This window comes from Lipotes vexillifer, unplaced genomic scaffold (assembly GCF_000442215.2).
Source record: "Lipotes vexillifer unplaced genomic scaffold, Lipotes_vexillifer_v1.1 scaffold530, whole genome shotgun sequence".
Classification (NCBI taxonomy): Eukaryota; Metazoa; Chordata; class Mammalia; order Artiodactyla; family Lipotidae; genus Lipotes; species Lipotes vexillifer.
The window spans coordinates 537,522-609,610 of record NW_006783620.1 but is presented as its reverse complement, the minus strand read 5'-3'; positions in this window follow the sequence as shown (position 1 = coordinate 609,610).

Below are 72,089 nucleotides of genomic sequence, written 5' to 3'. Positions count from 1 at the left end.
TTGAATACTATGCCTGGCTGTTTAAAATAGACCAAAAAAAGTAATGCTAAAACCAGATTTTAGGGAAATCTACTTAATCCATGAGGATTGACCAAAAATTTTCTTTTCATATCAGTTTTCTACTATTGTAGAAGACCATGTATGGGTATTGATCTACATCAAGTTTATAAGAGTTCTACTCAGTTAAGGAATTCAGTTAGGAATTCAGTTAGGTAGGACATAAAAATATTCAATACATTTAGAGAAGATATGCTGAAAGTGATTATAACAGTGGTTTCAGATTTATAAATCTATCTGTGATACTTTAAAGTGATAAATTCATATTTTTGTACATTGAGGAAGAATTCTATGTCCTCACAACATCATTTCTTGGTCTTATCCTTGATCTCTAAATATGTAAAGTAAAATTCTTTTCTTACATCTTAAGCTCCAACAAACAGATTTAAAAAATAAAAGTGATGACTTTCATTGATTTGGGAAGAAACAGAAACTGCACATGCAGGTTTTATTTTAAAATGAGGTCAACGTTTCAGAGAGATGAAAAGCAACATTTCATTATTATTATCCTGCTGGATAGTAAATATGCTTGCTTTGGTTTTCGATATAGTTAACATCTTTCTGTTATATACAAAAGTTATAGAATATTCATATTATAAACTTACTTAGGCTCCTAAAGAGTTTTCTATAATCAATTATATAACATAGAGGTTAGTGTTCAATTTTGCAGTCAGAAACATTGGCAGACTCTGACTTTTAATACTGGGCAGGTTGAGAAAGACCTCTCATGCTATATTTCCTTTTCGGTGAAATAAAAATGTTTTTAGAACCTCTCTCAAATATGACTGTTAAATGAAATACTGTATGCAAGAGCACTGAAGTACAAAACAACTTCCCTTTAGTCCTTTTTCCATCAAAACAGATTTTGAATAAATGCCTTAATTCAAGTCAAAACTAACTTACTGAAAAATTGTCATTTTCAAAATTCAATTTATGCCCACTCACCTTATTATTTATTGTTTGTTTATTGTTTATCTTAAAACAAAAAGTGAAAGAGAATCTGTAATAAAAAACAAAAAGCAAAAAAACTCATGCAAATTCTAGGACCAGATGGCTTCACTGGGATGTTCTACCAAACATAAAAAGAAGAACTGATACCAATTCTTCTCAAAGAGTTCCAAGAGACTGAAGAGGTAGGAATACTCCCACAGTCATTCTATAAAGCCATTCTATCATCACCCTGATACGAAAATCAGACAAAGACACTACCAAAAAAGAAAATTACAGGCCAATATCTTTGATGAATATAGATATAAAAATTCTCAACACAACATTAGCAAATTGAATCCAACAGCACATAAAAAGAATCATACAATATGATCAAATTAGATTCATCCCAAGGTCACAAGCATGGTTTAACATATGCAAATCAATCAATGTGATACACCACATCAACAAAAGAAAACACAAAACCACATGATCATCTAATAGGTGCAGAAAAAGCATTGGTAAGATTCAACATCCATTCATGATAAAAATTCTCACCAAAATGGATACAGAGGGAATATAGCTCAACATAATAAAAGCTATTTATGACAAACTACAGACAACATAACACTCAACGGTGAAAAGCTGGAAGCCTTCCCGCTAAAACCTGGAACAAGCCAAGGATGCCCACTCTCACCATCTCTATTAAACATAAGATTGGAAGTCCCAGCCACAACAATCAGACAAGAAAAAGAAAAGGTATCCAAACTGGAAGAGAAAAAATTGTCATTATATACAGATGTCATGATACTATATATAGAAAACCCTAAAGACTCCACACAAAAACTACTAGAGCTGAAAAATGAATTCAGCTAGGTAGCCAGATATAAGGCTAACATACAGAAATCTGATGCATTTCTTTACACTAACAATGAAACATCAGAAAGAGAAGGGAAAAAAAAAAAAAGTCCTTTTAATATTGCATCAGAAAACAAACAAACAAAAAACTTAGGAATAAACATTACCAATGAGGTGAAAGACTTAAACACTGAAAACTATGTAACACTGATAAAAGAAAACTGAAAATGGTTCAAAGAAATGGAAAGACATCCCACACTCTTGGACTGGAAGAATTAATACTGTTAAAATGGCCATACTACCCAAAACAATCTACAGATTTAATGGGATCTCTATCAAGTTACCCATGACATTTTTCACAGAACTAGAACAAGTAATCTTAAAATTTATATGGAACCACTAATGATATAGCATAGCCAAAGCAATCCTGAGGGAAAAGAACAAAGCTGGAGGCATAATTCTCCCAGACTTCAGTCAATGCTACAAAGCTACACTAATCAAAACAGCATGGTATTGGCACAAAACCAGACATAGGGATCAATGGAACAGAATAGATAGCTCAGAAATAAACCCACACACCTATGGTCAATTAATCTTTGAAAAAGGAGGCAAGAACATACAATGGAGAAAAGACAGTGTCTTCAATAAGTGATGCCTGGAAAACTAGATAGCTACATATAAAAGAATGAAATTAGAACATTCTCTAACACCATATACAAAAATAAGCTCAAAATGGATTACAGACCTAAATGTAAGACTGGATACTGTAAAACTCCTAGAGGAAAACAGGCAGAATGCTCTTTGACATAAATCACAGCAATACTTTTTTGGATTCATCTCCTAGAGTGATGGAAATAAAAACAAAAATAAACAAATGTCACCTAGTTAAACTTAAAATCTTTGCACTGCAAAGGAAACCACAAAGAAAATGAAAAGACAACCTATGGACTGGGAGAAAATATTTGCAAACAATGCAACGGACAAGGGCTTAATTTCCAAACTATACAAACAGCTCATACAACTCAATATCAAAAAAAAAAAAAAAATCCAAAAATGGGCAGAAGACCTAAATAGACATTTCTCCAAAGAAGACATACAGATGGCTAACAAGCACATGAAAAGATGCTCAACATCACTAATTATTAGAGAAATACAAATAAAAACTACAAAGAAGTATCACCTCATACTGGTCAGAATGGCCATAATCAAAAAGCCTACAAATAATAATTGCTGGAGAGAGCAATTATTATTTGCTCCTACACTGTTGGTGGGAATGTAAATTGGTACAGCCACTATGGAGAACAGTATGGAGGTTCTTTAAAAAACTAAAGATAGAATTACTATATAATCCAGAAATTCCACTCCTGGGCATTTATCCAGAAAAGACAAAAACTCTAATTTGAAAAGATACATGCACCCCAATGTTCACAGCAGCACTATTTACAATAGGCAAGACATGGAAGCAACTTAAGTGACCACTAACAGATAAATGGATAAAGAAGATGCGATACATACACACACACACACACACACACACACAAATGGAATATTAGCCATAAAAAAGAATGAAATAATGTCATCTGCAGCAAAATGGATGTAAGTCAGAAAGAGGAAGACAAATATATGATGTCACTTATATGTGGAATATTAAAAAATGATACAAATGAACTTATGTACAACACATAGACAGACTCATAGACATAGAGGGGGTAGGGATAAATTAGGAGCTTGGGATTAAGAGATACACACTACGTTATATAAAATAGATAAACGACAAGGTCCTACTGTTTGGCACAGGGAACTATATTCAATATCTTATAATAACCAATAATGGAAAAGTATCTAAAAAAGAATATATATATATATATGTGTGTGTATATATATATATATGCATATATAACTGAATCACTTTGTTGTACACCAAAAACACATTGTAAATTAACTATACTTCAATTAAAAATAAGAGTATTATTAAACTCTCAGAAATAGTAAGTTGGTTTTATAGACAGTAATATACGTAGAACTTAAGAAACACAGTTTTGAGTGTAATAACATTAAATAGAATTATATCTATTGAATAATAATATTTTTGTAAATTAAAAATCATCTGCATAAAACATTTTATAATTTGAAATATAACATGTCGAATGACATACTTAATATATATAGCTCTTAAAATAACATATAAAGAACTGCACTTTTAGTTATAGACATTAATTTTTATAGAAATAAATTGTACTTTCTGAAAAATGTCAGGTGCCAAAGGGAAACATCATATCTTTTAGTTATAAACCCTCGCTTTTTGGTGCATTTAATATTTATATACATCTTCTTATACTATCTATATGTGTAACTTTATAGTTCCTTGAACAACATTTCATTTATACTTTAACATTCTGAGTTGGATTTGTGTTGCCCTATTCTTGGTAACACACATTTAAATCAGTTTGTAAATGTTGGGATTCTTGCCAATGTGGAGAACAATTAGGTTACTTAAACTAAGTGGTAATTTTCTAATTAATTCAATTAAATACTATTTAAGTGTATTTGTCTTGGGAGAGGATAATGTTAAAAACTATAGCTGGACTTGTAATCTGGCTGTGTGCCTAGAAACAGTGAACTGTGATATTAAGCAGTGACATAAGTAACTGGGAGCAAATGATAAGAAAAATTAAGCCATTGTGTCTAAGAGCAAAAAGCTACACATGGAGGAGGAGATTTATAAATTTGTCTTTAACTCACAGTCATTTAAAAGTGTAACTGATCTGTGAATACTAAGACACAGGAATTGAGATTTGAAGTTTTTCTTGCAGGATAGAATTTGTTGTATATCAGGTTCAGTTGAAATTGCACATAGAGGGCTTACTGGGGCAAGTCGTTGGGGTTGATACCAAGAGGGAGTAAGGCAGCCCAAGGAGCTCTGGAGCTGGCAGGACACTACAGAATTGCCCTGCACTGTGGTGAGGCTAGACGTTTATATCCCCACACCAGTCAATGACTGGTGCAGATTATTTAGCCCAGGGCATTTCTCGGCGAGGGACTCATTTGGGTGCTGGCAGCAGCCAACATTTCCAGGAGCTGTGGGAATGAATATAAGTTTTTAAAAGCCTATAGGAGTATTTTTAAAACACAAGTTTTAAAAGCCTATTTGAACATAGTGATAACTATTAACAATTACTTGTGTTTTCAATCAAAAACTGCTTTTTAAAATTTTTAAATTTAAAACTTAGTTTATCTCAAGCCAAAAATTTTAGCTTTTTTTTTTTACTTTTTATAACCCTAGTAAAATAAAAATAATCATATTCAAATTTTTATTCATAAAGCATTATACTTTGACACCTTTGTGGAAAATAAATTGGCCATCTAAGAGTAAGTCTATTTCTGAATTCTCTAATCTGTTCATTTGATCTGTAAATCTATCCTCTCACCAATACCATAGTGACTTGATTAATGTAGTCTTGCTCTGAGTGTCAAAAATAGGTGTATAATCCCTTCAAATGTCTTATTTTTTTCATATTGTTTTGGCTATTCTAGATACTTTGTATTTACATACACATTTTAAAATCAGCTTCTCATCTTTAAAAAAGCCTACTAGCATTTTGACTGGGATTACCTTTAACACCTTGATTAATTTTGGGAGAATTGCCATCTTAACAATATTGAGTCTTCAATAATGAACATCTTTTATCTCCCCATTTAATGTGGTATTCTGTAATTTACCTTGATGATATTTTGTAGCTTTTAGTTTGTATGAGCAATACTTAAAAATATATACAACTTTACATATGTAAGTAGTCAAATCTATCAATATAGAATATTGGCACAAAAAGTAGATAAATTCATTGATTTTAATATGTGTTTCTATCTTGAGCTCTAAAGCTCAGTTATTTTTTTCATTCTCTATTGCATTAAAATTACATGATGTAAATGGCCTCATTCACATGCCTAGTTTCTCAGCTCAGACATCTAGAATGGACGAAGTAGCTGATTTCTCCCCCCAGGTGTTCTCTTTCCACATGGGACCACATCCTTACGGAAGACAGACCAGGTTTGTTAAAAAGATGGCAGTGTTCCAAGAGTTAAAGCCTTATCAAGCCTCATACTTGTTGATTTCCCATTGGTCAAAGTAGGTCACATAGCCATGCCCTGAGTAATCTGGAAGGGAACTACACGAGGGCATAAACACCAGAAGGCATGATTCATTGACAGCCATTGATCTAACAAACTTATACAAAAAATAACAGATGATGCCCAAATCTCAGCAACTTAGAACTTTCACATTACATTTCTACTATGGTATGGCTGTGGCTATATTCCATGACAACATCACTCTGGAAATCTAGTGCACAGAGTATCCCCAATCTCAAATTACACTCATATTTCAGAGGCCAAAACAAGTTGTTTCACCATACCTATTTTAACAGGAAAGAGATGCTTTATTCTACCTTGCAGAGGGATACTTCACACCAAATATGTGTGTATGTACAGTTGAACACTGTATAACACAGTTCAATTCTCACTAACATTTGATAAGGTCCAATTTATTAATGTTTAGCTATCTAGATGCAATAAAATGGTTTCACATTATGGTAATACTTTGCATTTACCGGGTAACTGACAAGTATATTAGCTGTTAGATATTATGTTACAACTATTAGTAGTTCTAATAGATTGATTTGCCCTTTAAGTTTTCTTTGCTGTTAAATGCTGATGTATGTATTTTGCCTATTTTTATTAGGTTTTGTGTCTTTTGCTTATAGATTCTTTTCTTTGTTATTTTTCAATGATATAATTTTGATATTAATTCTTTTTCAGATATATGGGGTTTACACATTATTTTTTTAAGGCAGATGAAGCTCTAAATATTACTTTTATTATTGATAATAGTCAATCAGAGAAAAGATCTTCAGATTGGCAGCCTTGCTAATATTTTGTCCCAGAGGACAATTTGCCCTCCCACTTATGGACATCAGTGGACAACTGCAGGTGTCCTCAGGAAAAGCAAGCAGGCTATTAGCTGCAGAGAAAAGAAGAGACCAGAAGTCTTCATCTCAATGGGAAGTCAGAACTGAATAAAGGGAAGGAAAGACTGAACTGAGCATGCCTAGTTCCTTCTCTCAACTCCTGTATCAGGTAATCCCTTCTCTTCTCAAGAGGAATAAATAAGAGATGGGGAGAGAATCCAGGTGTTAGGTTAATTAAAATCCCACAATATAAAAAAATGAAGCCAAGGTCTAACAGGTTCTTCAAATATCATCACCACCCAGCATTATCATATTTATTGATTCAATTTCTTAAATAGATATTGGAATTTTTAGATATTTAAAAGTTCTATGTTTAACATTTTTATAGTGTTTTTCTAAGAATTTGTCTATTTCATAAAAATTTTCCTTTGCATAAAGATGTTTATATATTCTCTTATCTTTTTAATGTCTGTAAGATCTGTAGCAAAGCTCCCTTATCCACTCACTAAGAATAATTAATGTCCTCTCTTAATTCTTCTTGATCAGTCTTGCTAGAGACTTTTACATTTTCATAGTCTTCCCCCAACCCCAGTTCTACTGAGAAAGAATTGACATACATCACTGTATAAGTTTAAGGAGTATAGTATTATGGTTTGATTTACATATATTGTGAAATAATTGCCATAGTAAGTACAGCTACCATCCACCTTCTCATACAGATTTGAAGGGAAAAAAAAAAAAAAACAAAGGAAAAAATAAAGGAAACAAACTTTCTCCTTGTGATGTGAACTCAGGATTTACTCTCTTAACAACTTTACCTCATATTATACAGCTATAGGCATCATGTTGTACATTACATACCTAGTGCTTACTTATGACTGGAAGTTTATGCCTTTTGACCACCTTCTTTCAAAAATTTGTATTTTTTACAAATTGAAGATTTGTGGCAACCCTGCATTGAGCAACTCTGTTGGTGCCATTTTTCCAAAATAATTACTTTTTGGTTAAGGTATATACATTGCTTTTTAAGACATATGGTATTGCGCAATTAATAGACTACAGTATAGTGTAAACATAAATTTTACACGAACTAGGAAAATAAATTTTTATGACTCGCTTTATTGTGATATTCACTTTATTGCAGTCAATATCTCTGAAGTATGACTGTAAATTTATTTCCTAAGTGCACAAAGAAATATAATTAATTTTAATTTATTTTTACCTAACAAAGCTGCAAATACATCTTGTTAATTCCAAGAATTCATTTGTGTATTATTTTGAATTTCCTATGTATATAATCAGATCATTTGAAACTGAGTTTTTTGTTTGAACTATTATAATGCGTATAATTTATAAAATAATCTTGTCTTTCTGAACTGATACTGACTGTTCATGTGATAGTAGTAATAATCACTTTACTTACAATGTAAAGGAAAGGTTTTCAATGTTCACTGTTAAATATGATACTTGCTTTAATTATTTATATATTCATTTGCCACTTGAAGCAGTTTCCTTCCATTCCTAGTTGTAAGAGTTATTTTTTATTATAAATGGATATTTATTTTAAAATATTTTATGCCCTTATTAAAATGATCATATACATTTACTCATTTATCTATTAATGCGTAACTTACATTGAATTTTTTAAGTAATAACCTAGTTTAACATAATCTGGAATAATTTGAACTGGGTCATTAAGTAATGTATTTTTCATAGAATAGAAGCTTCATTGTAGATTTTATTTAGAATTAAAATTTATATTATGAATGAAATTAGCCTGCAATTTCATTTTTCATTATTTCTTTTAATTTTTTTAGTATGAAATTTACCTGGAATAATTTAAAATGTAAGTCACAAAGAAAAGAGAAGTCTTTTAAAATTGGAAACAAATAAAACAAATCAACTTAACTATATATTAAATTAATGGGACAGCTATACATATACACAAAGTACTTTCTAAAACATATTTAATTTCTTGATCTTTTCATTGAAAAGCCTAGAAAAATTTATTCTTAAATAGTGGATTGAATTTCTAGATCTTTGACTACAACCTCTAAACATCATTTCCAAGTGAAAATAATGAGGGATCTTTTAAGAAATGTTTTAATTCAGATCTGGAAAGAAATGTTCCAGATAGGCATTTTCTTGAACTAGAAAGCAAGAAAACTATCAAATTTTAAAAGCACCTTGTCCAAAGAACACAAGAGGCCACTCAAAGGTTCTGCCCCTGGCCCAAGATGAGACAATCTGAGAATCAGAAAGATAATAATTTATATTTAAGAAATTCATGAATTCATAATAATTCAATATTAAGGTTGTTAGGACAGCAATGTGTTAATCTGAAAATGGACAATTTAAGAATAAAATCAAGCATTATCTCATCTACCCTTACTGATTTTATTTCAGCAAAACCAGTTGTTTAAAATTTTTTTCACAAACAAATTTATCTAATAAATTCAGAAGTAAAAATGGAATTAAAACATTACCATTTTGCAATTTATAATGGGACAATGAATCTAAATAATAATCAATATGATATTAAATGATTACATGAAAATTTAGTGAGGAAACTTTATAGTGGAGTGATCAGGCTGAAGCATTTTATCCACTAATCAATGTTTACATTAATAAACATGGAACAACCGACATTTTATGCTTCATAATTTAACACAATAGGAAGTACAAAAAATCATGATTATTCTTATCCCCCAAAGTTGATAATAACTCTAATCAAACCTCTAGTTATATTTGCCATTTTATAGGAAACACGATGAATAGAGAAACTAAGTAAATGATACCACAAAAATGCAATTTGCCAGACCAGATTTGAGTTAGCCTATAAGACAGATAACATGGTATTTCTAAGAAGTTAATGCTCTTTTAAAAAAAAAGACATCTCTAAAAGAGTTTTTGTGCAACTTTTTGTGATATGTATAAAGTATACATGGAAGTCTTCACTGATTAAACCACCTTATCTAATAAATTCATGCATTATCAAAACGATCTGATGTGTTCATTTTAAAACCAGATGTGTTTTCAACAACCACAGTCATGAATAAAAAGGTAATTGGGAAAGTCACTTACTCTAAAATTAGAAAAAAATAAAATCACATAGCTTATTTTACTGATGCAATTTTTAAACTCCTGTAAAATACTCTTGTTATGGATCAAATAATACAGAGTTATAAAATATGAGTGTTCTAAGTCTTAAGACAGTGTTGGTATATAATGTATTGAATGGCAGAGCTTAAAATCATCATAAATATAAGTTTCTATCCCTATTTTCCTGCAGATTCTATCCATTTGGTAACTAATGTTTGACATATCATAGATTCAAAAATTGAAATCATAATGGGACAAATTATTAGAACTGATAAAATATTTTGTTTGCATACTCAGAAACATACAGTAAGTACAGTGTTTCCTTATGACAACTGCTATAAAATTACAAACGATGATATCTCTTCTTTTACAAGTCATAAAATCCAGTTCTACTCTTGTAACATCAATGACAATAGCACGGCAGAAGTAAAGGCACTGTTTACTGAGACGAGACAGAGCAAAACAGAAGTTGCTCTTTCTCTATTTGCTAACCAGTCTTAAAATTGATATTCGTTGGTAAAAGTCAAATTCTGCTTTTTACACTAACTTTAGGATATGCAGATATGTAACATTTTCTAAAAGAAAGTTTTTCTAAAACATCTATCGTCTAATCAATATGTATGTATAGTGTGTAGTATGTATAGTTTTATACATAAATAAAATGAGTCAAAGGATATTGTGATCTGGCCAAGATCACAATTATATTACTATATTTAAGTATATTTATGATGTGAAATGTGTTTAAAATGTTAAAATGTTTTTTAACATTTTAACAGTTAAAATTAAACATTAAACAGTTAAAACAGTTAAAACATTTAACAGTTAAAATGTTTCAGGAACTATTCTATGTTGATTCGTGGGAAGAATGATCTTTTCAGGCAATCATCTATGGTCGAAGGAGAATAAATGTTGACCTCTCTGAATTGTGCTGCAAATGTATGAATAATACTGAACCACAGAAACTGAACTTATGTAATGGCAATGCTGAGCCACAGCGAAAAAGTGATATATGAAACTATTAATGGCCCTCAGCAAGACTATCTCTTTTTCCTTGTGCCAATAACCCAGAAGATGAAATGTAACTCACTGTGAAGGACAAAAAGAAATGTGTCAGATATGATATGTTAGTCTTAAAAATGAGGAAAAAGCACACTTTTTTGAATATCATATTAATAAAATTGATTAATTCCTCTCAACCCTTCCTCACCATATCTAGAACAGTAATTTCAATGCATACAAATTCAAAGGTTTTGGATCACATCAGTCATTTTTCTTCACATAAGGAAATCATTTTAGCTGAGTTGTTCAGTTTTGGAGGCACTAATGATTTACTGAATTGTATTTTTTAATAAAATGGTATTTTTCATCACTGAAAGGAATGGTGACAACCTAAATTCTTGCTCACCACAGGTAATACACACAACAAAATGACAAAGAAATATCAAGTCATGTGTGACCTTGGATAAACATATTCCTTTTATAAAACAGACCTAATTTTCCTAGTTTCCAAATTTAAGGAAAATTTGTAATTTATATAAAATTGATTAGAAGACTTAGGCAGTGTTTCATAAATGTACTTCTGTCAGATATTAATAGCAGTGGAATACCTGACTCGAACTATTTCATGAGAATGTTAATTAACCATAATCAATCCCATGGCATTTTTTCCCCTTAGCAACAACAACAAAATAGCTTTAAACACAGAGACACGGACTAAAGAAGGGATTCTGTGAAGACTATGATGAGAAATTGTCTCCTTTCCTTTACGCTAAAAACATAATAAAATCTTCCTCTGCTGAGTCAAATGATAATTTGAGCTTACATGCAAATAAAGTCTTGAGTTCTAGGGAAGAAAGAGCTGGTATTTTACTTTCTCCCTCAGTATTTTTGGCAGGTGCCTGGAAAATAGATTAAAGAGCTTTCTTTGCCTCTTGTGTATCCTCAATTGAAATTTGAACAATATTTAACAATAATATCAAGTAATTTCACTAACCCACAAAAATGAACTGAGTAGGTTAGCTGAATCCTCTTCCTCTGTGTAATTCTTGGGGAATACCCAGAAAAGAGAGAGGTGGGAATGTTCCTTTATGTAATTTGCAGGGGAATGCAGTCTCCCTTCTTCTGATGGTTCACATGGGGAGGGCTTGGATTTCCACCACTGTAATATCATCACAACCTTAACTAAAATTAAACTACAGTAAATAGGCAAAGAACAATAACAACTGAAAAAGAGACCATCAGATAAAATGAATGATAGTAGTACTAGCCTACTAGATATTAATAACAAATAAATGACAATGGAAAACGTATTTGTAATACAGATAATAAGCAAAGTGTCCTTACATGTTGAAAAGAAAAAGATGAAACATTAACAAAAAATAATGGTCATGTGTTATGAAGAGTAAATTCACCAAAAAAATAAATACAAATCAGGAAACACACAAATATTCAGAAAAATGCAAATAAAACAAATGTTGACTCATTACTGTCCTTTTTTATGTTTTACATGTTTCAAACTGTTAAAAAATTTAAAAGACATAAAGGTGTTATTGCTTTTGGAGATTACTAGAAAATGACACTCATCTACTGCTTGTAAAAATGTCAGTTATTTTTAAGACAAGCAATTGAACAGCACAAAATAAAATTTATTAAAATAAATTTTCCTTTTAAACGCAATATCCTGTACCAGGATATCTACTCCATAGAAATAAAACACATTACATAGCAATATAGGTATCAAAAATTTAATTGCAAGCATTGTTTTTAGTGGAAGAAAAAAGCAGAAATAAAGTAGATGACTATTATTTGAAGGATAACTATATAAATTGTGGTATACCTCCACTATGAAGTATTATTCAGTCATTAAAAATAATGAATTACACATAGACCAGTAGACATGGAAGAATTTCCATAAAATATTGTTCACAGAGAATAGCAGAAAAGACTGTGAAAAAGTTTCAACTTGAAAAACATAAGATGACTAAAAAACCCTATGTACTGTCTAGATAGTTAAAATAGTTAAATTTATAGCACTTCATACTAGATTCTTTATATGAGTTATTTGGTGGAACACTGGTTGGATGAATGGATAGGAGTTAGCAAAGTCAAAAGAAAAAAAAGACTATACCAAAAATTAGCAAGTTTGGTATTTTCATTTATGTTAAAGGTATTGTAAAAAATAATTTGTATAGTAGATGGCCTTAAATTAAGTCATTTAAAAATATTTGCTGATACTTAAATAGGCAAGGGTGGAGCTTTGGCCTGGTAAAAGTCCCAGTACACTTGAAGAATAAACAAAAAAATTGTTTGTGATAACCAGAGAGGCAGTAAAGGTAAAAGGTGAAACCCCAGTTTGACTAGTTGGGTGGAACTGACCAATCATGAAATACATTCTCATAGAATTTACAGATATAGCCACAGTTGCTTTCAAGATCATTGGTCATCATTTGTGTGAGCTCTAGTCTAATTACAAAGCTATAGAGTATTGAGTACTGAGTCATTATGAGGTCTGGATTCCAACCCTGAAGCAGAATAAAAAGGAAGAGAAAGGCACAAGAGAGGGAAAGGAAAGGAGAGACATGGAAATTTGTCTTTAAGACACCTCTGGAACTTGCATTTTTGAGACACAGCTGCTTTTCAGCAAAGGAAGCCCTACTTCAGTTGCACTAACTCAAGCTACAATGTATTGGCCAAGGATATGACAGAAATGACTTTGTTCTGGAGAAAGACCTCAGATTTGATGTACAATCAGAAAGACACTGAGAGAGAGAAAGGAGAGGGAGAGGGGGAAGAGGAAGAGGGGAGAAGAGAAAAGTTGAAAGGAAGAAATTCTCTTACTGTGGTAAGGCTAGAGTTCTGGAAAATCAGAGTGAAACCATACTGTTACTCCCTCAGCACCAGTTGCACTGTTAAATTAGAAATCTAAGACCAGAGTCTGGATTATGATTTTTTCAGTCAAAAAAGAACATGGCATCAGATTGGAGTTAGGGACTAACACATACTTCCTGTCAAATTTAAACAAATGCAGCTAAACAAGATATATTTAATGCTTTTCCTGGATCTGAGTTTTAATAATATATGTGGATGAGTTTGAGGTGGCTAAGAGTTGAACTTCTAAGTTAGATTGGAAAGTGTGGGAGGAAGTCAAGCATACTGGGGAGTCCTTCAAAGGAGATGCAAAGATTTAAATGCTCTTTTAATATCAATTTCTATAACTTACACTAATAATAAATACTAAAATATATTTAGTGCTTAAGTGTAAGGCATTATTCTAAGCCATTTACCTATATTAACTCACTTCATCTTTCAATATCCCTATGAAGTAGGTACTATAATTTTTAATGATAGGACAAGAAAATTAAGGCACAGTTACGTGGCTTGACCAAGATCATATATTTAATAATTGACAGAGGTGTAATTCAAACCTAGGCAAACTGGCTCAAAACTCTGTGCTCTTCATCATTAAGCTGAATACCATCTACTATGATAGCATGAAATTGGGTGAAAAGATAAATTATATTTAACGAAGGAGGTAGCTATGATGTAAGAGAAGGATAGGGTAAAACCTCTTTTGCTTTTTCCCATAAACCATCCTCATCAGAAACAGAGCTGGTAAAGAGAGATCAGATCAGCCTATAGTAGCTTCCTCACCTGAGATTCTAGGAAGATATGCATGAAGCTCAGCAACAGTGAGATCTGTGGGAGGGAACTCTAAGTGCACAGCTCCTTGCATGTATCTTGTGGATATGCCAAGTTTTCTGGAGACCCCCTAGGGGAACAACCAGCCTGAGGTAGTGAGAGTTCTGTCACAATGGTGGAGGGAAATGGATTCATAGGTGAGACATGGAAGAAGTATGTAAAAAGGGTAGTCTCTCATCCATGTGATGAGATCAAACTTACATTTCGTCATGATCTAGTTATTGTCTTAGAATGTGATGAAATGCAAATTGTTATTTATTCCTGTGAGAAAAGAGGAAGACGTCTTCCTTTTGCAATAATAACACTTTTTAAAAACTTAAGACATTAAGTAACTCAGGTGATTAATAATTTAGTAATTAAGCTGATTCCAGACCCTGGCTCTTTAAATCATTAATGAGGATAATGGCACATAAAATAAATATTTAAACATCTGAAAGTAGATGACATTTACCATACAGACTTTGTGAAATGAGTGAAAAGAATCCAGAATATAATTCTAAGGAGTAAACAACAGTAAAACTAGTAGAGGTAGAAAAGGAAAAACAGAATAGAATAACTGGTGTGAGTTGTCAGAGAAATGAGTGATGCTCCGGAGACTGGGAACAGAGATTTTTGAGAATAGTTGCTACACACGTCAAATCACAAGGAGTCAGGTAAGATGAAGATTTTAAAATGTTCAATGGCTTTAAAATACCAGAGGTTTCTTTGGTTTTTGCAAATGTAAGAAATATGAAAAAAATGTTAGTTATAATAAATATTGGTTATAAAAACTTAAGTTCAAATTCCTATACCCACATCCTTCAAAATCCAAGTTAACAGTACTGTTTGGTCTAAAACAATGACAATATCTGATATGTTACTAAAGCTATTGTAATTAGTTAATGCAAAGGTCCCCAACACACAGGCCGTGGACCCATACTGGCCCACACCCTGTTAGGAATGGGGCCTCAAAGCAGGAGGTGAGCGTCAGTCGGGCCAGCAAAGCTTCATCTGCCACTCCCCGTTGCTTGCATTACCGCCTAAATCACACACTGCACCCCTTCCACATCCGTCCGTGGAAAACTCATCTTCCACGAAACCAGTCCCTGGTGCCAAAAAGGCTGGGGACCACTGATTTAATGTATTCATAATAGTATTCTTGTTAGCACTTTAATATATATTATAGAAAAAGTTTGAGAATATATTAAGGAACAAAACTAAGCAACCAACTCTTGTACTCATTTCACAAAGACATGCTTTGCTGTTTAGTTCACTTTGAAATTCCAGCATAGAACAATTTGTTTGCTCAAGCATTACAATCTTAACTATGACAGCATAACATTATCACCTCCCCCACTTATTCTCTCTTATTTATTCTGGTTAAAATTATCACTCTATTATTTTGGAGTTTATCTTAACCTTTCAGTATACTTTGCTTGCTTTTATATTCCTCACAAGTGTATGCATGTCCCCAGTATGTTAGTCAAAATCTATTCTTAGTAACCAGAAAAAAAAAACAATAGAAACAAACATAGGTGATTTATTTACTGCTCAACATAAGAAAAATAAATTTTTCCCAAATTGAAATATCAGGAGAGGGTATAAAAATGCGGCAATGACGAATCAGGAAGAAACAGAAAATATAAACAGACCAATCACAACACTGAGATTGAAACTGTGATTAAAAATCTTCCAACAAACAAAAGCCCAGGACCATATGGCTTCACAGGCAAATTTTATCAAACATTTAGAGAAGAGCTAACACCCATCCTTCTCAAGCTCTTCCAAAACATAGCAGAGGGAGGAACACTCCAAAACTCATTCTACGAGACCACCATCACCCTGATACCAAAACAAGAAAAAGATGTCACAAAGAAAGAAAACTACAGGGCAATATCACTGATGAACATAGACGCAAAAATCCTCAACAAAAAACTAGCAAACAGAATCCAACAGCACATTAAAAGGATCATACACCATGATCAAGTGGGCTTTATTCCAGGAATGCAAGGATTCTTCAATATACACAAATCAATCAACATGACACACCATATTAACAGATTGAAGGAGAAAAAACATATGATCATCTCAATAGACGCAGAGAAAGCTTTTGACAAAATTCAACATCCATTTATGATAAAAACCCTGCAGAAAGGAGGCATAGAGGGAACTTTCCTCAACATAATAAAGGCCATATATGACAAACCCACAGCCAACATCGTCCTCAATGATGAAAAACTGAAACCATTTCCACTAAGATCAGGAACAAGACAAGGTCACCCACTCTCACCACTCTTATTCAACATAGTTTTGGAAGTTTTAGCCACAGCAATCAGAGAAGAAAAAGAAATAAAAGGAATCCAAATCAGAAAACAAGAAGTAAAGCTGTCACTGTTTGCAGATGACATAATACTATACATAGAGAATCCTAAAGATGCTACCAGAAAACTACTAGAGCTAATCAATGAATTTGGTAAAGTAGCAGGATACAAAATTAATGCACAGAAATCTCTGGCATTCCAATACACTAATGATGAAAAATCTGAAAGTGAAATTAAGAAAACACTCCCATTTACCATTGAAACAAAAAGAATAAAATACCTAGGAATAAACCTACCTAAGGACACAAAAGACCTGTATGCAGAAAATTATATGACACTGATGAAAGAAATTAAAGATGATACAAAGAGATGGAGAGATATATCATGTTCTTGGATTGGAAGAATCAACATTGTGAAAATGACTCTACTACCCAAAGCAATGTACATATTCAATGCAATCCCTATCAAACTACTACTGGCATTTTTCACAGAACTAGAACAAAAAAATTCACAATTTGTATGGAAACACAAAAAACCCCGAATAGCCAAAGCAATCTTGCGAACGAAAAATGGAGCTGGAAGAATCAGGCTCCCTGACTTTAGACTATACTACAAAGTTACAGTAATCTAGACAGTATGGTACTGGCACAAAAAGAGAAATATAGATAAATGGAACAGGATAGAAAGCCCAGAGATAAACCTATGCACATATGGTCACCTTATCTTTGATAAAGGAGGCAAGAATATACAGTGGAGAAAAGACAGCCTCTTCAACAAGTGGTACTGGGAAAGCTGGACAGGTACATGTAAAAGTATGAGATTAGAACACTCTCTAACACCATACAGAAAAATAAGTTCAAAATGGATTAAAGACCTAAATGTAAGGTAAGAAACTATCAAACTCTTAGAGGAAAACATAGGCAGAACACTCTATGACATAAATCACAGCAAGATCCTTTTTGACCCACCTCCTAGAGAAATGGAAATAAAAACAAAAATAAACAAATGGGACCTAATGAAACTTCAAAGCTTTTGCACAGAAAAGGAAAACAAAAAAAAACCCAAAGACAACCCTTAGAATGGGAAAAAATATTGCAAATGAAGCAACTGACAAATGATTAATCTCCAAAATTTACAAGCAGCTCATGCAGCTCTATAACAAAAAAACAAACAACCCAATCCAAAAATGGGCCGAAGACCTAAACAGACATTTCTCCAAATAAGATATACAGATTGTCAACAAACACATGAAAGAATGCTCAACATCATTAATCATTAGAGAAATGCAAATCAAAACTACAATGAGATATCATCTCACACCGGTCAGAATGGCCATCATCAAAAAATCTAGAAACAATAAATGCTGGAGAGGGTGTGGAGAAAAGGGAACACTCTTGCACTGCTGGTGGGAATGTGAATTGGTACAGCCACTATGGAGAACAGTATGGCGGTTCCTTAAAAAACTACAAATATGACTACAATATGACCCAGCAATCCCACTACTGGGCATATACCCTGAGAAAACCATAATTCAAAAAGAGTCATGTACCAAAATGTTCATTGCAGGTCTATTTACAATAGCCAGGAGATGGAAGCAACCTAAGTGTCCATCATCGGATGACTAGATAAAGAATATGTGGCACATATATACAATGGAATATTACTCAGCCATAAAAAGAAATGCAATTGAGTTATCTGTAGTGAGGTGGACGGACCTAGAGTCTGTCATACAGAGTGAAGTCAGTCAGAAAGAGAAAAACAAATACCATATGCTAACATATATATGGAATTTAAGGGAAAATTTAAAAATGTCATGAAGAACCTAGGGGTAAGACGAGAATATAGACACAAACCTAGTAGAGAATGTACTTGAGGATATGGGGAGGGGGAAAGGTAAGCTGTGACAAAGTGAGAGAGTGGCATGGACATATATATGCTACCAAATGTAAAATAGATAGCTAGTGGGAAGCAGCCACATGGCACAGGGAGTTCAACTTGGTGCTTTGTGACCACCTAGAGAGGTGGGATAGGGAGGGAGACGCAAGAGGGAAGAGATATGGAAACATATGTATATGTATAACTGATTCACTTTGTTATACAGCAGAAACTAACACACCATTGTAAAGCAATTATACTCCAATAAAGATGTAAAAATAAAATGCAGCAATGACAAATTATGATGGGCACTATTATAAAAATTTCCATGGGAGCTGTAGGTTATGTTCCCTTCTAATTATGGTATATTAATTTCTATTTATGTCATCTATATTAAAAAGTCTTCTTGCAAAAATTGTTGGCTGCTAGTGCTTATACTCATAACTATAATAAAAAGTTAAAATACTTAATATTCAAAGCCACTTTATCTCCTACATCTTTCAACTAGAGAACAAAATATATTGTTTAAAGAAGTTAAAATTAACTAGCACTTTCATAAATTGAGTTCCTATTTCCATTTCTGTTACCATTTCTTTTCTCAGTTTATTTTAAATTATATTTGAGAGTCATTCCTATGGAGTGAAGTGCATCTGGAGTTTAGAGACACAGCTGCTTCCAGTTCTCCCTGTGCCATTTTGGGCAAATTATGTATCACCTCTAAGCCTCAAGTTTCACATATGTAAAATGAAAGCAATATTCTAACTTACAGTGTATAGAAAGCTTAAACTAGATAATATCAGACTGGGTCCTCAAAATATTTACAGCGAGTGACTGTAAAGGCAGAGGGTTTCATCTAATAGAGAAGCCAGCAAAACATTCGGAAATCTTATAGAGCTTAACAAAAAGAAATGAAATTCAGAGTTTGAGACTGCCAAGGTAACCAGAACTTGCATGGCCAAAATCCCAGGGAGAAGGGAGTCACAAGAAAATGAGTCCAACACACTGGTGAATCCTTAAGCTCCAATCTTGTGCAGGTAAAAAGGCAGAAAATGAATGAAAATTAGAGTGAAGTTTTCAGTGGTGTCACAACTTTTAGGGGTTTCAGACAGTCAAGGGAGGAGTGGTAGTAAACATCCTCAGGCGATTTATTTACTAGAGAGCTATAAGCTACCATGGGTAAACCACATATAGCCTGAGCCTCACAAAAAGAAAAAAAAAAAAAAAAAAACCCTAAAACAAAGCAGGTAAATTAACCCAACAATGTATAAGGTGAAACTTCTGTAGAGGAAAATAAAATAGATCCATAATGTCTATAATTTTTCATATGCAATGTTAAGCATCCAAACCCAAACTATCAGATATATCATTAAGCAAAACCCAGAATACAGATAATAAAAATTAACTGATTGATGACCTTATGATTGTGGTTACCAGGGACAAACTTTATTGATGAATACATCAATAAATAAATACGAAGAAAAGTGATGCATATGTCAGTTTCCTATTGCTGCTGTGACAAATCACCACAGACTTAAAACAATACAAAGCCATTATCTTAACAATTCTGCAAATCAGAAGCCTGGAATGAGTCTTACAGAGCTAAAATCAGTGTCAGCTAGGTTGGTTCCTTCTGACAACTTTAGCAGAGAATCATTTCCTGTCTCTTTCAGCCTCTAGAGACTGCTGGAATTCCATGGTTGTGGCCACCTCACTCTCGTCTCTGCTTCTGTTCTCACACTGTCTTCTCTTCTTTGACCTGTCTCCCTCTTATACTTGTGATTTGATTGTGCCCACCCAGATAATCCATGGCAATCTCCCTTTCTCAAGAATCTTAATGTAATCACATCTACAAAGTCACTTTTACCATGTAAAATAACATATTTACAAATTCTGGGAGAAGGACATGAACATCTTAGGGCAGCCATTATTCAGCCTACCACAGATGCTAAAATGGAAAATTCTTCAGAAAATAAGAATTTATAAAAAGAATCAAGTGTAACTCTAAAACTAAAAAATGTGTTAATTGGAATTAAAAATAATAAAAATAAAAAGACTTGTAACAACAAATTGGAAATGACAGTAGAAAGGATTAGTGAACTAGAAAAACAGGTCAATAGAAAATGTCCAGGCTAATGTATCCAGAGAATTATAAAAGAAAGGCAAATAACTACAAATACTGAGAAGGCCTTACATATCTGTAACTCAAGCTTAGAATCCATGAAGAGCAGAAGAGAAAATGGAATATAAATAATTTTAAGAGGTAACGCCCCCCCAATTTTTTTTTAAAGCTACAAATTCAGAGAAATCTATGAGATATAAATAGAAAGAAAAATCACTTCCAAGTGTGTGATAAGATGACTAGTAAAAATGAACTACAAAGAAAAAACAGTGAGAGTAAATGGAAATACACTGTCTTCAAATGAGCTAAATAAGACTGCTAGGAAACTTCTCAAAAGAAATGATAGATCCCTACCCCCCGCCCCCCTCTGCCACCAAAAAAAAAGATCTGCCTAAAGTCCTTGTAGACCAAGCTAGAAGTCTATATTAACTGAGAATATCCTTCCAATGTTGAAGAAATAAAGAAATTTCAGACAAAATTCAACATACAAACATATATATATATATATATATATATATATATATATATATCTCCCCACATATATGTATCCATTCTCTCTTTCTTATGAAAATATTAAGAAAAAATTAGGAATAGAATTTTACCAAACTGAATCTAGTTATCTAAAAGACAATATATTACAGTAAAGTTTGATAAGGTCCCCAAAAAATCAACTGAAATTTTAGAAGCAGTTGATTTTATTGGACATGACTGGAAAATTTTTAAAAATTAATTTTGAAGAAAGAAAATATTTTTCCAAATATGCTTATATATACATCTATATCATTTATTCAATAAATATATTTAAATATTTATTTTTATTTTTATATTCAATAAATATAAACTATAGGTAGAGTAGACATCTGTATTCAATGTTAGGCATCTGTTTTAAACAAGATTCATTTCTTGCCCTCAAGTAGCTTGTAGTTTATTGAAAGTATAGTTGAGGCCTAGTGATAGTGGTAAGAAAAAGGAAAAAAGAGGGAGGAAACAATAAAAAGCATTTTCCTTAAAGGGAATAGACAATTCCTAAGCAGGTATTGGTGTGAAATAAAGTTAGAGTGATGAGTAGATCATACAGTTTTAGGTCTTATGTTGTTCTGTGCTGTCATTTCATGTCATGTGATATGATGCGAAATTATATTAAGGAGAGACCACTTACTAATGGCAGTACTTGGATTTAAGAGCCTCATCACATTTGTCAGTTAAAAGAAAACCTAGCTACAATGTGGCACATGGACTCGAAAACCCAAGAGGGGTTTCAAGAGTACAAAAAATTATCATAACACCTGTGAAAATGAATCAGAATAAACCAGGGAAATGACTGGAAATTTAAAAGAAGTATGTGGACTGTGAGGGAGAGGAGCAGTAGGAACTCTCATTTATTGCTGGTGGGATTGCAAAACAGTACACCCAGTTTGAAAGACAGTTTGGCAGTTTCTTAGAAAACTAAACATACTCTTATACAGGATCTAATAATCATGCTCCTTGGTATTTACCCAAATGTAAAAACTTAGGTCCATACAAAATCCTGCATGTGGATATTTATAGCAGTTTTACTCATAATTTTCAAATTTTGGAATTTTTGGAATTCCAAAATTTTGGAATTTGGAAGCAACAATGATATCCTTCAGGAGGTGAATGGATAAACTATGGTACATCCAGACTAAGCAACGAGTCATGAAAAGACATGGAGGAGCCTTAAATGTATATCACTAAGTGAAAGAAGCCAATCTGAAAGGGCTACATACTGTATGACTTCCACTATTTGACATTCCAGAAAAGGCAAAACTATGGACAATTGTTGCCAGGATTTAGAGGAGAGAGAAGGATGAATAGGTGGAGCATAGTGGATTTGGGGGGCAACGAAACTACTCTTTGTAATACTATAATGGTAGATGCATGTCATTCTACATTTGTCCAAACCCATAGAATGCACTACACCAAGAGTGAACCCTAATGTAAACTACGGACACTGGATGACAATTATTTGTCAATGTAGGTTCATTAAGTGTAACAAATGTACCACTTTGGAGGGATTATTGATAATGTGGGAGGCTGCACATGTGTGGGGAAAAGAGGTACATGGGCAATCTTTGTACCTTCCACTTAATTTTGCTGTGAACCTAACACTGCTCTGGAAAAAATAAAGTCTATTTAAATAAATCAATATAATTGCCTATTTAACCTGCAGCTGACTATAGATGCATGAGTGACCCTAGTCAAGACCAGAACCATCAGCTGGTCCATTAATTTGTAAGCAATAATAAATATTTACCTGTTATTAAAGAAATATATTGAATTAGTATATTCAAGAGACCTTTAAACAGTAATAATCAGAGGTAGAAGATTAAATGAGGCAGGAGACAAAGAAAATACTTATGTCTCTGGTTTGTTCGAATTTTATTTTTATCATGCTCTGAACAAGTAGCTGGAACATATGCAAAGATTTTTTGTTTCCCTTTTCTTCCCTCTGTCTTCACATCTAAGACATTTTCTACACATATACATGTTCTTTTAACTGAATAAAAATTATAACTTGCTATGAAAATATCAATAACAATAAAAATGATAATAGTTATCACTTACGGAGTACTTATGTTAAGTGTCCTGCACTGGACTTTGTGCTTTATATTATTTAATCTATAAAATAGCCTCTTGATAGAGAAATTATTTTTTCTTATTTTACAGAAACCAAAACTGAGATTTTGAGATGGTAAGTCACATAAAAAAAGTCTCAAGCTTATAAGTGGCAGGATCAGAATTCAAACAAAAGAAGCCTAGCAAACCAGTCTTTTAAATATTTATTTATATCAATTATATTTCTGGGAAAACACATGACATCTTCCTTTCTTGGTACCTCTGACCTGTCTTCTTCATGTCTTCTACTTCTATAATTAGGGCAATATTCCTTGTCATACTTGCCAAAATCCTCTGAAGAGTTAGTTCTTGAATCTGTCTGTTCAAATCCTGATTTCCTTCCACTTACTAAACTTGAGATGTTACCACTTACTGAACTTGAGATGTTACTACTTACTGAACTTGGTATATTAGTTGAATTATCTCTGTGCCTCATTAGCTCTTAATAACTGTAAGTTTGTTGTAAGGATTAAATAGTCACACAGCATTTAGCACAGGATCTGGCAAATAAAAGCTCAAGTAGATTTTGTTTTGTTTTGTTTTACCTTAATGTTATTCTCACCTTCATGGGTCTTTTAAATAAACTACTTGAAAATTAACAGATCTTCCATTGCACACTGCTCATAAAGCAATGGAGAGAGTTCAACTTTCCTTTCTCAAATTATCACTTTAGTTTAGGTTACTTTGGAAAGATGAGATTATTAGTAAAAGAGGTATCTATGTAAATGATGTAAATCAGAAGCTTAAATGCATAAAGTAACATCTTATAAACCTGGCAAGTGAATATTTCAGAAAAGCTAAATTGAACAGCTTATGGAAACAGCTTACACTGATATAGCACAATATCATAGAGAAAGGGACCCCTCAGAGTGTTTTATATATGTTAACTAATTTTATCCTTAGCATAAGCCTGTGAGGTACATATATAATTATGCTCATTTTAGGGTAAGGAAACCAAGGTACATAGGTAAGTTACTTGGCCAGCTAATAAATGGCAGAACTGGGATTCTAGATCAAGACCTCTGGCTTCACTCTTTGTGCTCTTAACCACTGTGCTAATATTAACTATTCTTAACAACACTGTATCTTAAATGCTGGATATATGGACTAAAAATAATAAAGTTTTCTATAAAGCTCAGGGTGTTACAAACATCAGTTACTGTCCTGAGGTTTAGCCCAAGACATTATTATTTTAACTAGAGATAGCTACATCTTTAATGGAAAGAGAGGTGGAATCTTACCCACTATCTAACATGACTTTTGTCACTTTCTCTAAGATATGAGGAAATGTGTCATTGAAAACAGTAAGAATCAAATATACAATATTTATGACCATGGGATTAAAAAAATCTTTTGGTAGATGGTCTGGATATTATGATAAACTTTCCCTTTCCAGTACAAAGCTTCATATTTCCCTCACTCAACAAATTCACTAATATTGGCCCTCCTTTCTTGGAAAATGTATCTCAAACAAGAGCAATCCCTGGAAGGTCTTATTCCAAGGAAATGAAAACAGGCAAAAAGAATGAGAAGAAGTACAAAAGGGGAAAAAATATCTGAATGATATATATTCAAAACTAAAAGACATTTTTAAATACTTAGGGAAAAAATGATTATACATAGATAATATGAAATTCTTTATATGTCATGCAAAATTATTACATCTAGTGCTACAGCCAGATTGGGATCTTGCCTTCAGCTTTTATCCTTACAATGTTCCAGCTCCTTGAGGATTAAGTGCAAAATCAGGAAGAATTTCTACTTTGGAATCTCTATTTCTCCTATAATATATTCAGACAAATCGATGTGTTTGCTGAGTTCAAGGATTAGCTTTTTATCTTATTTCCTTTCCTTTCAGAAAGATTTTTTTTTTATGGATGTAAGTGTGCCTTCAAATATTTTTAATTTGTTGCTTCTAATATGCAAGGCTCTGGCAAGTGGGGGATAAACTGTATGCTATAATTGGGACTAGATTAAATAGAGGTTCTTTGCTTGTCTGCAAAATTTCTCATCTGTGTTCTGTATAGCTAAGGTTATTTCCTAGGTAACTACCAGATAATTGATGTTTCTCTAACAGATTTTAAACATTCCTAAAATGTTCAGTTTTTAATAGTGTTCAACCAGAAAATAATTTTCTACCAGAAATCTTAAGTTTATTTACTTTTGAAATTCCAATCCCTGTGGTTTTACTAAACTTCTAAGGATTTTCAAGAGTCCCAGTCTTGCTTGTCATTATTTAGTTTCTTATGTTAGTGTTGCAAATCATATATATAGATATATTTTTTAAAATGTATAATATATATTTTAAATTATATATAATATATATTTGAAAGGAAAATGACTTACTTCTGTCTATTCACTTGTAATTAAAAAAGTCAGTTATTTAAATTCATGAACCACTTCTCAAAATTCATTCTACAAGATGCCATTTGATGAATACAAAGTAAAATTATTAATTTTTTGAAATTTGAATATATGAAGGGAATTTTATTTAAAGAAAATAACTTGTTGACTTGTTCTTCAGGAAAATCAAACTAATACAATTTGTCATAGCTTGTATTTATGCTTATAAAAATAAACTTTTGAAAGTTTACTTTATTACATTGTTCTTGTTAACCTTAGTTTTATGCTGGTTAAAAAAAGCCAAATTATTCTTCTAAACCAAAGTATTTGATGGGAAAGTACTCATAATTTACAGAAATTCACAACTAATATTCAGTCCTCTTCTCTTCCATTAATTGCTCTAACATTCCCCCAAGTTATCAAAGAAGTAGTGATTACAGACATTAATTTGTCTCTGAAACAGTTCCAACAGGGGTGTGGGTTTCTCCACACCAACAAGCAATGCTCTGACACAAGCTGGGTGTTCTACAATTCAACTCAACTTTCATCAATCTACCTATCAGGAGATAGCATCAAATTCTACAGCTTAAGGGGTCAGTACCACAAGACTGCCCCTACTCCTCACTTCAGAAGCCAGTTGCAAGCCCAGGTTATCACCTGTGCTTCTGAATAACTGCTTATACATAAGAGAGTCCCAGGACCCACTCCTCGTGTTTAAGAGCCACTCACAGAACTCAAACACTTTATGGAATAGATGCATAGGGTAGGGTATGGGAAAAAGGCAAGGAGCTTTCATGCTATCTCCCAGCATGCCACTCTCCCCAAATCTCCACGTGCTCACCAACTTGGAAGCTTTCTAAACCCTGTCCTTTTGGGGTTTTATGGAGGCTTCATTACGTAGGCATAATTAATTAAATCATTGGCCATTGGCAATTGAACTCAATCTCCAGCTCTTCTTCCCTCCCTGTAGGTGGAGAGAGAGGTGAGACTGAAAGTTCCAGCCCTCTAAACACACTGTTGGTTCTCCTGGCAACCAGGCACCCATCTTTAGGTTACCAAAGAGCTTTCCAAAAGTCAGCTCATTAACATAACAAAAGACACCTTTTTAACTCCTATCATAGAAAATTCCAAGGGTTTTAGGAATCAGGAGCCAGGGACCATGAACAAATGCCAAATATATATGAGAAATAAAATCTGGTAATCTAAATGACCAAATATATATTTCTTATAAATCACAATATCACAGATATACAGGGAACGCCCCACCAGATATGTAAAACTGGCACAAAAGCTCAGTTTCCATGAGGGAAAATTTTTGTATAAATTTAATGTAAATTCATAATCAATAACCTAACACCTATATTTGTGAAATTCTATACGGTGTAAAACGTAATATACAGAAACCTCAATTAAAACCGAGCTGGGAGACCAGAAGGAGAAGCTCTCATGCCCTATGACCATAGCAGGGCCCAAAAAAGGAAGAAGAAAGACTTCTTTTTCTTGTCTGCCAAGAGTTTAGCTAATGTGAGACTGTCACAACTCAGCCAACCAAAAGTCAATATACTTCCAACTCTCAGTTCCTCCAATGGACTCTATTTACAAAAGCCCTCCCAACTTCCTTTTCCCCTCTTTAAAAGAGTTCTCTCCTTGCTGTGCAGGGACTTGCACGCGGCTTGCCATAGTGGCAGAGCTCAAATTTCAATTCTTTGCTGATTCTGAATAAACCTGCTTTTGCTGGAGAAATAACTGGCCGTCAACAATGGTATTACAATGTAACAATAAATTGCTTATATACAATGAACAAGCCCATTATGCAGAAATAGTGCTCTTTAAGCCTAGTTTCCCTATGGTAGCTTATGACCTATGACATGTGTCCCTTCAAACTGCTGGAAGAAAGCCTACCACCCTTTAGCTCATTATAAGTTTTATTGCTGAGAGTATATTTACTTATAATGAGCTCTTGAAAGAATTTTGGAGTGCTCTGTAGATAATCATATTTTAAAAAATCAAATTTATAAGAAAACAAATTATCTGGCATGTATTCTACATTTTCTCTATATTCATTCAGGGCAAAATTGTACTTTTCAAGTGTCTAACAGTTCTTGTGCAGGTTTTAGAGTTTTTGTATTTAGTCCTTTCCTCTATGGCCTGTTCCTATTCAGTTTGGTATAAGGATTATATCTGCAAGACATTTTAGATATCTTCAGTAATATATCCTATTGTGTTTTTTCTCAAAATTTAATATTATCTAATCTGAAGTAAGTAAACTATCTCTTTTAATTTTTAAGATATGTCTGTTCCAAGTTAACTGAAATGAAAAATTTGGATGTCAGATATATGTCAATGGAAAAAAAGGCAAATAACATGAAAAAAGATATAATAACCCCAAAACACCCATACACAAAATTATTTTTCTATCTATGAAAATATCTCCTCACTGTAAAGGTATATATAACAGGAACTTTTATATATTTTGTGATAATACTAATTGGTAACAATCTTTCTGGAGGAAAATCTGCATAATGTATCAAAATTTTTAAATTATGATAACCTTTGATCTATTTGTTTTACCCACAGGGATGTATAAAAAGGAATAATTAGAAAAGTGTAAAAAGATGTGTGCACAATCATCCAAACTGACATTTTTTCTAATAGTTAAAAATAGGATTAAGTAATCAATCTCTTATTATAGACATTAAAAATGAAACAGTACATACCAAACAATTATCATAGAAAAATACCCAAGAGAAGGTTATGAATAAAATATGTTAAAGAGGGTTACTATGTCTACTCATTGCAACAAGTTTTACATCTTCTCAGAGTGAAAGAGAGGGACTATGGAGCTGTGTTGCTCATGGGACATCCTGAGACATATGCTACTGAAGTCACAACCAAGATATTTTTTGTAGTGGTTAGTTTTCTCAGCATTGTTAGGGTCAAGTAATGTCCTGTTCATTGATTCAGAAGAGTCTTAGCTGTGACCTGCACTAGATCCTCTGAGTCTCTGTTGCTTTCTCTATCTCATCACTGGCCCAAGTAGTCCATGTTGCAGTATCTGTCTTGGAATTACTTTTTTTTTTTTTTTTAAGCACAGTGATTATCTGCCAAGGCCAATGAATAGCCCTATAAATTATATTTGCCTCCTTCAGTGGGAGTACTCACCAATACCTGGATCCCATCCTCATCACAGAGGGGTCAGGGAAGAATTAAGGGCTCTCTCTTTTGCCTTAATAAATCAATGTATCATTCCCAATCAAGGGTGGCCCAGCCTTATTGGCTCAGGAATACATTTTGAGTTAGTTCCGTACATACCAATGAAGAAAGACAAAGACAATCTCCATACTTACAGGTTTATTCCTTAACCAAACTGGAATTTTCTGTAGTGTACTCCACCTCAAGGGCCGATAATATTCAGAGGTGGTGAGAATTCTAATTCTTCATATTCTCTTTTCTTCCTGTGGACTTCTGTAAAAAAAGGGGTTTTCCCTATTACTTTTTGGTTTAGAATTGCTTATGTCAACTTCTGAGATCTCAATATCCATGACTTACATCAAAATTTGAAGTTTAGACTTTGTCTTTTGATATGTAATACAGAGTTTATAATTTTTACTCCCAATAATCAAAGATGGACAATATGTTATCCTTTTTAAGTGATAAAATTTATCGATGGCATATTAATCTGGAAGAGTGTTTTTCCAAACACATCAAAAACAATATAGAATCATGCACAGAATTTTGAAGAAATATTCTAAGGATTATTAAATGCAACATTTTAACATATAAAGACCTCACTGAATAAGATTTACATATACCTTTTTGCATTTTGATAATGCAATCTCTCTATATTAAACACAAAAGAATAAGCTATTATGTAACTTTATTTGTATTTCTGTTTTCTCTAATAAAGTCTAAGTTTGCTGTTGTCAGCAAAGAAACTAATTCACATTTCTCTGTCTTAACTGTTCCTAATTCATCAAAAGAAGCTATTTAGTGGATGGTTGCTGAATAAGTAGCAATTTCTGTCTATCTATATTTATTTTACTTTGTTATAGTTAAGTATATAACTATCTGTGTCTATAAAATGCCATAAGGAACATAAAAGTGGTACATACAAAACAATTTATGTATAAGAATAAAGTCTCTGTCTATATTACCCTAATCCTGGTTTGGTAGATTAAAGAAGGGTGCAAATGCTTTGACACTCTTCTTGTAGAAGGTTGTGTCTATCACCCTACCTCTTGAATATAAGAGGGCTCTGTGGCTACTTTGAGTAATAGAACACTGCAGAAATGACGTTGTACCAATATCTAGTCAGGCATTAAGAGACTGGCAACTTTCACTTCCTCTTTTTCTTTTGCTGCACTTTTTCTGGGAACCTTGTATAAGTCTGTCTATCCTACCAAAGAGACTACATAGAGAGGCCCTGAGACAAAATATAAGGGAGTGGGGCCCAGCTGAGCCCAGTTTCCCACTGTCTTCATCAAGGTGCCAAGTGTGTAACTGACACCATGTTGGACTTTCCAGCTGTCAGCCTAATTACACCAAGTGATACCAATTACAGCCATGCAATCCTTGGCCAAATTCCTCATCAAAATTTCAAAAGATAATGAAATGGCTTTTGTAAAGTCACTAAATTTTGGAATATCATGTTATGCATCAATAGATAATTGGAAACATAAGTTTGGGGTATATTAAGGATGACAGAGAACAGCCTTGAATAGACTGATGTATTAGGATATTATGGCTATTAAAATAAGACTAGTTATAGTTAATTTTTTTGTACACAGAACTGGATACATAATTTTCAGGTCAGGCAAAATGAAAATGTGGGTCACCTTGTTCAAAAGTTATTAAAAATTCCAAGACAACAACAGTAGAGCATTAGACCAAGTACAGGGTCCTTCTGAGGGTAGGGTCCTTGTAACTGTACATGTCATATGCCCACAAAGCCTGCTTGTACATGAGCTTTAAAGTATTGATATGTAGACATAAAATTATCCAGTAATGTAATCATACTCCCTGTGATACACTAGAAGCAGTTTAATTATATTCAATTAATGTTAAAAACACTCTTTAGCATCCAGACAATATATCGTCGAATAACTTAAGTGTTATGACCATTTCCTTTAGGCATCAGTATAAGCCTTCAGTTATAAAGGCACAGAGAGAACCTTCTGTTATAGCTAAGAAAACAAGGATAGAATTAGAATATAAATAAAACACAGCAAAGATTATATTGACCAGACATACATTCATTGGAAATGTAATTGTATTTTCTAAAAAAAGTATATTGTTCAATGAGTGGCTCAAAATATTGCCTTTGAACACCTCCATCCAATGACTCTGAACTATAATTTATTGAATTTAAATTATATGCGGCCATGAACATATTTAAAGGTGTTTTGTCCTTTAAATATTATATTTTCTTATTTGTTATTCAGTACTTCATGATGTCAGAATGGTGTATTGTGTAACTAAAGGTCTTAAAACTTTACTCATACTAAATCCCTTTCTGATTCCATATACTTGTGTTTACTTGCTGTGCTGATTTTATGTTCAGCACCAGCTTTGTCATCAATCCCCTATATTACTCTGCCAGACTACCCTACCTCTGACATTAGATTTTGTATGAAGTTACAAAACAAAGAAACAAAATAAAACAAAACCCCCATTATTTTATAGTTATTTATTTCTTCAGAATCTATGTAATCTTTTAGAATTCTATCTCTAAATGCATGAGAGATACAAGTATGCAATATTAGTTTAAAAGAGATCTTTTCTGTTAGGAGATTTGGGAAAAATCCAACAACAACAAAGCTTATTCCCCTAAAAGGATATACACAACCAGCCAAGTACTGAGAACATTCTAGCATGGATTATATCCCACTGCTATTCTGTTTCCTGTTAATTTATTTCCCAAATAGGCAGATAAGAAGGAACCCATAGGAGTAATTTTATATTTTTTGCCTCCTGGTTACAGAATTTCTAGTAAACTATCTTCTTTTAATTTAAAACCCTTTATTTTTCTCCAATTAAAATCACAATCAACATACAAAATCCAGGTACACTGTGGAAATATTGGAAAACTGAAATGAGTAAAATATGAAGAAACATCCACTCCTTCATTAACCATACGTTTAAATAATTATTACTTGATGCATATTTTATCAGAATGTGTTCTATGCATATAGAATAAATATACTGTTTGAAAACACATTTCAACCTTATAATACATTGTGATTATCCCTAAAAGTAAGTGTTCATTTAGTATATCATTTAATGACTACATATGTAAATGCACTATTCATTTAACATATGTTAAACTATTTGATGCTTATAAATATATATATGTGTATGTATATACCCATACATACACATATCTATCTGAAAAGATGCAGGTAGTCCTTTGCTAAGAAATGCAAGATTATCTTTAGAATATCTTCTTCAAATTGTGAAAATCTTGGGCAAAGTATACATATTTTTTATGTTTTTTAAACATATTATCCAAGTGACCTCCAACATGGGTTTCAATTTTTTCTTTTTAAATTTTAAACAAAATCATTAAAATTAAATATTTTGCAAACAATTTATATCATTATTATATATTGTAATTATTTTACATAAATGCCCTTATTAAACTTGTAAAAAACCTTATGAGATTGGTTTTATTCTTATTCCCATTTTATAAAAGTACAGTACAGAAAGTCTGAACAATTTGCTCATGGTTACACTGCATTGTAATGGGAAAGTGAGTGATCTGTGATTTAAATCTATCTTTAGGCTTAATCCTGAGACTATACTAAGACTCTGACTTAATCCAGAGTCTACAGTCTTACATACTTAGGTATATTTATAATACATAAAATTTTTATATAGTAAGATCATGAAAACATTGTAATAAGACACAGAAAACTTGATGTCAAAGCTACCAGAAATCGTTGCACATTATTCCTCACCACTAGTGGTTTTACTTCCACACTAATTCAGCTTCTCTGAAAGAGAAAGCAAATATGTTGCTACTAGATAGTCATTATACTAGGTGTTTAAGTGTCTCTTAGAGGTTTTGTGATCCCAAGCTTAGGAAATGTGCTTTGATGAAAGATAAATAGTGGGACATTATTTTTAATATGAACAGAATGTTTTTTCTACTATGGTCAATTTTAAGTGAGCATTTCTTTCCTTTTGCATGGCATTTATCTCACTGGATTTTTATTACATTGTTATCTGCTTCTAGGTATTTCTTCTCCACTACACTGAAAGCTACTTAATGGTTAGAATCATTTGTGCTGATCATTGGATTCCCAGTACTTGGCAGACTGCCTGTTATACATTCATGTTTTCATTTATTGATTTGATAAAGATTTATTTACACATATTATTTGACTACAATATGGTTGACACCGGGGATTAAACAGAATACAAGAGAGACAAGCCTTGTATACTTGCTGGTCTCGTGCTTTAGTGGAAATGATAAATCAACTAATAAATATGTAAGTTACCCAAGTATATTCTTTGAATATAATAAGTTGACTCACCAAGCAAGTTGCTATTAAATAAATTAGGAAAAGTCCTGGGTGTGATGAAAGCTTTTTGACCAGATGTCTAAGCTCAAGGACTGATCTGATATGCAGTCTTGTGGTCATATATGCTGGGGGGAGGGGAGTGGGGAGGTGGAGGGGGGCTAAAGTAGACAGCATAGTCAAGAAAAGCTTCTCTAAAGTATAGCCTTATCAGAGTCCTGTAGCATAATAAGTAGCTCACTTGAGAAAACAAAGGTAAGAACACTCTGCACCAAGGGAACAGAAAGCACAAAAGTCCTGAGAGAGGCATGAGAGAGCTTGATATAACTTAGAACTAATAGGAGAAGACAAAAGAGACTGGAAAGTAGTAAATGTTTAAGCTAGATGGGGAGATTCATGAGATGAGAGGTTGGAAATGAAAGCAGAAGCAAGTTTATTCAGGTATTGCAGGCTAAGAAACTTAGATTCTAACAAAAGTAAAAAGACAAGGAAAAGCTTTAAGGGGAGACAAAGTCTATAATTTACAATCTAACTTACAATTTTTAAAATATCACTCTGACCTCTCCACTTGAATAGATTGGAGGGAATGGTATTTGTTGAAAAGAAGGAGACCATTTGAGAAGTTGTTTCTGTAAACTAGTCTGATGCAATTGTGGTTTGAAATAAGATGGAACTAGTGGAGGTGGTGTTGGAGAGAAAGAAAACTTTCCTCTATGCTTCTAGGTTCTTCTAGCTGGTCTAAGAATTAATAACTGGAGAAAATAAAATTTAATGTTGCACATACAGAAACCTTGCATACATAAGAAGTTTAAATACAGAAAGGTAAAAGTAGATATTCCATCCTGAGCTAAGGAATTAGATAGGGGCCTAGGGCTTCCAAAGACAGGAAGGTCATTCACGAGACAATTAGAAGAGGGGCAGGTATTTGGAAATTAGTTGTTTGCCCTGCCATACAGATGGGGCCATTTAGATAAAATTTATATCTGGTAATAATACTCTTTCTGGGAAAAATTCCCAATTTAACTCTTATGGATAGTTAAGGGAGGGGCAGTAGTTTTTCTTGAGCCTATAGGATCTCCACTGCCTTTAGTGCAAAATAATTCACATGCCAAAGTAGCACATCTTGGGTAGGCCTGTTCTGAAGCCCTACAATGGTATAAAAGAATGTATTTGAGATATATTTTGGAGTTAGAAATTATACAGTTCTGTGAAGTTTAAATGGTTCTTTGGTTCTCTATAAATTTTGAGCTCCTGAAAGAACCATTTTTTAAACTATCTTTCAATGCCTTATGTCTATAATAGAACCATACCAAATAGAAAGACTGCTTAAAAAGAAAAAATGTTTCTTCTGGATAATAAATATCAAAACTTATCTGTAACTAAAGCTTCTCCTTGGCCCATACATACATATCTTAATTTTCATTCCTTAATCAGCACATTCCATTCTCTTTCTTCCATTTCTCATAAAAAACTTAATTGAATTCCAATAGAAAAAATTAAGGAATTTTATGTTTCAGACATTAAGTTATATGTTGAAACTCAAAATAAATAAATCATGTGCCCTTTTTCTCAACGAGTTCATAATCTACAGGGAAACAAAACTTGTAGAATTTAATTATATATAATTATGTTTTCTTCAATATTGGCTTATTGCAAACCAAAATTCTCTGAGAAAGATTGAACATTTAAAAAAATCTATTTTAAGGTACTGGACTGCTGCCAGAAAAGATAGAACTTGCTAAGGTAAAATTCTGGAGAGAAGGAAATGCCAGGGAGAGCCCAATATTTGATGCTACTTTTTCTCTTGAGGTATTGGTCTATACAAAAGCCATGATTAATGTGCTGAGAAGCTTGACAGAAAGAAGTAGCAGCTGAGATTCTGAGAACCAAAGCAGCTGGAACAGAGTTTTTGACAGTTTCATGCATCTGGGGCAACAAAAAATTGAGTTTAGTGCCTGCCAAGAAGGAGAAACTCTGAAATAAACATCCCATGAAGGGATACACACGAAAAGAGTAAATGTGGAGCAGAAATTGAAAATTTGAGTTAATCCTAGATATAAAACAAATCACCCCAAATATTGGTAGCTTAAAACAACAATCATTATGTAGGTTGGCAACTTGGGCTGGTTTTGCCTTGGCTTACTGCAGTGAGTGGACAGTTAGACTGAGGCTGCATCATCTAAGAAGTCCTCATTCATATGACTGATGTTTGGTAGGCTGTCAGCCAAGCGGTCTGGGTTATTTTGCAGATGTCTTCTCTAGTGAACTACTCAACCTTTCTCACACTGTGAAGGTGGGGTTCCCTTCAGCAAAAAAAGGTCATGGACAATATGCAAGTACATTTCAAGTTCTCTTTATATCCTATTTATTAACATTCTGTTGGCCAAAAGCAAATCATATTGCCAAGCCTAGATTCAAAGACTAAATAAATAGATTTCATATCTTGATGAGAAGAGCTACAAAGAGTTTGTTGCCTTTTTTTTTTCTTTTTAGCCTATCACATTTTACAAGGTTAGGTCCAAATTGGTTAATCCCTGATTTGATTAAGGTGAATTCCCCTGGCTGAATTAGCTCTACAATTGTTCATATATAGTATCTGGTACTCAATAACAAATAACATGAAATTAAAAATACTTGTTAAGTGAAAGCCAAAAAGAAAAATTAACAATAGAAACAGGTTACAGGAGATCCAAATATTGTTAATATTCCCAGATTTTAAATAATTATAAATATTCAAGAAGTAAAATTAAATCAAATTATCAAAATTTTAAAAATACAGAGAAAATGGGATACTTGTCAATTTTCAATATTCTAGACAAAATCTGATGGCAGTGAATAAAATGTCCTTGTTTCCTGGACTCAGTAGAGAGAAACTGTTAGGCCCAGTGACAATATTTAAAGAACTATATAATTAATTAATAAATGACACTCAGCACTTAAAAAAGTCTCCAGGAAACTCCTGTTTTTAGTCCTAGTATTTTACATCTCTAGTTTTGTTCACTACACAGCAAAGAGGTGTTAAAAATTAATTAATCATATTATAATTAAGATATATAATCAACACTTCTTTTGCACCAATGTAACTAAAATCAACCAAAAAGGGAAAAATGTAATAAAAGGAATCACAAAGTCATTGAATAACTATATTTGATTAAATTTGTCTTAAGGAAGAGAAATAAACCAAAAAAGAAATGAAGAAAAAAGTGAAAAACTGTCATCTTGTCCTCCTCACCTCTTTTGCCTTACATCATGACTAACATATCATATACAAAAATATATCATATATAAAATATATGTCATACTAATGTCCAAAAAGAATCATACTCCTCAAGCCTTATATACTAAGTCATGAAAATTTTTTTAAAAATGCCTAAAAACCTTTGCATTCTGAATAAAGCCAAGGAAAGTAAGAATATCATGTTTCTAGCTATATCAAATCTAACTCAAATATCATACAATCAGAATTTATAATTTCCAGGTAACAAACTGAACTTGAAGTTTTGCCTTTAAATTCTGCCTGGGTATTTTTTTTTTTAATAAATTTATTTATTTAATTTTGGCTGCATTGGGTCTTCATTGCTGTACTCGGGCTTTCTCTAGTTGCAGCGAGCGGGGGCTACTCTTTGTTGCGGTGTGTGGGCTTCTCATCATGGTGGCTTCTCTTGTTGCAGAGCACAGGCTCTAGGCACATGGACTTCAGTAGTTGTGGCACGTGGGCTCAGCAGTTGTGGCTCTCAGGCTCTAGAGAGCAGGATCAGTAGTTGTGGTGCATGGGCTTAGTTGTTCCACAGCATGTGGGATCTTCCCAGACCAGGGCTTGAACCCGTGTCCCCTGCATTGGCAGGTGGATTCTTAACCACTGTGCCACCAGGGAAGCCTGCCTGGAATTTTTTTTTTTTTTTGTGTGTGTGTGTGTGTGTGGTTCGCGGGCCTCTCACTGTGGTGGCCTCTCCCGTTGTGGAGCACAGGCTCTGGACGCGCAGGCTCAGTGGCCTTGGCTCACGGGCCAAGCCGCTCCGCGGCATGTGGGATCTTCCCGGACTGGGGCACGAACCCATGTCCCCTGCATCGGCAGGCGGACTCTCAACCACTGCGCCACCAGGGAAGCCCTGCCTGGTAATTTTATTCAGGGAACCACTGTTACAATAATTGGTCTCTCCTCCAAGGACTCAAGTAAAAATTTAACTCAGAGCTCAAATTTGTCTTTGAGTTTTCTTTGACACAGGTTATTTATAAATATTCAGAACAGCACATACAAATGTAGCAGATGCTATTTCCAAAATCCATTGAGGCCTAGCAGGTGTTGTGCTATTCTCTTAGTGGTAGTGGATACAAGATGAATTTATCCATCTTTTACTAAGGGGATACTCTAACACATCTCAGACCAAAAACTTCACTGAAATACAGGCCCTTGAAATTTCATAGGCTTTATCTGCAACCCCCAGAATTTTGTATGCTCCTAAGGTATTTATGGTCTCTATTTCTTCAAGCTCACCATTTCAGCAGAATGTCATTAATGTAATAACCAGCTTGAGGCCTTTGATCTTGCGAGATGAGCAACTTCCCTGTGAATTAAATTAGGACAGCAGAGAAGCCGATGTAGACAGATATGAGAGTGAAATGTTACTTCTGTGCATGACAGATGAACACAAGCTGTCACTACCTTTATCTGTTTATTGTTTGTAGGGGCTGGAGGTGGGAAAAGATGACCAGATAACAGTTCTTTTTTTTTTTTTTAACTGGTTGTTGTCTTCGACCATTTTAATTCTCTTCATTAATCATATTTTGACAGAACTCCAATTAGAATCACTACCTGATTAAGTCTGTAATCCAATGTCACTCTTCCAGAACCCTCTGTCATTGCTCAGGATAAACCAACAAATAAAGGGAATATGAATGGAATCACTAAAGTTGCATTTTAGTCTCTGATTGGCACCAAGCTCTGTAATTTACCCATGTGGCATGAATCTGTAATTTGAAACACTGCTTTAGCTTTACTGGTAAAGAGGGCTAAAGCCAGGGCTCTTTTTCACACAATAGCTGTTACTCCATTTATCAGATATAGTTTGACACATATGTCTATTCCAACTGCTTGTTTAAGACCTTCCTGGAAACAAAACGGAAACATAGGACCCAAAAGACATATAGTGAAATGGTTTTGGTGAAAACTTCATGAATTATCTGATCTCTGAACTCTAACATAAAGCATTCTGTATCTCTAGTTCAAGGCAGAGTCCCATAGATTCTGAAAGTTCTTATGCCAGTTTCTCTAGTGCACAGCTGCTCTCAAACATGACTGCTAGACTCTTTGAAGAAGACCTGGAGGAAGATTTAGAATCTTCTGGTGGAAATAATACTCAGTCTGCCAACAGGGCAAAATTGACCCCAGGTACCAGAATCGCCTTTCTCTCCTCTTCCAGATTTTAGTCCTGCAATTCCTCACTATCTTGGTAGCTCTTTGATACTTTTATGAGGATATTTTTGTATATTTTGTCCACTAATTTTTGTAGTCTTTATATCAAGAGCTTAGTCCAAAATTACTAAATTTACCAACACGTAAAGTACCTCTCATTTTGTCACGGGCAGAGCCCATTAACAATTACCAGGAAAACTGGGCTTCCCTGGTGGCGCAGTGGTTGAGAATCTGCCTGCTAATGCAGGAAACAGTAGTTCGAGCCCTGGTCTGGGAGAATCCCACACGCCGCGGAGCAACTGGGCCCGTGAGCCACAACTACTGAGCCTGCGCGTCTGGAGCCTGTGCTCCGCAACAAGAGAGGCCGCGACAGTGAGAGGCCCGCGCACCGCGATGAAGAGTGGCCCCCGGGCTTCCCTGGTGGCACAGTGGTTGAGAGTCCGCTTGCCGATGCAGGGGGCAGGGGTTTGTGCCCCAATCCGGGAGGATCCCACATGCTGCGGAGCGGCTAGGCCCATGAGCCATGGCCGCTGAGCCTGAGCGTCCGGAGCCTGTGCTCCGCAACGGGAGAGGCCACAACAGTGAGAGGCCCACGTACTGCAAAAAACAAAACAAACAAAACCAACAGTGGCCCCCGCTTGCCACAACTAGAGAAAGCCCTCGCACAGAAACGAAGACCCAACACAGCAAAAATAAATAAATTAATTAATAAACTCCTACCCCAACATCTTCTTTAAAAATAAAAATAATTACCAGGAAATAAAAGTAGAATCTGGGTAATAAAATAAAGTCTGACCTTTTTTTTCCCTTTGTGTGTAGTCCAGCTTCACCTGCTCACAGGGTGCTGCGTTCACAGGCCTAGCAACAGCCCTTCAGACCCGAGTCCCTAATGGGAAACTGCAGCGCGAGCACTTCAGCTCAGCAGGCCGTGCGCAGAAGTACTGCGCCCCGACACCTCGATTCAAGATGGAGGCGGCAGCGGGCTATGAGCAGAGATGCTGCACCTGGCCCTGCGCTTTGGAGTGAGCACAGCTGCGCCTGCCCAGCGAGAACTGCACTCCTTCCCCTCGGAGGAGAGCCTTATAAAGCAGCCCCGCCCACAGCCTATCGGGAGAACGTGTGCTCTAGAGTCTGACCTCGCACTTCTCCATTCTCTGATTAAAGAATAATTTTCCTTTGCTTCTGAACAAACTCAGTCAGGTTCTGTTGGCCAGAACAACACTGAGCAGAAGGGCCCTTGTTGGAGACCAACTCGAGAGGGTTGATAAAAAAATTTTAGCACCCCAGGTGGGATGGACCATGGCCTTTTAGCCTGCAGCTATGCACTAGACTCTGGGTTTATCCCACCTCCAGTGGGAAAGTGACAGAGGTGAGAACAGGAAAAGGCCCAGGTCATAAAGACAACCTGACAAAACAGAACGAGGAGACAGGATCCAAGTTCAAGAAAAGACACTGAAGATGCCTGAGTGCAAAATGGTCCCAAGATAGGGACCTAACTGGCAGGTGACTTGACCTCTTTCTGTCAGTGCTAGTTTCTTTGAAGTAAGCTGGGGAGCCTTGTGAGTTGCTCGCAAGGGCTGTGGGAACTGAGGGTATACAGGCAGTATGGTACCACAGGTCAGGCCAAAAACCACAGGCAGGTGTGGTATTATCTCAGAATGCTGTTACTGCTTATATTTTGCTTAATGGTAATGATCTGCCCTGTATTGTGCCTGTTACACATCTTACATTTTGTCCCTAGTCTGAGTGGAGGGAGTCAGTTTGTGGACTGAGCAACCCTGGTGGTCTCACTGCAAAGTGCTCTTGCCTCACTGCAAAATGAGTCTGATTGCTGGGTCTATAGTGAAATGGTGCTGTCATTTTCCTCTGGACTTTCATGAGAACTTGACCCAATAAGCACCTGGCTTACTCTTTATACTCTTTAGCTGCTGGTGTCTGTATTGCATTTGTGGTATTTGGTTGCAGTGCACCTCTACGTATGTCAGGGATATCACGGAAGAGGGACAGATCAAGATCATAAGGGTCTTGCAGGGTATGTAGGGGTGGAGTGTTTGGTCAGACCACTCAAGATGGCTGTTCTCTTGCTCTTTGCATGTCTACTGCTTAACCAGTCCCTGCTTCACTTACACCCTACTCACATGAATGTTCTTGCCCCCTGCCCCAGCTAGCTCTAATTCTTAGGCCAGAATAGTTCCACTTGTTAGTTTAAAGGGAAAAATCTGCCCTTGTGATGGTCGTTAACCTGAGGGGCAGGGAGGGATGCACCCCAGCTGCTCGTTTCCCTGGTAACAGATGAGCCAACCTGATGTCAATTCCAACTATAAATGGTAGCCTCCTTCTCCCTGAGTAGCCAAGATCGCTGCCATATCCTGCCTACAGTCTGCTGTACACAGTGAGGTATTACTCCAGGTCCTTTGGCTGCAGATGTGTAAGATCCCCTATCCAAAGAATTGTTGATGGCTCTGTCACTGTTCCTGGACTCTTTCTTTGGTCTGAAGGCTGGGCAAATACAAGGCTTGTAGATCTGTGGGGTGCAGCCCAACAGCAAGGTAGTGGCATGTTTACCTCTGTGCTCTGTTGCCAGGCTCAGTGGTGTGCCTCTTTCTGTAAATAGAAGACAATCCTCAAATTTATTTACTAAAAATGTGGAGTTTGCTCTTGCAGTAGATCACACACTCAGGGCTCTTATTGTCTTGTATATTTTCCCCCAAAATTAAAAAAAATTATTAACTAACTTAACAGAAAACTAGAATATAAATTGCTTGTACTTTATGGTACTTCAAGATCCCTTGTGCTTAGAAAACTGGATCTAGCTAAATCAGATCTGTGAAATGTGTGGGCTTTTTTTTTTTTCCTTTTATTGCTCATTGTGTTGTGTTATGTTTTGGTTTTACAGCCAACAAACTTGAGATACTGTTTCAACTATTCGTTAAAGCCACATTAGCAGAAATTTGTAGAAGGGGCCTAAGTTTATATTTGAACCATTTTAATATGCTTTCTTTTAGAATAGAAATCTATTTTCAAATAATCAATTTGCGTGCAACATGTGCTGTGCTTAGTTTAATGCATAATAAAATAATCCAATATAAAATAGAGCCAATTTTACTCTTTAGGGGAAAAAAAGATGCAAATCTAGAGGAATCATGGATATAGTATCAAGATACTGATTCAGCTAAATGAGGTAGAGACGCAAACGTGCCTAAACAAAATATAATTTTCTCTCTGTCACTAAAAGACCAAGATAATATGGCTTTACATATTTCTTGTGGCCTAAAGTCCTTCTGTCTTATAAATCCATCTCTAGAATATTTCCCTGATCAGTAGAATCTAAGATGTTTCAAAATTAAGGGGAAGTTTCTCTCAGAATCTTAAGGAAGAATTAGCTGAAGATCTGACCTAGAATCTGACTTTGGGAGTTGCTATATTATAGCATATATTAAATTCACCATCTAGTCAGGTCATTATGTGAAATGCTTAATTGAAATCCCAAGGAAAAACGGACTTTTTGATATATTTGGCTGACTGGTTAATCTGAGTTCTCAGCACCTGTGAGTCTTCCTTGGAAGCAGAAGAAACAAGTTCTCTGTTAAGAATGAGGCTGGAGCTTCCCTGGTGGCGCAGTCGTTGAGAGTCTACCTGCCGATGCAGAGGACACAGGTTCGTGCCCCGGTCTGGGAAGATCCCACGTGCCGTGGAGCGGCTGGGCCCGTGAGCCATAGCCACTGAGCCTGCGCGTCGGGATCCTGTGCTCCGCAACGGTAGAGGCCACGGCAGTGAGCAGCTCTGCGTACTGCAAAAAAAAAAAAAAAAAAAAAGAATGAGGCTGTTTGGTCACTGATTAAAGAACTTGTAAGGAACTCATTTGAGGTAATTACCTTGCAAGTTAATGTCAATCTTTTTATGACTAATCTCTACCACCTTTCTGACTTTTTGAGTCAAAACTCACCCTGTCTCAGATGGATAAGAATTAAATCTGAACACTGGTAAGATTTATATACCAAAATATTTGCAAGAATTTTATGATTTATTGTGATAGAAACCTGGGAATTATATGTGGAAATGGATACTGATGGTACTGGACCAATGAGGAAAAAAATATGATTGTCTGTTGGACTGAATCTACTGATAGAGCACATTTGGTAATGAATCTGGATTTCATGCACTAGCTCATTCATCAGAGAGTAGATTTCACTTTTTAGTCAAGTTGTTAATTAAAACTTGCATTTATGTGCAGCCTGTGCTAATTCAAGCTAAGCTGCAAAAATTTATTAATAAAATGTAAATATTATAAAGTGTTAAGATAGCAAATTTGGAGCAGATTTAAAGTGTTCTACCCAATCAGCAAGTCTTCAATTATGTCTAACTGAGAGGGCTCAAAAAATACTTTATTTACCATCACTGAGATATGCATTGGTGAGTAGGTTACCAGCATCTCTGAAATGTACTACTGGGATTGTCGTCTGTAGGGTGGAAATGAAGATGGGAGAGGCTGCCATTCCCTAATTTTAGTGAAGATGTCAGAATGCCAGAATGTCAGAAAGTGGAAGTAATTAATTCCAAGAAGCAAGAAGTTGATGACCATAATTGACATTAAGGTAAGAATGGCATTCAGAATAGCTAGCAAACAGGGATCTTTGGTGTAGTTAAAAGAAGCTCTAGGACTTAAATATAAAGACATTTCTCTTAACTCGGATTCATTCCCTAAAACCCAAGACTGAGACAAAATCTAAGGTGTTTAACAGAGGATGTAATTCCAGTAAAAAAATAAATAACGAAAAGCCACAAGATGAATATGTCCATTTCCCTACTTCTATTCAGTACTGAGTATTTTTCTGGGCACATTAACTAATACAAAAATGAGCACAAAGAAATCAATGTATTGATCATAAAGGGATTAATAAATCTGGGGAAGTAAATATAATGAAGAGATCAAAGGCCTAAGAATGAGACAACCCAAATGTTTGGAGGTTAAACAGTTTTGGAGAAACCAGAAAAGGAGTTGGAGAAGGAAGAGTCAGTAAGGTAGGAGGGAAACTGAGAGAGTGTGGTGTCTACCAATACAAGGGAGCTATGATTTTCAAAGAGAAATGAGATCAAACATAACAAAAGCTACTTACAGTTCAAAAATAAAGGATATTAGCAAGATGGAGGTCATGAAATAGGTAAAGGAACTTTCTGTGCAGTGGTGGGAAAAAGTCAAAATGGTAAGAATTCAAGAAAGAATGGGAGAAAAACAATGAAGACAAAATCAGGATTAGCATACAATTTATTATTTAATACAGGACAATTTTCTTCAGGAAAAACCAAACTGTGACTAACTCAGATAAACGATTCAGCCTAGGGAGGACATACAACTCTTTCAGTGATTTTTCTTTAAAGGAAAGTAAATATGGTGGCAGCAGGAGGAAGGAGTGGAGTTCAGAAATATGTGTGTTTTTGTTGTTTTCAGATGGCTGAGGTAAATACATGTTTGAACGCTAATGGGGATGAATCTGTAAAGGGTGAAGAATGATAGATACATGGTAGAATTGCTGGGGCATTGCCAGGAGTAGTCAAGGAATGATATCTACTGCACAAAAGGATGGCTAATGGACAAGGTAGAAGCATGAATAATCCATCCATAATCATAGAAAAGGTAGAATGTTGGGCACAGGTACTAGTTGGGAAGATGTGGTGGAGGCCTGTGGAAGTTTTCACTAAAACAGTAATTGAAATCATTACCTAAAAATAGTGGATAAAGTTTTTTATCAGGGTAAAATAGATGTGTTTAATGCAGTCAATAAAGTTTTAATTAATATGATGGGATGTGTAATTAACCATAAAATATTGAAACCTAATTCATCTTATAGAGCAAATAATATTTTCTATAGACTGAAGAAAAGTGAAAATATAACACTAGAGATAATATTGTAAAATATACTTTTATGACAATATGTTAACATCTTTTCTAAAGAGAATTCTTTTAAAAACTAAGGAAAAGGAAAACATTGCTATAAATATGCACCTATCACATAAATAATGCTAATAAAAATTATAAAAGAATACTAAATGCTAATGAAAAAATTACAAAAGAATGGTAAATATAATCAATCACACTAGTATATAAAAACATTTCTAAATAAAATACATATTTAAATAGCAATAATCTTTTAATAAGTCACTTTGGTCAGGGCATGCAAACAGAAAACTCACAAATTGCTGGTAGGTAAGTAAGTTGGGGAAAGTTCTAAATTCTTAGCAATAACACCTGTAATTTTTGATGGAATAAATTCACCTCTAGGATTTTGAGACCAAGAAAGTAACCTAAGATGCACACAATTACTTATTTTCTAAGGAAATTATTTATAGCACTCTTTACAATTGTAAAAAATCAAAAATAATCAATGTTTAACAATAGGAAATGGGTAAAATAATTGTGTATCAATATATTAGAATATTCTACAATTTAAAAATACTTAATGACATGAGAAAATGCTTACAGTGTGTTATGAACTGATTTGTATACCCTCAAATTTAATGTTGAAGTCCTAACACCCAGTGTACTTTAGAATGTGAGTGTATTTGAATTACCTCTTTGAAGTAAACCCTTCAAAGGGGTAATTACGGTAAAGAGGTAAATGAGGTCATATGGGTGAGTCCTAATCTAATACTGCTAATGTCCTTATAAAAAGAGGGAGGGCTTCCCTGGTGGCGCAGTGGTTGAGAGTCCGCTTGCCGATGCAGGGGACGCGGGTTCGTGCCCCGGTCTGGGAGGATCCCGCATGCCGCAGAGCGGCTGGGCCCGTGAGCCATGGCCGCTGGGCCTGCGCGTCCGGAGCCTGTGCTCCGCAACGGGAGAGGCCACAACAGTGAGAGGCCCGCGTACGCAAAAAAAAAAAAAAAAAAAGAGGGAGAGACACCAGGGATGTGTGAGCACAGAGGAAAGATCATGTGAGGATGAAGTAAGACTTCTGCAGTCTGCAAGCCAGGAAGCCTCAGGAGAAATCAAACTAGTCGACCTCTTCATCTTGGACTTCCCAGCTCTAGAACTGTAAGAAAATATATGCTTACTGTATGAGCCATCCAGTCTGTGATATTTTGTTACGGTGGCCTGAGCAAACACAATACAGTCTTTTGTCAAACTTAAAAAATGTCAACTCTATCAACAGTGTGATCACAACTTTCAAAATACTTTATTTATTCTTTCCAACTATCTATCTGAGATCTAGATTGAAGTATAGGTCAATGAAGGAAAGAAGAAAGAAAATAAAGGAAGAGATGAGAATAGGATAGGTGTACAGATTTATAAAATATATATCAAGATTGTAAGAATTAGAGATGGATTATAAATTGCTTTTTTATTTTTTATATAATTTTTTATTGTAAGTATAGTTGATTTACAATAGTGTTAATTTCAGGTGTACAGCAAAATGGTTCAGCAAAAATCAGATTATTTTCATTATAGGTTATTACAAGATATTGAGTATAGTTCCCTTTGCTATACAGTAAATGTTCATTGCTTACCTATGTAATGTATAGTAGTTTGTATCTGCCAATCTGTTCTCCTAATTTATCCCTTACCTCCTCCCTTTCCCCTTTGATAACCGTAAGTTTTCTATGTCTGAATGTGTTTGTTTTGTATATAGATCCACTTGTATTATATTTTAGATTCCACATATAAGTGATAACATATAATGCTTGTCTTTCTGACTTATTTCACTTAGTATGATAATCTCTAGGTCCATCCATGTTGCTGCAAATGGGAATACTTCATTCCTTTTAATGGCTAGGTAATATTCCATTGTATCTGTATACCACATCTTCTTAAACCAATCATCCGTTGACTATCACTTGGGTTTTTCCCACATCTTGGATATTGTAAATAGTGCTTCTATGAACATTGGGGTGCATAAATCTTTTCAAATTCGATTTTTCATCTTTTGGGGATATATGCTCAGGAGTAGGATTGCTGGATCATGTGGTAACTCTGTTTTTAGTTTTTTAAGGAACATCCATACTGTTCTTCATAGTGGCTGTTCCAATTTATATTTCCATGAATAGTGTATGAGGGTTCGCTTTTCTCCACATTCTCTCCAGCATTTGTTATTTGTAGATTTCTTGATGATAGCCATTCTGACCAGTGTGAGGTGATACCTCATTGTGATTTCGATTTGCATTTCTCTATAATTAGCAATGTTGAGAATCTTTTCAAGTGCCTGCTGGCCATCTCGATGTCTTCTTTAGAGAAATGTTGATGTAGGTCTTCTGACAACTTTTTTATTAGATTGGTTTTTTTTTGTTATTGAATTGTAGGAGCTATTTGTATATTTTGGAAATTAATCCATTGTCAGTTGCATCATTTGCAACTATTTTCTCCCAGTCTATAGGTTATCTTTGTTTTCTGTTGGTTTCCTTTGCTGTGCAAATGCTTTTAAGTTTGATTAGATCCCATTTGTTTATTTTTTCTTTTATTTCTTTTGGCTTGGGAGACTGATCTAAGAAGATACTGATACAATTTATGTCAGAGAATGTTTTGCCTATGTTCTCTTCCAGGAGTTTTATGGTGTCATGTCTTATATTTAGGTCTTTAAACCATTTTGAGTTTTTGTGTGTGTTGTGAGGGAGTGTTCTGTTTTTGTTGATTTATATGTGACTGTCCAGCCTTCCCAAAACCAGCTAAAGAGACTGTCTTTTCTCCATTGTATATTCTTGCCTTCTTTTTCATAGATTAATTGACTGTACATGTGTGGGTTTATTTCTGGGCTTTCTATTCTGTTCCATTGATTTAGATGTCTGTTTTTGTGCCAATACCATGCTGTTTTGATTATTGTACCTTTGTAGTATTGTCTGAAGTCTGAGAGTGTTATACCTCCAGCTTTGCTCATTTTCCTTGGGATTGCTTTGTCAATTCTGGGTCTTTTGTGGTTCCATATAAATTTTAGGATTATTGTTCTAATTCTGTAAAAAATAAAAAGGTAATTTGATAGGGATCATATTGAATCTGTAGATTATTTTGGGTAGTAAGGCCATTTTAATGATATTCTTCCAATCCAAGAGCATGGGATACCTTTCCATTTCTTTGAATCATCTTCAGTTTCCTTTCTCAATGTTTCACAGTTTCAGCATACAGGTTGTTTACTTCCCTGGTTAAGTTTATTCCTAGGTATTTTTTATGGAATTTTAAACAGGATTGTTTTACTTTCACTTTGTGATATTGTCAGTGTAAAGAAATGAAACAGATTTCTGTATGTTAATCTTGTATTCTTCTCCCTTGCTGAATTCATTTATTCTAATAGTTTTTGTGTTGAGTCTTTAGGGTTCTCTGTATAGAGCATCATGTCATCTGCAAATAGTGACAATTGTACCTCTTCCCTTCCAATTTGGATATCTTTTTTTTTTGTTTTTTGTGTCTGATTACTGTGGCTAAGGCTTCCAATACTAATTTGAATAGAAGTGGTGGGAGTGGACATCATTGCCCTGTTCCTTAATTTAGCAGGAAGGTGTTCAGCTTTTCACTGTTGAGTATTATGTTGACTGTGGGTAGTAAATGGCCTTTATTATGCTGAGGTATGTTTCCTCTATACTCACTTTGGTGAGAATTTTTTAAATCATGAATGGATGTTGAATTTTATCAAATGCTTTTTCTGCATCTGTTGAGGTGATCATAGGTGTTTTGTCTTTCCTTTTAATGTGATATATTACATTGATTTGTGTATGTTGAAACTTCCTTGCAACCCTGGAATGAATCCAACTTGATCATGGTATATGAGCCTTTTCATGGGTTGTTGGATTCAGTTTGCTAATATTTTGTTGCATATTTTTGCACATATATTTATCAAGGATATTGGCTTGTAATTTTCTTTCTCTCTTCCTTCCTTCCTTCCTTCCTTCCTTCCTTCCTTCCTTCCTTCCTTTCTTGTAGTGTCTTTTGTTTTGGTGTCAGGGTGATGGTGTCTTCATAGAATGAATTTTGGTGTTCTTTCTACTTCAGTCTTTCAGATAGTTTTAGAAGAATAGGAATAAGTTCTTCATATGTTTAGTAGAATTCCCCAGTGACATTGTCTGGTCCTGGAATTTTATATGCAGGGAGGTTTTTATTATTATTATTATTATTATTATTATAGATAATATTTTACTTCTAGTAATTGGTCTGTTGAAATTCTATTTCTTCTTGACTCAGTTTTGGCAGGCTTTGTTTCTAGAAACTTGTTCATTTCTTCTAGGTTGTCCAATTTGTTGGCATATAATTGTTCACACTATTAAGTTTTCTGTGTGTTTTTGTGGTATCAGTTATGTCTTCTCTTCCATTTCTTATTTTGTTTATTTGGGTCCTCTCCCTTATCTTCTTGATGAGCCTGGCTAGAGGTTTGTCAATTTTTTTTATCTTTCAAAAAACCAGATCTTGTTTTTATCAATCTTTTCTATTTGTTTTTCATCTCTATTTTATTTATTTCCACTCTGATCTTTATTATTTCCTTCCTTCTGCTGACTTTGGTATTTATGTGTTTTATTTCCAGTTCTTTTAGGTGGTGTCTTAGGATATTTTTCTTGCTTCTGAGAAAGGCCTGCATCACTATGAACTTCACTCTTAGAACTGCTTTTGCTGTATCCCATTGATACTGTAAATTTGTGTTTTCATTGTTTCACTATTATGGTTAGAAAATATGCCTGAAATCTCTATCCTCTTAAATTTGTTGAGACTTGTTTTGTGACCTATTATGTGGTCTATCCTCGAGAATTTTCCATGCATGCTTGAAAAGAATGCATATTCTGTTTTTTAGCATACAGTGTCCTGTAGATATCAATTAATCCATTTTCTAACCACAATAGTGTGAAACTAGAAATCAACCACAGAAAGAAAAATGGGGTGGGGGGGGAAGAACACATGGAGACTAAAAAACATGCTACTAAAAATCCAATGGGTCAATGAGGAAATCAAAGAGGAAATCAGAAAATATGTTGAGACAAACAATGAAAACACAAACTTACAGTATCAATGGGATACAGCAAAAGCAGTCCTAAGAGTGAAGTTCATAGTGATACAGGCCTTTCTCAGTGCTGAAGTGAGTGAGGCCCATGTGATCACAGTGGAACTATGAGCCATCTGTGCAGGTGTCTGTGGTTCTGTCCAGAAGCAGCCAAGGATGCATCCCTTTCTCCATTGTGTTTGTTCCAGACCTAGTGCTAGACTGGTGCTGGGTGCCTGGGCACTGGGGCTGCAGGTATCAATGTGGTTGTGCCACCTCTGTAGGAGGACTCTCCCTGGACCTGTCTGCCCCAGATCCAACTCCAAGCTGTGGTGGGTGGAACTGGAGGACTCCTGCTGGGAAATGAACTGCTGCATACTCCTCCCCAGGGGCTGTCTCCCTGAGACACGTAATCTATGGCACCACTCATTGTTCATGGCAACAAGATCTGTCACTGCCAGACCTACCCCCACAGTGTGAGCACTGATAATTGGCTCCCAGGTCAGCACCACCCGTTAAGTGCATGTGCCCACACAGTCTGGGCACAGTCTGACAATGGGCTACAAGGTTGAGCCCAGGTCATACCCTAGGCCCTTTGGGCTATCTTCTTTGCAGCTAGACCGAGTTCTCTCCCCTGCCAGTCAACCCAAAATTTGGTGCCTAGAAGTTCTGTATACTAGCAGACCTGCCCAGTGTGCATTGTGATCTGGGAAGTGCAGAGAGGTGGCAGTCTGCAGCGCAGGTCTCTCTCAGCCCTGATTGCCAGCTAGCCAGCATGCGCACACTCCTTGTGAGCAGAGACCAAGCTCCTACATCCCCCCTCAATATGTCCTGGTGGACCCCCCAGTAGGCAAGGGGGCTTCCCAGGTCAGCAGCCTACCTGTGTTTACCTTCATTCCTTCACAGATTCCTCCTAGGGATGCTGTTCCCAACCTGATGCCTTTTTTTCCCGTCCTACACAGTTACATGGGGATTTTCCTTGCAGCATTGGTTGTATAAGAGATTATCTGCCAGTTTACAGTTGGTTTTCTGTGAGAATTGTTCCACATGTAGATGTATTTTTGATGTATTTGACATCCTCCTATGCCACAATCTTGATCCTCTCCTCTCTAAATTGTTTTTTCTTAATTGTAAGATAGCTCAAGTATGATATCAATCATATACATCATATATAAAATCACTTTAAGGACAAAAGATACTTTCTTTGTGACACAATTCAATATTATTGATACATTTTAGTAATGCCAGTCTCCATTATGCATCACTTTTTGTGGTTATTGTTTTAAGGTCAAGCACATAGGGTCAGATAACCACAGTGGTAAATATATCAAAACAATGTTTCAGTTAAATTCATATAGATGATACCAGAAGACACTAAAATATTTACCATTCTGTGATGTTAGTACTAGATAAGACTGGTATCATAATGTGACACTTAAGTAGGCTTTCTTACATTTTGGTGAGGGTGAAATATTCTAATCAAGAACATTCATACTCCATTTTATATGTCTCACTCAATTCAGATTTATTATACTATTAGTGATCTCTGAAATATTTACCTAAGAAGTTGTGAGTCTTTGTGTGTGCTTGCATTATAGTATGCTTTTCATATTCTGGCCATCAGAGCTAGTTGAACAATCTCTGTATATATGGTTACTGAATATTTGTGTGTGGCCGCTTAAGCACTCAGTTAAAATAAGCAATCTACAAAGCATTTCTGAGTTTTGTGTTTTTAGCAACCTATATATACTTTTATGCAAACAGCTTTTATTTTTTCCCCAAATGATGGCTTTATTTATTTATTTACATCTTTATTGGAGTATAATTGCTTTACAATGGTGTGTTAGTTTCTGATTTATAACAAAGTGAATCAGTTATACATATAAAAATGTTCCCATATCTCTTCCCTCTTGCATCTCCCTCCCTCCCACCCTCCATATCCCACCCCTCCAGGCGGTCACAAAGCACTGAGCTGATCTCCCTGTGCTATGCAGCTGCATCCCATTAGCTATCTACCTTACGTTTGATACTGTATATATGTCCATGCTACTCTCTCACTTTGTCACAGCTTACCCTTCCCCCTCCCCATATCCTCAAGTCCATTCTCTAGTAGGTCTGTGTCTTTATTCCTGTCTTACCCCTAGGTTCTTCCTGACATTTTTTTTTTCTTAAATTCCATATATATGTGTTAGCATACGGTATTTGTCTATTTCTGACTTACTTCACTCTGTATGACAGACTCTAGGTCTATCCACCTCATTACAAATAGCTCAATTTCGTTTCTTTTTATGGCTGAGTAATATTCCATTGTATATATGTGCCACATCTTCTTTATCCAGTCATCCGATGATGGACACTTAGGTTGCTTCCATCTCCGGGCTATTGTAAATAGAGCTGAATTGAACATTTTGGTACATGACTCTTTTTGAATTATGGTTTTCTTAGGGTATATGCCCAGTAGTGGGATTGATGGGTCATATGGTAGTTCTATTTGTAGTTTTTTAAGGGACCTCCATACTGTTCTCCATAGTGGCTGTACCAATTCATATTCCCATCAGCAGTGCAAGAGTGTTCCCTTTTCTCCACACCCTCTCCAGCATTTATTGTTTCTAGATTTTTTGATGTTGGCCATTCTGACTCGTGTGAAGTGATATCTCATTGTAGTTTTGATTTGCATTTCTCTAATGATTAATGATGTTGAGCATTCTTTCATGTGTTTGTTGGCAGTCTGTATATCTTCTTTGGAGAAATGTCTATTTAGGTCTTCGGCGCATTTTTGGATTGGGTTGTTTATTTTTTTGTTGTTGAGCTGCATGAGCTACCTGTAAATTTTGGAGATTAATCCTTTGTCAGTTGATTCATTTGCAAATATTTTCTCCCATTCTTAGGGTTGTCTTTTGGTCTTCTTTATGGTTTCCTTTGCTGTGCAAAAGCTTTGAAGTTTCATTAGGTCCCATTTGTTTATTTTTGTTTTTATTTCCATTTCTCTGGGAGGTGGGTCAAAAGGATCTTGCTGTGATTTATGTCATAGAGTGTTCTGCCTATGTTTTCCTCTAAGAGTTTGATAGTTTCTGGCCTTACATTTAGGTCTTTAATCCATTTTGAGCTTATTTTTGTGTATGGTGTTAAGGAGTGATCTAATCTCATACTTTTACATGTACCTGTCCAGCTTTTCCAGCACCACTTATTGAAGAGGCTGTCCTTTCTCCACTGTACATTCCTGCCTCTTTATCAAAGATAAGGTGACCATATGTGCATGGGTTTATCTCTGGGCTTTCTATCCTGTTTCATTGATCTATCTTTTTGTTTTTGTGCCAGTACCACACTGTCTTGACTACTGTAGCTTTGTAGTATAGTCTGAAGTTAGGCAGCCTGATTCCTCCAGCTCCGTTTTTCCTTCTCAAGATTGCTTTGGCTATTCGGGGTCTTTTGTGTTTCCATACAAATTGTGAAATTTTTTGTTCTAGTTCTGTGAAAAATGCCAGTGGTAGTTTGATAGGGATTGCATTGAATCTGTACATTGCTTTGGGTAGATGACATAACAATTGTAAATATTTATGCACTCAACATAGGAGCACCTCAATACATAAGGCAAGTACTAATAGCCATAAAAGGGGAAATCGACAATAGCATATTCATAGTAGGGGACTTTAACACCCCACTTTCACCAATGGACAGATCATCCAAAATGAAAATAAATAAGGAAACACAAGCTTTAAATGATACATTAAACAAGATGGACTTAATTGATATTTATAGGACATTCCATCCCAAAACAACAGAATACACATTTTTCTCAAGTGCTCATGGAACATTCTCCAGGATAGATCATATCTTGGGTCACAAATCAAGCCTTGGTAAATTTAAGAAAATTGAAATTGTATCAAGTATCTTTTCCGACCACAATGCTATGAGACTAGATACGAATTACAGAAAAAGATCTGTTAAAAATACAAACACATGGAGGCTAAAAAATACAGTACTTAATAACAAAGTGATCACTGAAGAAATCAAAGAGGAAATCAAAAAATACCTAGAAACAAATGACAATGGAGACAGGACAACCCAAAAGCTATGGGATGCAGCAAAAGCAGTTCTAAGAGGGAAGTTTATAGCAATACAATCCTACCTTAAGAAACAGAAGACATCTCGAATAAACAACCTAACCTTGTACCTAAAGCAATTAAAGAAGAACAAAAAAACCCAAAGTTAGCAGAAGGAAAGAAATCATAAAAATCAGATAGGCAAACAGCTTTGACATAAAATAGCAGGCACTGAAACTGCCACAAGACACGAAAGAAAGTATACCATTTTATGGGTTAAAATTCAAGTTTTTGAATGGTCCAAGATTCCTTTAAAGGAAAGTTCCAAGGAGAAGTCTATAGAGGAAATGGAGTAAAGTTCAGCAGATAACTAGAGTTATGTGTGAGTCTTGGGATATTATAGATGTGTAAACATCACTGCCTTCTAGGAGTTCAGTCCAGCAATTGAATCAGATCTAAGATGTTGGCCAGGGAGAGGTCATGATTAGAGGATTAGGAATAAAGAGGAGAACTAATACTTATGTAAAAATATCTGGAAATACTTCTCCATGAAAAAGTGACATTAAGATTCTTGTAAGTGCATAAACATACTTTCAGGTATATTTGTGATTGATGACCATGTTTTTCAATGTGAGAATATAATTATGAAGACTGAAGTTCTGTGATTTGCTTCATTTTCAAAGAAAATGAGAGGCGAATAACCCTAGTATTTTCCTATATTTTAAGAAACCTCTGTTATTAACTTGAAGCTGCCCATCCTACTTTGCATCTTAAATACATTTGAAAAAATGTAAAAATATACAGGAAAAGCAAATCATTGAAATAATCAAATTGTAGTTTAATCAAAAATTGAATGACATTTCTTCTAATTATAATAAAGTAAGCTCCATTATGTAATCTAAAATTCCTTTTGCAGATATAGAGGAACCTGTTTCAGAAGTATAGATTGAAAATGTGGCACCTGACAGTCCCATCATTCTAAAACATTGTTTTATGACCTGCCTGTATTTAATAATATTTCTTTGGAGCCTCATACCCTTTTTGTGATTTACTGTGGTTATCCCTTACACCACCTGTGCCTGATATTAATTAAGAATTGGGGATACAATGTTATAAAAATGAAAAATTTTCTTTGTCATTGGGGAAAAAAAGACACTCAGAAGTTCTTTGTTCATCAATGTTTGGTGACACTCCAACTACTTGTCCCAAGGCTGGCGTTTTATATCTCCACAGCTTGAAGCAGTAGAGCAGCTGAAAGATAAAGCTTGCAATTTCAATAGTCAGCTTGGATATATAATCATGTGTTTCTGTCCACTTGAATTAAATGTGCTTAGAGACCTGAATGTGGCTTGTGCATCCTTTAAAGCCCAGGATTGAAATAAATAGCATGGACCTAGAAAGACTTGATGCTAGCTGTTAATCTACAAAATAGTCCATTAGTATCTGTCACTAACTGAGTGTTTTTATGTTCATCATGTTTTTAAGCACACCAACTTATAGATGAATATATAGATAGATTCCCAGAAAACATCCATCTAGAAAATTTTATATATTAAAAGTATTTCTCTACATTAAGCCCCATAAAATGGGCTTTGTCATGACAAACATTAGATAGAATGAAGTAGCAGCTCTAAAGTTTCTAGCTTTCTACTATTAAGAAATGTAAAAACTAAAATTAAACCAAAGCATATAAAAATATAGACTTTCTTTTCTCCCCTTCAATTTCCTCACCCTAAAGTAACCAGTGTTAACAACGTGGTATATAATTTTCTTTTTCTGTGTATATACAAAAGCAAAACATACATATAACATATGTATTACGTTTCTTTGGTTTTAACAAGAATGGGATAAAACTATATATAGTATCATTAAAAACTTTTACAGGTAATATATCTAACTTTAAGAGCTGCTTATTACATAATTTATAATTAATATATTTTCTATTGATTTACAATCAGATTTGTAATAGTGCTGCAAAATAAACCATACAGATTTGTTTAGGTGTATATATATTCATGCTTACTTTTATTTATTTATGTAGCTTAGATTAACCAGGTAGCAATTGTTTGGTCAAAAAGTATATGCATTTTTAATAGATACGGTCAAATAATTTACAAATTTACTGAGGCAATTCACATTTGTATGGGGAACTTCATTTCTTCACATGTACTGCAGTGATGGAAATATTAAAAAAGTTTTGCAGTATCTTAAAAAAGGTGAAATTGGTATGATATGGAATTTTATTCTACTTATAAGTTAAAGAACTTAAGAAACATAATAGCTAAGGTAAATTCTTCATTTTACATAGAATTTTGTCATACAATTCAAATGTTATCCAAAATTTGAGAATTTTATGCTATATGAAAATTTAGGAAAATGAAAGGGGCATAAATGGAATAATTTTAATCACTTTATAGTGTGCATTCTGGAAAAAGGGATGGAAAATGTTTCCAGACAAAGCTCAGTGAACTGAAAAATTGGGAACAAAAGTGTTGATCTATATATTCTTATCATCTAGTGAGAGATACATCATAACAAGGATAGATGGCATTTAAGACAAGTAAGTAAAAAGTTGTAACGGAAACCTATTGGTTAATGTGAATGGAATAATACTAGCAGCAGCTTTGTTGATGCAAATTATAGAATGATACTTCCTGTGGAGCAGCTTTCATAATTCTTCTTTAAAATGCTACTAGAGGGTTTCTCAATTACAATAGAGCAGCTTGATTATAATTATAGAACTTTGGACAGGGAAACTCAGACAGAGGACATCAAATTTATAACTGGGAGATAATTGTTTTTGACATTGTGTTGAAGTTAATAAGGATAATTATTGCCATTAAAATGACATTAAAAACCATTAAAACCTTGCAATTTTAAAGGCATAATTTTCCAACTTGATTATTTTGAGCATTTTTCCTATATTTAAAGAAAACTTTTCAAATTAGCATACATAGTGGTGTAGAAACATATTTACTTATTTCAGGATACTAAAACTCCACCAACCTTTTTATGAAATTTCAAGTTAATAGAAACATAATAATCAGTGGGATCCAATCATTTATTCCTTTATAATTTAGATGAAATTTAAGACTTCTGCCTTGCTAATAATCTTGCATGCTGTACTATGATTATTCTATAGTAATAAGGTGTTATGATGACAAAATTAAGTAAATCTTTTTATATGTTTGCTATTGATATGAAACTCTATTTTAAGAATAAGTACATCTTTAAAATAACAATTACAAATTAAATGATATTATTGGGTATAATTATTAACACTTTTGGGTATGATGGTGAGTTGAGCAGATAAAAGTATCTAGATCCAACTGGAAATAATGAAATTACTCTAAAAATGTGGAAGAGATAGGGAAGTCTGAGTCACTTTTAGAATTTTTCGATTGATATCATTCAAAGGCCAGGCCCTTCAGAGAAATTTTCTGCTAAAAATGGAGATGGAACCATAATAAAGAAGGACTGAAAGTGATTCAATGTCAGAAGAAATAAGTTTATTACCTTACCTTTCTAAATAATATAGAAGGACCCGCGGTAGATGAGAGTACAAACTCTGAAAGTTTTTGGACACATTACTTAGAATAATTTTCAATGACATGTAGCAATGTATTTGAAAGGATTTGCTCAAAGCTACAAAAGTCAAGCAAAGATACCTATACGCAGGGCTCATTGGGTAGGGTTTTTCCTAGATATGTTAAAGCTTAATTTTTTTTATAGGGAAGCAGAATTGCAAAGCAAGCAAGATAAACCTGTTGTTATATTTGCATGACTAAGATGAAGTAAAATAAGTATCAGTGTATATGTTGTTCCTACAAAAACTATTATGATTATCTCTTCATTTTCCAGGGCATAGGCTTAGCTTCAATAAGACACCACCTTAGATATGACAAAATTTTAGTCTCCTTCACTTAAAGTCTAGGTAGCCTTATCCATCTTCAATATGTGGCATCCATTTCACTATCCACTATGAGTACTCTAAATCCCACCATCAGTTCTAGCAAGGAGAAAGGAGAAAATAAATCAAGACAAGGGTCCACCAGTTATCTTGAAAGGTAGTACCTAGAAATTGCACATAACACTTTTTTAGATGTTACTTGATTAAGGTACGAACAAACACTTAGCATGAGATTTATTATCTTAACTCTTTTAAGTATACAATATGTTATCAGTGACTAGAGGGACAGTGTTGCACAGCAGATCTCCAGAGCTCATTCTTCTTGTCTAACTGAAATTTTAGCATTGTTGGCATATCACTATTGCTCATATCTCATTGGCCAAAATTTAGCCCCATGGTCATAATTAGCTCTAAGGGAGACTGTAAAAAGATTTTGGTGGGGAGGAAGGGAAGGATGGTATAGCTATGTGGGCAACCTCATACTCTTTTATTTTATTTTTTTAAAGGCAAACTATGGATTAAGCTGCTCAAGATCAAGTCCTAGCTCCACATCTTACTAGCTATTCAGTTTAGGAATGTATACTTCTCTGTGCTTCAGTCTCATATGTGAAATGGGAATAACAGTACTTATCTTGCAGGATTGATATGAGAATTATATGGAGTTGTTATTTGTTAAAGATCTCAAAAGAGTGCCTGGGATAATATCTGCCACATTGCCATTGAAAGAAGGGAAACAAATGAAAAACAAATTATATTTAGTTTTAGTGCCTTTTTGTTTAGAATATACCAGAAGTCATAGACAACTATGTGCTGTTACTAAGATAGAATGATTCAGCTGCTAACAACTCACATACCCAGACACACACACACACACACACACACACACACACACACACACACACACACTGATCATTCTTGTGATTGAATCTTAGGAAAAACCAGTTAATGATGTAATAGCCTTATTATTTAGGACTATACCTGTCTCCAGTAAACAAGCCATAGGTATAGTGAGACAGAACACAATAAGAGGACTAAGTCTTAAACTGTGTGGTACATCTTTTGGCTCCTTAGATTGTGATTAAAAATTTAAGTTTGTGCCCCTTCAATTTCCTAATATAAAAATAAGCGGGGGGCCTCCCTGGTGGCGCAGTGGTTGGGAGTCCGCCTGCCGATGCAGGGGATATGGGTTCGTGCCCCGGTCCGGGAGGATCCCACATGCCGCGGAGCGGCTGGGCCCGTGAGCCATGGCCGCTGAGCTTGCGCGTCCGGCAACGGGAAAGGCCACGACAGTGAGAGGCCCACATATCGCAAAAAAAAAAAAAAAAAAAAAAGCGGGGCTTCCCTGGTGGCGCAGTGGTTGAGAGTCTACCTGCCAATGTAGGGGACACGGGTTCGTGCCCTGGTCTGGGAAGATCCCACATGCCGCAGAGCAGCTGGGCCTGTGAGCCGTGGCCGCTGGGCCTGCGTGTCCAGAGCCTGTGCTCCACAACGGGAGAGGCCCACGTACCGCAAAAAAAAAAAAAAAAAAGCAAACAAGCAAGAAAAAGAAACCCAATGTTATTCAACTCACCGTCATAGAGAAGTTACTAACATCACCTTTGTGGTCTGACATATCTGCTTGAAGTGAATGTCTGCATCACTGATATAACTTACATTGGCTGGAGGAGAAGAACATTGAGTAGATGTTGAGCTGACGAGTTGTATTTTTGTTTAATCAATGTCACCTAAAAAGATCAGCATCCTCTTATTACTTTATATGAGCCAGATATTAAAACATTTAAATTATTAAAACCAAAGAGATGGACTAAAAAGTAGATAAGCTGGTCTCAAATGTTTTTTTTTTGTTTTTTTTGTTTTGTTTTTGTGGTACGCAGGCCTCTCACTGTTGTGGCCTCTCCCGTTGTGGAGCACAGGATCCGGATACACAGGCTCAGCGGCCATGGTTCACGGGCCCAGCCGCTCCGCGGCATGTGGGATCCTCCCGGACCGGAGCATGAACCCGTGTCCCCTGCATCGGCAGGCAGACTCTCAACCACTGTGCCACCAGGGAAGCCCTCAAATGTTTTTAAGTTGACCAAAACTTAGTCTGATAAAAGTACTAAATGAATAAAGAAATTTCATTTTTTTGCAATTTTTAAAATTTATTTTTTATTTTGAAGTATAGTTGATGTCCAATATTATAAGTTACAGGTGTACAATATAGTGATTCACAATATTTAAAGATTATACTCCACTTATAGTTAATACAATATATTAACTATATTCCTGGTGTTGTCTAATATATCCTTACAGCTTATTTTATACATGGTACTTTGTACCTCTTAATCCCCAATCCCTATATTGCCCATCCCAGCTTCCCTCCTGAGGAGACCCAACAAGACCCATTGGTAGGTCTAGCCCCGGATCCTATGTAGTCACTGCCATGTGCTGGGGCCCAGTACATATGAAACCTTGTGTGCGTCTTCCAAGAGTGGAGTCTCTGTTTCCACCAATCCTGTGGAGATCCTACACGCAAGTCCCACTGGCCTTCAAAGCCAAATGCTCTGGGGTCTCTTCCTCCCAGTGCCAGACCCTCAGGCTGGGGAACCTGGCATGGGGCTCAGAACCCTCACTCTTGTGGGAGAACCTCTGTGATACAATTATTTTCCAGTTTGCGTGTCGCCCAACTGGCTAACTATCTTTATTTTAAAGTCTATTTGTCTTATATAAGTATTGCTACTCAGGAGATGGGGGTTCGCTGTGGCTCACCATAGGGGAAAGGACACTGGAGGCTGGGGCCCTAGGGAATACTGATCAGTGTGAACTCTCACAGAGGTCACTATTTTGGCACTGAGACCTGGCCGAATCCAACAGCTGGCGGGCTCCAGTGTTGGGATGCCTCAGGCCAAACAACCAGCAGAGTGGGAACACAGCCCCAGCCATTAGCAGACAGGCTGCCTGAATTCATACTGAGCTAACAGCCACCTCTAAACATGCCCCTTGACATGGCCCTGCCCACTAGAGGGACAGACCGAGCTTGACCCACCATTAGGCAGGCAGCCATCCCTCCCACCAGGAAGCCTACACAGGCCTCTGGACCAACATCACCCACCAGGGGGTAGACACCAGAAACAGGAGGAACTACAACCCTGCAGCCTGCAGAAAGGAGACCACAAACACTGAAAGTTAGACACAATGAGATGGCAGAGGAATATAGTCCACATGAAAGAACAAGATAAAAACCCAAAAGAACAACTAAGTAAAGTGGAGATAGGCAATCTGCCTGAAAAAGAATTCACAGTAATAATACTAAGGATGATCCAAAATCTCAGAAAAAGAATGGAGGCATGGATCAAGAAGATACAAGAAATGTTTAACAAAGGCCTAGAAGAACTAGAGAATACACAAACGGAGGTGAACAATACAATAACTGAAATGAAAAATACACCAGAAGGAATCAATAGCAGAATTACTGAGGCAAAAGAATCTAAATGTTCTAGGGGCTCATCAGGTTTCCCACCTAGAGTTATGAGACTTGATTATATCATGAGTCTGCCCCTCCTACCTATCTCGTTGTGGTTCCTTCTTTTTCTCTTTAGTTGTAAAAGATCTTTTCTGGTAGGTTCCAGTCTTTTTCACTGATGGTTGTTCTGCAAATAGTTGTGATTTTGATGTGCCTGCAAGAGGAGATGAACTCAGGGTCTTTCTATTCCACCATCTTGGCTGATCTCCACAATTATTTCTTAACAAACACATAAGAACAAACAGATAAGTACTTACTATGTACCAAATACTCTTCTAAATACTTTACACATGATAATTCATTTAATAATCATAAGAGTCCTAGAGGGTAGGTATTATCATTTTAATTTTACAGATCAAAAATTTAATACCAGAGAGATTAAGCAAATAGCCCAAGATCACCTAATTTTGTTTGATATGTAGCTAATATTCAATTCCTGGCAGCTGTGTTCTATTGTCTGCACATTTATCCACCATGTGATATTTTTTTGACAAAAAATATAACCCACATTGGTGATACACTTAACATGATCTTCCTATATGTCTCTTACTACATAACAAAGAAATATATAAGATTTTCTGGAAATAAAGATAAATAATCTTAAGATATATTAATGCAACATTATCATCTCATGCTAGATCAAAGAGAAACTAGAGCTACAACATGAGAAATCTGTTAATGTTCTATCTGCTGGCATCTGGACCCATCTTCAGTTTGTTCCTTTGTTTGCTCATCCCATCTAGCCAAGGTGTTCCTTCTGGGTTCCTGGACATATTTCCTTCCATATTCCTAAAAACCTTATATTATTGATTATATGAGTTTCCATGGAATATTCTACATCTTTCAACCAAAATGGAAACTTTAACAACCATCATGTAAACATAAATTCTCTAAATCTTTTCACACTGGGGAAAATCTTCCTCATCCTCTCCTCACTTCTCCTCTGCTACATTAGTCCTTCCAGGCTGCTACAACAGAATACCACAGACAGGTTTGGTTAAACAACAGACCCTAGTTTCTCACTGACAGCCATCTTGTCATTGTGTCCTCACATGGCAGAAGAGAGAGATATTTGGGGTCTCTTTTATAAGGGCACTAATCCCATTCACATAGGCTCATGTCCTAATCACCTTTCAAATGCCCCACATCCTAATACCGTCACATTGGGGGTTAGCATGCCAAAAAATAAATTCTGTGAAGACTCTAGAGAATCTAATAAACAGAACATTCATGGTGCACTGCTGCCTTTTCAGGTGTCAAGTTCTCCTTTTGTGTCAAAATTTTCTAGGTAGAAGGTTTGTCACTGAAAAATGGTCAAATAGTGCTGGCGTTAAACTCATAGATGAAAATTACTTATTCACTTTAAACTAGAGATTTTAGAGTAATAGAGTTTGGTGAGATTGCTAGCATATCTCAATAATATTTGAGATGAAAGTTTCACAAGAAACAAATTTTCTTATGTTCTTTGAAAGCTTCTGATTCCAAGACGAACAAATCTGTGAACCAGCTTTCTCTAGATCTTACCAGTCTAGGGTACAAACAAGGTCACAATAATCTTAATACACAAGTGAAGCTATAGTAAAAGAGTTCTGTCAAAGTTAACAAAGAAAAAAATTGTCTTGCTGCAGCAGATCTGTGAGAAAGCTGTCAGAACACATTCTGCTAAATAAGAGGTACAACCAGAAGGTCAAAACTGAAGAGATACAGTAGCCTTGAGGCAAGATGTTATTAGATTGAAGCAAATTAAAGATTTCAACAGAAATGGCATACAAACTTCAGTTGAGTATAGGTAAAGCTTAGTGGATGTGAGTCAGGACATAGATGACCAATCAAGATAGGCACCACCAGTTCCCCAGAACAGGATCCTGGACCTCCTTTCTCTGCCAGACATAAATACTTCATTTGTTGTAATAAGGGGAGGTGGGAGTGAACCAGGGCAAGAGCTTGGAAGGCCAGGGTGGTGAAGGTGGACCACCTACTGGGTAAGAAATGTTTCAACATTAAAATGCAGAAACCCATCACATAGCCTTTCCAGGGTGTACCAGCTCTCTGGAATGATAAAAAAACAGGTATATGTTTGCTTCTGAGAAGAACGAGGTGGCTGGGAAACAAGCTTTGAAAAGAATCACATTTGAAAATGTGGGGATTTGAAAAATGTTTATATATTACCTAATTTAAAATAAATAGCTTTGAAATAAAGCAAAATACCTGAACCTCCTTAAAAAGGAATGTAGAACAAGGTCTCCCAGAACTGCAAAGAAGTTATCTTAAAAGTCAAAATATTTACTATCTCCCCAAATTGATAGTAGCTTTCTTTATTCTGTGTTCATTGTTACAAAAGTATATTGCAGATTTAGAATCTTTTAAAATGTATGTGTGTGTGTGTGTGTGTGTATATATATATATATATATATATATATATATATATATATATGGGCCATCCTATGATATAGCAATGGTGAAACAAACATGCTGCTTAATTTTGACTTGATCCTACTTAGGTAAGCTCACACTAATTTTATTCCATAAACCTTCACATCTACATTTCACTTTGAGACAAAAATTAGAAAACCTTAAAACATACAATTAAAATTCTTATTATGAAAGAAATGCTAATGATAACACTTATAAGTGGAACCTAAAAAATAATACAAATGCATGCATATGCAAAACAGAGACAGACTCACAGATAGAGAAAAACAAACTTGTGGTTACCAGAGTGGGGAGGGACAAATTAGGGGTATGAGATTAACAGATACAAACTACTATGTATAAAATAGATTAGCAACAAATATATACTGTAAAGCACAAGGAGTTAAAGCCATTATCTTGTAGTAACCTATAATGGAGTATAATCAGCAAAAATACTGAACCACTATGCTGTACACCTGAAACTAACATAATATTATAAATCAACTATACTTCAATAAAAATGATGCTAAACATTTTATAACTTTCTAAAAAATGATTCTTTTACACATTATTTGATCTTCTTACAATGTAGCTGTCCTATCTGTAAAGTGGAATTGATGCGTTTGATTGCTCATTTTTTACTTGTAGTGGGCAATAAATCTAAATCCAGGCATAGATAAACTTCTTTTTTCTTTCTTTAATTATTTTTGGAGTATAGTTGCTTTACAATGTTGTTAGTTTCTGTTGTACACCAAGGTGAATCAGTTATACATATACATATATAGACTCTTTTTTAAGATTCTTTTCCATATAGGTCATTACAGAGTATTGAGTAGAGTCCCCTGTGCTATACAGTAGGTTTTATACACAGTTAGTTATATATTTTATATTATAGTAGTGTATATATGTCAATCCCAATCTCCCAATTTATCCCTCTCCTCCTTTCCCTGATGGTAACCATAAGTTTGTTTTTTACATCTGTGACTCAATTTCTGTTTTGTTTATAGGTTCATTTGTACCCTTTTTTCTTAAGATTCCACATATAAGTGATATTGTACGATATTTGTCTTTCACTGTCTGACATACTTCACTCAGTATGACAATTTCTAGGCTTATCCATGTTACCGCAAATGGCATTATTTCATTCTTTTTTATGGGTAACAGTCCATTGTATATATGTACCACATCTTTATCCATTCCTTTGTTGATGGACATTTAGATTGCTTCCATGTCTTGGTTACTGTAAATATTGCTGCAGTGAACATTGGGGTGAATGTATCTTTTCAAATTATGATTTTCTCTGCATATATGTGCAGGAGTGGGGTTGCTGGATCATATGGTAGCTCTATTTTTAGTTTTTTAATGAACCTCCATACTGTTCTCTATAATGATTGTACCAATTTACATTCCCACCAACAGTGCAGGAGGGTTCCAGTTTCTCCACACCCTCTCCAGAATTTGTTTGTAGATTTTTTTGAGGACGAGTGTGGCCATGCTGACCAGTGTGAGGTGATACCTCATTGTAGTTTTGGTTTGCAATTCTCTAATAATTGGTGATGTTGAGCATGTTGTCATGTGCCTGTTGGCCATCTATATTTTTTCTTTGGAGAAATATCTACATGTTCTGCCCATTTTGTGATTATTATTATTATTTTTTTGATATTGAGCTGCATGAGCTGTTTGTAAATTTTGGAGATTAATCCCTTGTCAGTCGATTCATTTGCAAATATTTTCTCACATTTGAGGGTTTTTTTTTGTTTTATTTGTAGTTTCCTTTGCTGTGCAAAAGGTTTTGATTTTAATTAGGTCCCATTTGTTTATTTTTTATTTTATTTTCATTATTCTAGGAGGTGGATCAAAAAATACCTTGCTGCAATATATGCCAGAGAGTGTTCTGCCTATGTTTTTCTCTAAGAGTGTTACAGTAACTGGTCTTACAATTAGATCTTCAATCCATTTTGAGGTTATTTTTGTGTATGATGTTAGGGAGTGTTCTAATTTCATTCTTTTACATGTAGATGTCCAGTTTTCCCAGCACCACTTGCTGAAGAGTCTGTCGTTTCTCCATTGTACATTCTTGCTTCCTTTGTCATGGATTAGGTGACCTAAGGTGTGTGGGTTTATTTCTGGACTTTCTGTCATGCTCCATTAATTTATACTACCGTTTTTGTGCCAATACCATACTGTCTTGATGGTAGCTTTGTAGTATAGTCTGAAGTTAGGGAGTCTGATTCCTCCACCTCCATTTTTCTTTCTCAAGATTGCTTTGGCTATTCAGGGTCTTATGTATTGCCATACAAATTGTGAAATCGTTTGTTCTAACTCTGTGAAAAATGCTATTGGTAATTTGATAGGGATTGCACTGAATCTGTAGATTGCCTTGGGTGGTATATTCATTTTGACCATATTGATCCTACCAATCCAAAAGCATAGTATATCTCTCCATCTGTTTGTGTCATCTTTTATTTCTTTGATCAGTATCTTATAGTTTTCTGAGTGCAGGTCTTTTGCCTCCTTAGGTAGGTTTATTCCTAGGTATTTTATTCTTTTTGATGTGATGGTAAATGGGATTATTTTCTTAATTTCTCTTTCTGATCTTTCATTGGTAGTTTATAGGTAGCAACAAATTTCTGTGTATTAGTTTTGTATCCTGAAACTTTACCAAATTCACTGATTAGCTCTAGTAGTTTTCTGTTAGCATCTTTAGGGTTTTCTATGCATAATATGTCTTCTGCAAACAGTGACAGTTTTACTTCTTCTTTTCCAATTTGGATTCTCTTTATTTCTTTATTTCTCTGATGCCATGGTTAAGACTTCCAAAACTATGTCGAATAAAAGTGGTGAGAGTGGATATCCTTGTCTTTTTCCTGATTTTAGAGGAAATGCTTTCAGTTTTTCACCATTGAGAATTATGTTTGCTGTGAGTTTCTCCTGTATGGACTTTATTATGTGGAGGTATGTTCCCTCTATGCCCACTTTTCTAGAGGGTTTTTATCATAAATGGGTGTTGAATTTTGTTAAAAGGACTTTCTGCATCTATTGAGATGATCATATAGTTTTTACTCTTCAGTTTTTTTAATGGTGTGTATCACACTGATTGATTTATGTATACTGAAAAATCCTTGCATCCCTAGGATAAATTGACCATGGTGTATGATCCTTTTAATGTGTTGTTGGATTCGGTTTGCTAGTATTTTGTGGAGGATTTTTGAATCTATGTTCATCAGTGATATTGGCCTGTAATTTTCTTTTTTTGTGATATCTTTGTCTAGTTTTGGTATCAGGGTGATGGTGGCCTCATAGAATGAGCTTGGGAGTGTTCCTTCCTCTGCAATTTCTTGTAATAATTTCAAAAGGATAGGTGTTAACTCTTCTCTACATGTTTGGTAGAGTTCACCTGTGAAGCCATCTGGTCCTGGACTTTTGTTTGCTATAAGTTTTTTAATCACAGTTTCAATTTCAGTTCTTGTGATTGGTTTATTCATATTTTCTATTTCTTCCTGTTTCAGTATCCAGAGATTTTACCTTTCTAAGAATTTATCCATTTCTTTTAGGTTGTCCATTTTATTGGCATATAGTTGCTTGCAGTAGTCTCTTATCTCTTTTATTTCTGTGGTGTCCATTGTAACTTCTCCTGTTTCATTTCTAATTTTATTGATGAGTCCTCTCCTTTTTTTCCTTGATGAGGCTGGCTAATGTCTTTAATTTGTATAAGTTTGATTAATATGTGTCTTAGCCTGTTCCTCCTTGGGTTTATCCTGTCTGGGACTCTCTGCATCTTCCTGGACTTGGGTGACTGTTTCCTTTCCCATGTTATGGAATTTTTTGGCTATAATCTCTTCAAGTATTTTCTCAGGCACTTTCCCTTTCTTTTCTTCTGGGACCCCTATAATGCAAATGTTGGTGCATTTAATGCTGTCCCACAGGTCTCTGAGGCTGTCCTTATTTCTTTTCATTTTTTTCTTCTGTTCTGTGACAGTGATTTCCACCCCTCTGTTTTCCAGCTCACTTATTTGTTCTTCTGCCTTAGTTATTCTGCTATTGATTCCTTCGAGTGTGTTTTTCCTTTCAATTATTGTATTGTTCATCTCTGTTTGTTCTTTAGTTCTTCTTGGTCTTTGTTAAACATTTTTTGCATCTTCTCGATCCTTTCCTCCATTCTTTTTTGAAGATTATGTTTCATTTTTACTATCATTACTCTGAATTCTTTTTCAGTTTGATTGCCTATCTCTTCATTTAGTTGTTCTTGTGGGTTTTTATCTTATTCCTGCATCTGCAACATATTTCTTTGTTGTCTCACTTTGTCTTACTTTCTGTGTATGTGGTCTCCTTTGTGGAGGCTGCAGAATCATAGTTAACTCTTGCTTCTGGTGTCTGTGCCTTGATGGGTGAGGTTGGTTCTGAAGCTTGTGTAGGCTTCCTCGTGGGAGGGACAGGTGCCTGCCCTCTGGTGGGTGGAATTGTGTCTTGTCTCTTTGGTGAGTAAGGCCATGTCAAGAAGTGGCTGTGAGACCCAGATGAGTTTAGGCAGCCTAATAGGTAGAGCTGTGTTCCTATCTTGTTTTATGTTTGACCTGAGGCTTTCCAGCACTGGAGATTTCAGGTTGTTGGGTGGAGCTCTGGGCAGCATTGCAGGACAAGCAGACTGGGGAGCTGCTTGGTCCTCTTCACATCTCAGTTTGCCTCTTCTCACAGACTGTGATACTGTCTGCAGTCAATAGCCTGTGAATCTGAGTTTCTTGAGGCATTTCCAAAATTCACTTCCTTTGTTGAGTTTATATGACAACCCATAGCCTTCTGCAAGTTTCTGTCAGTTGTTGCAGGATCTCTTAGCTACAGCAGCCTCAGAGTGAGTAGTGTCCAGTCAGTCAAGTTGAATCCTGCCTCCTAAACCAACTGTCAGGGAGGAACAATTCTTCCTCTACCTTTCTAAGTCCCTCTGGCTGAATTAAATTGACATGAGACAGGTTAGCAAGAGAAAATCATGCAAAAGTTTAAGAACAAGTATACATTAGAGAAACCCAGGAAAACTGAGTAAACTCCTAAACTTCTGTTCATAGGTATTCCACCTCCTAATACAATGTAAATGCTAAAGGATATTACACACCTCAGGAAAGGTCATCCCCCAACAATGATATCATCAATGAATGCCCTGGTAACCATACAAACACAACAGTACTTACCTTCAATATAACAAAAAGTGAAAAATATTCTGTTGTTGTTGCCATCATATGAAAACCTGGCTGTAGAGGGAAAAATAATATAACCAGAGGATGAAGACACTTTTCAGAAAATGTATTATATAAGACTTCCATCTACTTGGTCATCAGTAAAAAGTTCAAACTTCTCTAAAGTCTGATAGCATACAAAAATACTTCATTACAATGTATTTTCCCAAATAATGCAAATATCAGACAAACCAAAATTGAGGGGTCTTTTTAAAAAACTGTCCTTAACTCTTAAAAAATTTGCATGACAAAATTTTTTTTTAATGCAGGAGGAAAGGTCTATATTAAAGAAGACCAAAGGCATATGATGATTGAATGAAATGCATGATATATGATTGGATATTAGATCAGGAAAAAAAAGTAGGTGAAATAAAGCCATAAAAGACATTTAGGAATCGTTGGGCAATGTTTAATAAGGGTTTTATACTAAATAACAGTGTTAGATAATGTTACATTTCAATTGTGTGATAATTATAAATTTAGGGTATAAATTATTTATATAAAATATATAGATAAGACAATTAAATTATAAGAGAATGTCCTTTTCTCTTATGAGATACATGTTGAAGTATTTAGAGATGAAGTATCAATTTTCTCAAATCAAGCACAAGAAAAAGTGTGTGTGTGTGTGTGTGTGTGTGTGTGTGTGTGTGTGTGTAGTCAGAGGTGTACAATTAAGAAAGCATGATAAAATGAGCACGCCAAGTATAAATCTTTGTAAAAAGAATACCTGTGTTCATTGTACTGTTCTTTCTACTATTCTGTGGATTTGAAAATTTTTAAAATAAAAAGTTGAAGATAGATTTCCCAAAGAAATTATGTGATAATTAGGATAAAACAAACTGGAAAAGAAGAACTCTGAGATAAAAAGAGGGGAAGAATCATTATGTGAAGATTTATGCTTCTGTATATCTATATTTCTGCTTCTACTGATATCTACATTCAGTAAAGTTCTATGCCATTCTTTTTGGCTACAAACAAGATGTACAGAAAATGGTCCTGATGGTATGATGGCTTTGTGATGTGTTAATTTGTACTAAATATTCAAGAAATCAATTTTTTGTATGTTTCTGCTTTGGGTGGGCCACAAGGGAGATTTGTGTATAACTTGAAAAATGGAAGGGAAGCAGAAGCTATTCTAGCACATAAATGTGACTGCTGATATGTTTAGTGTGAAGTAGAAGCTGGGCCTGTGATTTCTCTATACACACCTAGATTCCCTTTTACCTTCTCTGATTCCTAGGCACAGTGTGTGTTAGCGCCATGGTTCCAGTTTCTGCAGGATATCCTCATCACCAAAGTCAGAAACAACAAGAATGTACAAAGCTTTCAGTCCATTCTGGTGGGATTCAAGAATATGTTTGTGGATTTCACCCTACTTAAAATCTTCCCTTATAGATTGCCCTTTCCAAGAGCTTTCAGTTACAGCATCAGATGAAGAGACAACAGTATTACAGAGAAAAGTTCAATAGTTCCCACAATTTGATAATTCAATTCCGTTTAATATGTCCCATTATAACAAATGAGATGATAGATTATATGTGGTATCGAGACAGACAGATAGATAGCCTTATACTTATACACATAAATCTCTAGTTAGTTCTGCCTCTATTTTTGAACTGTGATTGATACAAAAGCATTTCAAAATAATAAGAGTACAAGATGGCAGAGTATAAGGAGGTGAGTTGACCTCTTCTTATGAAAACACCAAAATCACAACTAACTGCTGAACAACCAGCTACAAAATAATTCTGAAACCCTACCAAAATCATAGCCTACATCCAAATACGAAGAAGAAGCCACAACAAGATAGTAGGAGGAGTACAATTGCGATAATATCAAATCCTGTACCTTATGGGTGTGTGACTCACAGACTAGAAAATTATACCATAGAAGTTCTCCCACTGGAGTGAAATTTCTGAATCCCATGGCAGGATCCCCAGCCTGGGGGTCTGGCAATGTTAGGAGGAGATCCCAGAGAATCTGGCTTTGAAGGCCAGTGGGGTTGGATCACAGGAAATCCAGTGGATGGGGGAAATAGATACTCCATCCTTGGGGGGCACACATAAGGTCTCATGCACACCAGGACCCAGGAAAAAAAGCAGTGACCTCATAAGTTCCAGGTGCAGACCTACCTGCTGGTATTGGAGGGTCTCCTGTGGAGGAGGGGCATGGCTGTGGCTCACCGTGGGGACAGAGACACTGGCAGTTCTGGGGAGTACTCACTGGCGTGAATCCTCCTGGAGGCCACCATTTTCTCACCAGGACCTGGCCCTACCCAAAAGCCTGTGGGCACGAGTGCTGGGAAGCCTCAGGCCAAACAGCCAACAGGGCAGTAACACAGCCCCACCCATCAGCAGGCCGATGCTTAGAGTCTTCCTGAGGACAGAACTGTTGGCTAAACACACCCCTTGACATGTCCCTGCCCCCTAGAGGGACAAGACCTAGCTGCACCCACCAGTGGGCAAGAACCAGTCTCTCCCACGAAGACACCTGCACAAACCTCTTAGCTTCATCCACCAAGGGGTAGACAGCAACAGCAAGAAGTACTACAACCCTGCAACCTGTGGAACAGAAATCTCAGTCACAGAAAGTTAGACAAAATGAGATGGCAGAGAAATATGTTGCAAATGAAGGAACAAGATAAAACCTCAGACGAATAACTAAGTGAAGTGGAGATAGGCAAACTACCCAAAAAAGAATTTAGAGTAATGGTAGTAAAGATGATCCAAGATCTTGGCAAATTATTGGAGGCACAGATAGAGGAAATACAAGAAGTGTATAACAAACACCTAGAAGAACAAAAGAACAAACAGAGATGAACAATACAATAACTGAAAGGAAAAATCCACTAGAAGGAATCAGTAGCAGAATAACTGAGACAGAAGAACGGATAGTGACCTGGAAAACAGAATGGTGGAAATCACTGCTGTGGAACAGAATAAAAAAAAAAAAAGAAATGAAGACAGTCTCAGAGACCTCTTGGACAACATTAAATGCACCAACACTCACATTATAAATGGTCCCAGAAGGAGAAGAAAGAAAAAGAAACTGAGAAAATATTGGAAGAGATAATAGCTGAAAAATTCCCTAATATGAGAAAGGAAACATTCACCAGAGTCCGGGAAGATGTAGAGAGTCCCAAGCACTATAAATCTAGGAAGGAATAGGCTGTTACATATAGTAATCAATATGAGAACTATTTAAGACAAAGAAAAATATTAAAATCAACATG